This window comes from Amphiprion ocellaris, chromosome 3 (assembly GCF_022539595.1).
Source record: "Amphiprion ocellaris isolate individual 3 ecotype Okinawa chromosome 3, ASM2253959v1, whole genome shotgun sequence".
Lineage (NCBI taxonomy): Eukaryota > Metazoa > Chordata > Actinopteri > Pomacentridae > Amphiprion > Amphiprion ocellaris.
In genome coordinates, this window is record NC_072768.1 from 17,569,993 (window position 1) to 17,629,007 (window position 59,015).

Consider the following 59,015-nt stretch of genomic DNA (forward strand, 5'->3'; position numbering starts at 1 on the left):
AATTATTAACACCAAGTTCTGGCTTTAAGCAAAACTTGTACCCTATTTCTAAGAAGCTTCTTTGAATTAAATTACTTTGTGGTAACACACAGCTTTCAGCATCCAAAAGAAAAAATAAAGAAACACTGTTTTGGTGCCAGTGTGGTTCCTCCTCAACAAGCTGACACCTGCACTGCACATAAAATGATTACTGAGATTGCTGACAGAAATTGACTAATGGAGCACACTTCAGTTGTACTGATTGTGCACTATTAAAGCATTACTGGAACCCTCAGTTGTGTATAGCAACTGCAAAAGCTTTTAAAATGTATTGAAAATGTAAATGTTTACACTGAATGTTGAAGTTTATACAAATAATGTAGGAAGTGCTTTGTTTAAGTGCTTTCTGGAGCAAAATTGACAGCTAGCTACTCTCCTATATGGATGATCTGAAAAGACAGTATGGTCATTTACTTCTTCAGCGAGAGCTAGATCAGAATATCAATACCACTCTCAAAGCTGCAGCATCTTCACCATGTTCTCCTTTTAAATAAAAAAAAGAAGAAAGAAAGCCATGAATACCCCTGCATGGAGCCCCAGTAAAATAACAACTTGTCATTTTTAGACTATTAATTTCTTTTTCACAGATGGTGCTAGCAGGAGGACTTTCCTCCAGGCAGAGCTTGGTTAGCGGTTTCCATTCTTAATGCTAAGCTAAGCTAAGTGGTTGATACCTGCATCCAAACCTTAAACTCAGATATGACAGCGCTATTGATCTTCTTCCGCACGTTTTCTCATATGCTCCTTTTCTGCTCCCTGCTAACTTTGGTTGGGTATTAAAGGAGCAGAGGAGTTTGGAAGAGGACTGTCGGTGCCAGAGCCTTGCCTTAAACAAAGACATGTGTTACCAAAGGGATGTCAGCCTGCCCGCTACCCGGCACTGTGTAACTCAATCTCCCCACATTCTCATCCACTGAGGGGGGTTCTTAGGAAGAAAGGGTTAAGTATGTTGATCAAAGACTCAATGATGGACCAAAGGACTTCTCCAGATCATCAGTGTGACCTCGGTGCATCCATCAGCCATTAGGACGTCAGGACTGCGGCGAGGCAAGGCCCAGTTGGTGTGGAGGCAGTGGAAGGGAGGATGACGGTCTTTGGGAGCTGGGGTGCTGATGGGCCTGTGTGGTAGATGGGGAGCTGGTGGGGGGAAATGAGACCCGCAGAGACAAGAAAAAGAGGGGAAAAACTGGGAGGAGGGTTGCTGGATTAAAGCCCCAACCAGCCTTTAACTTCTCCCAAACCACATGGAGCTGGTGTCCAATGCCCTACATACTCAAAGGCATGTACACTAGCCCACTTCCAGCCCGTGACACAGATGGAGATAGAAATATACAAGCGCTGGGCAACCAGTTTCTCTGATGTTGCTTTCTCTGTGGTGCGCTCTGCTGACAGACTGAGTTAGCCATCAACTCCCTGAGCAGGAGATGGACAAGTTCACTTGTGTTAAGCAAACTCTGTCAACGTGATGCTCATCATTATCTGCCAGAAGCACTTAAGATCTGCATAGCTTGTTGGGTTTGACACAGCTGAAAAAGCCATTAAATGTCGTGATAGAATTTGTCTGAACAACAGGGCCCAGTGTTTCTTGCAGCTACATGTGGAGCTGGAGCTGTTTGTGTGTTGTTCCGGTGACCTTCCATCCCCATGGAAAAGCAATGGATTCAGCAGAACTTTCCATGTATATGACCCACATCATGGAACCTCTTCACCTCCACCACTACTCTTTCCACAGGCTAGACAGGGAAGGATGATACACTGGCACTGAATCTCACTGGCACCGGCTGCGTACTGGGTTGGCTATTCCTGAATTCTCCCCCTGGAACGGACTCCAAAGTGTCACTGTTTAGTGGAGAAAACGAGTAATAGACTCGCTGCTGGAGCTCCAACTTGTTGATTTACAGTGGCAAACTAACCAAGTTCGTGAGCTTTGAAATGATGCTGCTCAAGGTGTGCGAATTATTTCAAGGATTTTGTGCAGCTGCTGACAACATTTGGTGTAGTGTAAGTTAGCAAAAGTTAAAAAAGCCAAAATTTTACAAATGACAGCTGTGGAGTGTCAAGTTCTGTGGTCTCAGCTGTGTAGCATATTGATGCTTTTTTATCAGAACAGATCATTTAGAGTGAAGCACTTGGAGCCTTTCTAAGTTTCTATGGTTTGGACTGACTTCGTAGTAATTTTAGTCAGTTCAGTTTATTATTTGCAGCATTAAAATGAAATGCCAAATTCAATTTGCTCTAAAAAAGGCATCATGGTCTAGAACAGTGAATTTCTTAGCAATTAGTTGTTGAAATTCATGCTGAGTCCTTGGAAATACAGTACCTCAGTATATGTAAAAAGCAACAGGCCATGGAAAATGTATTACAGTTAATTTTACATTTGATCTTCTTTGTGAAATTTGTAATTTGCTTCTTCCAGAATGTTTTTCTCTTGCATTGTCTCAATGACGGTGAGGGGTGAGGCGCTAAGAAAATGGCTCAGAAGGGTCTTGTAGTTTTTCCCTTGGTGGAGTCTCCTTTTAGAACCCCGACCTCACTTCATGAAAACAAAACACGAGGAGAAAAATAACCTCAAGGAGAAGCCGTGGCATAGTCAACCACTGGACACTGAGCAGCACAAAAGCGCGTGTGGGCTGTCCTCGAACTCCCTTCACCAAATGTGTCCACGCAGAAACCCACTTCCCATAGGGATGTGTCTGTCTTCTCACAGACAGACACAAACCAAAGAAAAGTGACTTTCAGACAGAAACCTGAGGTGAGCAGACAAATAAATGTGCCCTTTAAATCTCCTGAATGAGCTTTGCACACACATGAAAACATACAAATACAGCAGCGCCTGGGGTTAGACCCATCCCATCGTCTCAGACTGCTGATGCTGTCCTTACTGTAGCTGTGAGGCTTGAGGGCGTCACCGCTTAAGTATTAACCTCGCTCATATTTTACAAGCACCGCTTACTAACCCAGTCCAACATAAACAGGTGTGCACGCCAAATTGGGCGTCATTGCTCCCCAGGCTAATGTCTTGTCTGCTTATGTGTATATATATATAGATATAGTGAAGACTTTTACTTTACTATCTATGAATCTGAAGTTTTTTACAGTCTCCTCAATCCTGAATGCTCTCAGCCACAGTTATGTTTGAGAAACATTGCTTTTGTTTTTCATATAGGTGTTTCGTTGGATTCACACTGAAATGCCGTCATTAAACTTAGCTGCATCTTGCCTTTTTTAATCATCATGCACAGCCTTTGCTTTTAAGTTTTACTGATGATTTCACCTCAGTTTTTTGTGCTCTTCATGCTACTTTGACAAGACGCTGAAACAAATTTGAAAATGATCTCTATCTGTGCAAAAGAGACAACGAACAGTTCTGCAAAAAAAAAAAAAAAACAACCTAAACACACATCAGAAAGCCACACCGGTCCGTTATTTGGACAATACAGTTGCAGACGGATGGAGGCAGTCAGGTAGTGCTCAGAGTCCTCAGTCTGGGGTCTTGACGATCCCCACTTTGCCTTGTGGTCTATGATGTCACGCAGGGTTTTGCCTTTGAATGGCCATGTGTTCCTCACCACTAATATCAAACAGATGATGAGAAACCTCCAAATGATGGTCTTTCACTAAGACAAGCAGTCAAAACAAAGTTATAGGAACACAGAAAAACACCACTCCAAGCAATCGTGAAAAAAAAAAAGACTGCGTTCTTAATTGCTGCAGGCTGTGCTGTGGGCAGCGTTAAACTGTATTGTGAGCTCTTCTGCTTTGTTGAAAATTTCAATTTGAACCTGCATTATCATGGAACAAAGGCTGACGGATTTTTTTTGTCCACAAGCAGCGCTAAGAGATGTTTTCAGCACAGTAGTACTTCCATGATTTTGTAATACCTTAACCAAAGCTTTCACATCCTGGAATAACAAACAAGACTTAAAGGATTGCCCCAGAATAATCCATCATCCATGGGACTGTTAAACATCCCTTTCCTCAACTGAGGAGAAGCCTGTAATTGGAGTGCGGTGTCTGGAAGACAACAATCCTTCTCACTTGGTGTCTGGCTAATCTCAAGAATCAGCTCAGTAGACCTTTGACTCCTTGATTTTTAATTTCATCCCTGCATTTGGGTCATTTATTTTTTTGCCACCCTTTCTTCTGTCTCTCCCCTCCTGCAGATGTGTCTTATCTCTGAGGGGCCAAGCTTCTGATCTGAACGTTGGTGCCAAAGTTACAAATTGCAAAAGGAGGTAGACCGTTGGAGCTAATTTGAAGGAATTTGGGAGGCTTTTTGTCACTTCACAAAAAAGGGAAGAAAACCTGAAAAAAAAAGGCCTTTGTTTACTGTCTAGATCTGTGTACCATCAGTTAGTGAACATCAAAGTTGGACATAACAGGCCTCTTCTAAAACTAACTACAACATCTAAAAGTTTTTTGTTTTGTATGCCTTCGGCTAAGATCCATTTAATTACGTAAGCAGCCATTATAAATTCTCTTTACAGCAGATGGGGATCGCTGTGTTCTAAACTACTTTATGGGTAAAAACCAAGTCAGTGGCCTCCACCAGACTTCTTCAGGTTTCTCTCTTCCCTGCTCTCTTCAAATTGTTTAAATAAAACCTGGCAGCCTCATGACTCTTTCACATCCTCCTTGAAGTCAGTTGAAGCTTCCCTGGTCTCCCAAAGCGCTAAACACCCTGATATGTCTTGCCAGTGAACCCTGAATAGCTGGATCATATGATAAATTTGCATAAAGTTAATGCGTGGCCTTGGCAGACGCGGGCTTCATCCTTTCCAGTGGTTTTTATGTTTCCTCGCAACTGTCTTTCATTCTAACTGGGCCTTGAATTGGAAAAGTGGGTGCGTTGCCCCCAGTGTGAATTAGACCATAAGCATTAGCTTGCAGAATATATCCCAATGAACTAATGATCCTGACACCCAAACAATAGCTGCTTTAGAAGAAGGCACACACAGCAGGCTCTGTTTTTCTATCTCATATTTTTAATGACAAAATGTTTGTCAGAAACAAATGGATTTATTTTTCTCAATCCAGGGCATAGTATGGGGAGCTTATGTGGTTCCGGTCCCCTGGGCTTCAGACAACTAACAAAACACATCTTACTTCTGCTCTGCTGCCCACCTACAATGCTTTTCACATACAGGAGGACGAGTGTCCAGCAAATGGATGAAGTAGCGTGGCTCTCTTTCACAGAACCCCTTCATAGAAAGAGCTGGATGATACCACTGAAACTGATCACGTCTGATTTTCAAATTTCTGCCGTCTGTAAACTTCTAAGCTTTTTTTATTTTCTGTGATGAGCAGCGTTAACAGTGAACATCAATGAAAAATCAGAGAATCCCACTGACAGACTGCATCACTTTGAAAACCAGAACGAGCGAAAACGACCCGTTAACTATCATGAAACGATTCCCCAAGCTGAGCACTCTTTTACAATATTCTTTTTACTACGCTTTGCACACAGTCCCCAACTCGCTCTGACAGCTGCTCCTACTTATATAGTGTACCCACTCTTTCTCCAAACCACTCTCAATTAGCTCCTCTCCTAAATAACCACTCTTTTCACTTGCAGTTTCCGGCTACACATGCACCTCCTTTCATCAAGCCATCCCATCCATCTCAAAAACACCCTTGCGAAAGAACTACACTCTTGTTTGTGTGTCTAAAAACAAGAGGCACACTGAGCCACTTCCTATTCACATCAGGTCATTTGCATGAAGGTTGTCTCCCCATTTAGTGACTCCGAACGGCTCTGCCAACACAGAAAAGCATGAGAGGCTCAAGTGTTGAGCCAGTTATTCTTTCATCCTGCATGCTAAATACCCATTTAGTTCAGTGAATTGTACCATATCATGCTTGAAAACTACGCTGTTAAAATTATCTGCACTTCAACAGAAAATATGTAAAGGGATGAGGTAAAGAGTTCTGTGGGATTTACTGTTGTCTGTTCATCAAAGTCAAACAGCCCCAATTAATCAGAAAAAAAAAGCTTTTCATCCTTAAACAAAAGCCAGTTCTGATTCAGTTTGATGAATACTCACATTTTTACAGGGATATTGGATATTTAAGTGTGTGCTTTATGCTCTTCATTTTTAATAGTTTTCCAATCTCCCTGCTACTCCTTGTTTTTTCCTTCTCTTTGTGTGTTTCGGATCACATCTCGCTTGACACACACACACACACACACACACACACACACACACACACACACACACACACACACACACACACACACACACACACACACACACACACACACGGAAGAAGCTCCTTTCCATGCTGGGAGAGATAATTGACTTCTGTTCCATGCATGCCACAATCAAGACAGGAGACCACAGCATATTACGAACATGTGCTGTGTACAAACCAGCATCAAAGTCAGCACATTGCTCGCTTTATTTATCCTTATTTTTAATGATTTATGCTTCCTAATGCATTTGCCAGTTTGAGTGGTTGAATAACCAGCTTCTACATAAAGCTGCAAACCTGGACACACACAATGAACTGATTTAATGTGTGTGTTTTTCTTCGAAGGGAGAACATTTAGGAAAATAATAGCTTTGGATGTTTGCTGGAACAGTTAATATGGGCAACTGAACACTGAGCATGAACATTCTTGTACCAACAGCAATAAAATGAAAAATGTGGACTCTGGGTTCAAGGATAAGCTTTCTTGTATGTTTCACAACACAATTCATCATTAAATCACAGATGTCAGCTTTTTATTTTTGGAAAATGTATCTGCATCCTTGTCAAATGAAACAACTTTTTTTATTTAAATGGCTCCAGCTGGAGTTATTTTAATCTATTTCAGAAGAACATAAATGTCAGAATGAGAATATTTGCGAGATATGTTATATTAATAAGTTATTTAGCTGAGTAAATATGCACAAGTATTTACATGACAGCTGTCTTTGATCCATCTGAAATAGAATAAGTTAAGACTGATGGAAATGTTACATATTAAACAGCACCAATCATGCATCGTGCAAGACTAGGCTCTATCAGTCACTACATATCTACAATGTGTGGTTATTAATGTGCAAGTTTTTCTACATTCTAACTCTAATAATTAATATGTAAACCAATACATAAACTGGCCTATACTTCCTGGAGAAGTCACATGACTTGAACAAACCAAAGAGACGATAGCATAAATAAGCCAAAAAAAAACATGAAGTAATTGTATTTTAAAGTGCCACGAAGCACTCCATGTTTTCAAACCAAAGTGAATTGTTCCCCTCAGGTTGCTCGTCTTCCGCTGTGCGCAGTGAATTAAAGGAATAATTTGAAATTTTGTGCTTATTCATATTCTTAAGCACAGTTAGATGAGAAGATTGGTGCCACTCCTGCATCTCTGCATCAAGTTGAAGCTAGAGTTTTAAGCAACTGGAGGGCAGGCGAGAAAGCTGCCTTGGCTTTCTACGAATCTAGAAACTACACCTTCCAACACCTCAGTCCGTAATCTGTGTACAGCTCATAGCCTAAAAGCAATCATTTATGGACTTAATTACATGGGCTAACAACATCAATGCACACTCGCTGTCTGGACTTTGATTTTCTATGGATTCTGATAGTACAGTTCCAGTACAGCAGCTCATTTTTGTGGCTTTTATTCGTATCAGTTATGATAAATCGTGCCTAACAATTTTGATTTTGGAATGCTTACACATTGAAAAAATTAGCTTAGGTGAAGTTATGTGGATGGGAAAACAAATCGGTAAAATTGTTTCCTAATCTGCCTGGTGTAAAAAATCCATCTCAGACTGGTTCAGCTTCAACAATCTGTATTATACTTATTGTAGTGAAGCACTTTGTGAAGCAATTTATTATTAGTTACATTTGGGTGCTTCAGAGAATGTGTCTAAACATTGGATTGTTTTACAACCTTACCTTTTTCTGCCCTCTTTAATTTCATGTTCATGTTTCCATGTGTCAGAAACATAGTCCATAATACCATGGCCAACAGAAGTCTCGTTGTTATTCCTAAAATAAGATCCAATAAACATGGAATTATCCTTTATTGTTGTTTCAAAGCTAATTAAGCCAGAAGCAGAATCTGACTGTAGTCCTATTGAGGGAAAGCAAATATGAATCATTGGACCCAAGTGAGCTTTGGAATAAGTTAAGAAAAAAAAGATACATTGAACTATAAATCTTGTTCAGCAGCATATGAAGATAAACCATTATTACTCTAAAAAAAAATAAGGCAGACTGCAGGTTCAGCTTCAGTTTATATTTTAGCAATGAACTGTCAAACTGAGTCAAATGGGAGTTTATTTAGTTCTCATGAGTTGTATCTGAATAGAAAATATAAGTGTAGCACTCGACAACACATCCAGCACAATTTTAATGTCCATGTTAATGAAATGAGGAAGGATCTCTGCAGTTAAATGTGTTTTCTTGCTACGGTCTCTTAACTGAAATTGCAAAATCATCCAAACAGATGTTATTGCTCAGGGGGGAAAAAGAATTGCAAACAAACTATGCTACAATAAAATAGGACCAAAGTGTTTGAATGTGAAACACACTGTAATGACGTCTTTTGTCGTTAACACACCAGTAACAATGAAACTTTGTATTTTCTTTCTTTTTAAAAAAAAAAAAAAAAGATTAGGTGTTTTTAGGGATGGGGGGTCATCTTCTATAGACACACATCTTCAGTCAGAATTTCTAAAAAGTATTTTTCTTTACACTTAGTACAAAAAAGACATCTCTACCCGTTAGTGCTTTGTTTTAAGATACTATTACATAAATAGACAATTTATTTTCAGTGTTCAGAACAGACAGTTCCAGTGTGACTGGAAAACTAACATACTCCACCATATTCCAGTTGGCAGCAGAGGGTTTAACAGAGTTCTCCACTCAGATTTTGGCGCACCCCAACGCACCACACTTATAAAATGTTCTTCATTTCTACAGACCTCCAACATAAGCCCCATCAATCTTGGGGGTTCGTGTCAAGATTAACTCATGCTCCCCTTTAGTGAAAATACGACAAAACCCATAAAAGTTTTTAATCAAAGACTTGACAGATCTGTCCCGGTCACCTCATCAGCTGTTGTCATTTTGATCAACTCCCACGTCACTGCGAGTTCCTCTCCATGCAAGTGTCCATGCATTGAACATTTAGAAATCCCAGAGTGCAAAGCACAGTTCCCACCAAGGGCCTCATTCTGTACCTGTAGTCCCAACTTCACTGTGGATACATCAGTACATGAGCACAATCTCTATGTGACTGTAAAGTTCTGGGGTATTACCTACTGATATTTAACATTTACTTTCTGAAAAGCAATTAGATAGATTCTGCTGTGCAAAACAATGCCACGAAGAGCTGATAGTGTAAATTCCATTTCTGTACTTGAAAATCTCTCACTGGTCGAAGACACACTTTGATCTCGCTCTCGCAGGTCTTCCTCATTCAGCTTGTCCTTGGCGCCTCACTTCCTGGCACTGAGTTCCATGCGTCCTTATTTGCAGGTAAACACCTCAGTCCTCTCACTGCACGTGTTGCATTTGACGAAACAGCACCATTGGAACTTACAGTTGCACTGCCACACTTTGGTGTACTGGTGTGTATTGTAGCCCCGACCGCAGCACATAAGGTCGCAGCCGTCCGTATGTGGTGAGGTGCGGTTGCACAGGCGTCCCTGGGTGCCCACGCTCCCCGTGGCTGCGTCCTCCTCGCAGTAGTTGGGCGACCTCTCAATGTAAACGAGGTCTGTCTCCATGGGCTTGCGGTAGCCCTGAGTCTGCTTTACCTTGAGGTGGGTGGGCTGGCGCAGTCGGCTCGCCCGGACTACCTCCACGTGCACGGCTTCGTTGTACTTGTCCTTGAGTACGTAGCCGATCTCGCGGAACTTTGGAAGCGTCGTCCAACAGGTCTTGGTGGTGCAGGAGCCCGACACACCGTGGCACTTGCACTCTAGCTTCATCCTTTCTTCTAAAACCTGGGGAGTGATAGAAACAACAAAACCGATGTAGAAATGCAGCAAAAAGAGACATTCACCTTCACTTTTAATCAGAAATAAATAACTGAAGACCAAGGACAAACCCTTGGGTGCGGATTATGGTTTTGTTTAGCTCTATATTCCTCCATTGTGCAGGATAGAGGCCAAAATGTTGACATACATGTTTCAAAACAAGTAAAATCCAAACAACCTGCAGTGATAGAACAAATTATAGGTAAGAAACAAAATATGTCCAATTTTATTTCTTGACATGCAATGAAGTACATAACAGGGATGTTTAATACCTTCTGCTGTGGATGCTTAATCATATCACTACAAATACAAAAGTAACATACTAGTCAGAACTGCAGTCACACTAGTCTCATCATACACTAAGCCACTGACACTTTCATAGATAAAAACATCTTAGCAATACATCGTATACCCTTTTTTTTTACACAAGTATATCATTTGATTGACAAGATGCTGAGTACTACAGTTTATTAATAAAAAAAAATACAATTTAAGGCAGATGCTGGCTTCGTGTTCCTGCTGTGTCAGGAAAAACAAAGACATGTCTTTGAAATTTTTAAATTGCTGTGTCAAAACTGTGATGGCAATGGGGCATATCTATGATGATTCTTCTAGTAAGCGGTGATTGTGCTGATGATTTACCGCCGCAGGCATTAAAACTTGACAGTCAAACATTACCAGTCTGGCAGAGCTCTGATCTCTCTGAAGTAGACAAATCCAAGCATATCTGAATTTTCAGTCATGGGTGACATGCAGTTGCATGTCCCGAAGGAGGGGAAATTGTACTTACTGGTAATATCCCTTCCTGTAATTTTGTCTACCTTTCCAAAACCACATCAGTGATACAGAATAAACATGGATCTCATACAGCTATCAATCATCTTCGGAAATCTGAATCCAGATTATTGTTTCATTAAATGTGTTGCACATGCAGCTGTTTAAAACAAAGACAAACTCATTTAATTATTTACAGCTGAACAAGAATCTCAAGGTTTATGACTCCTTCAACAACACTGTAATAAATAAAAGAAAGCCGTGTTGCCATGTGACATTAAAAGGGATTTGAATATTATTAGCACAGATGTGATAATATGATAATACCCCCTTTTTTTAGTTTATTCCATCCCTTGACGGGGTCTTCATTTTTCTTTGAGGTTTTTTTCCAACATATGGTACACAGGGCAGAAAGTCTTCTCTTTGCTCCCTAATCCTAGGGCATATGGTAAATATTGTATGCTGTCGTCAGTATTTAAGTGTCAATCCCTTGCCCCTTGAGACTAAGAAACTAAAAACCTCAAAATAAAAATTGTACCCTCTTGAGTTACGGCTGAACTGTTCCCAAAGGCAGAGGAACAGAGGAAAGAGGGAGGTGGAGTTCAAATGGGTCCTATTAACACATCTCTAATAGTCTTGACATGACTCTTTTAACCCAATTAAGAACCCCTGACTTGCTTGAATGAAGCATGTGTCTTTGTTGTATAAGATGCTGGTTGATTGTGCAGCTTTTTCCTGGCACAGCGCCTCACCGGCGGCACTAGTCATCACTTCTATCAGATGCTTATGAAACGTACACAAGTGATGTTCAATATCTTTGTCTGTCTTGTCTGTGCGCTCATGTGGTCACAGTTTCCTAATTTGAGGACATTTGATTGAAAAAACATGAGCTCGCCTGCCTACATAAAAGCCGGGGTCAGCTGTCAATCTTGCCTCGGATGTTGATTCAAACTGAGGATTTCCAAAAATGCACAGCACAAAAACCACAAGGAATTCCTGGCATACGGAGCCTGACAGATGCATGGAAACATTTACTTAAACTGTGTCCATCAAAGCCTCTGATCTGTTACTGATTAGTCCAGTATGACCAGATCCCCGACCAAAGATTGCTTGTCAAACACACACCCCCCATTGCAAGATTTAAAGGATGTGGTGATTTTCTGGGTGTTCTTTTACATTTGGTTAAGTCACAGAATCTCATCTTGTGATTATGGCTCCGTGTTTTAATGATGGTTCTTATCTGTGATTAGACAACACAATCTCAGCTGGATCTCATTTCAGGCATAATTTCTCACCCTCATTAGAATCAAGATCATTTTTATTAGCTCATTTGTCTTCAGTACATTTTTTTTTAACACTTGCATATCGTTTTTTTTCCGTAAAATGGGGCGACCAAACAGCGAGTTATGTTAGATTCTTTTAAATTTACATTAAAACAATAATACATTGATTAAATAATTAACAAAGGCCCCATTTACGCTTGTCATTTGTCTACATTCTGACAAAATCCAGATGCAAATTAATCCCAATTAGCGTCTTGGATTTCCTGGGTTTTAAGCAAATCTTTGTCTCCAGTTGCTGTTTACACTATAGTAATTTAGTTACAACAATTAGGAATCCACAAAAATGGCGAACTAGCTAACAATCCATAAACTAGCACAAACAAATCTATAAATCACATTTATGGACTATGAGTGAGACAGAGATTTTACTGCCAGATCTGGTCTGAAAGATCAGATTTCAATCTGTCTTAAATGCTCCTTTGGCGTACTTACACTAAAATGAGCAACCTTTTCAACATATATATATATATAGGAATCTAATCTGCCCCACACCCATGAAGTGATTAAGTGAGCTGAGAAATAGTCAGAGAAACCTCTTTCTTACAGTCTAAGAAGGACTTTCAGGCAAAGGCTTTCCTTCTGTCTCAGCAAAAAAGAATCTGACTTTTGCCTCCTAGAATCCGAGTTTCCAAGCTCCAGAGAGAGAACAGCAACAATGCCAACTGCAACCCTGACAGTCCAACATGCCAGCACCCTGGCATGCAGTGTAGACCCTATCAGTCTGCTGTGTTAACACCGGCATTGTCGGCCTGCTTTCACACCCTGAATAGACGCAGTCAAATGGCAGTGACATGTTTTGGTATTGTGCAGACAACTGCAATAATATCCTGTTCCTGACTTTACACTTCATAATTCCATGAAAGGAACTGGGAAGGGGGAATGGCAGTTCTCCATCTGGCAACCCCTGGCTAAGCTCTATTTTCCCAATGGACACAATAAAGCCCAAGTTATTGATTAGATTGTCAACATAACATCATCTCTTCCCTTTTATTTACCCCTCACACACACTCTCTCCCTTTCTTTCCTCCATGACTGCTCTGCGATGACTAATAGCAAACAAACATGTCCATGATGAAGTTTGCCAGCACACTCTCAGAAATAAAAGACTCCCTCCTAGAAGGGAAAGAAATGCCAATAAACTGCTGAAGCAAAACAAGCTGCTGAAAGGCAAACTGGGTAATCAATCAACCCACGGCTTGATCAATCACAGTTTTCTGTCACATGACTGTGTGACTTTTAGCTCTTTATCTGGAACTATTTGCTCCTTTTCAGAGGAACACATTGACACACCCATCTCTGCATCTACGTATGCACACACATGTTTGTCATGAATTGATTCATAAAATCTTTTGTGTCTTTCGGGGAAGATTAGTTCATGTCATCTGTTACCGATGACCTGCTTTGAGGATAAATCTGCTTTAGGACTTCTTGGGTGTGATTTGTTTTGTTTCTGCAGTATATATATCACATGTATGAAAACACTGTACTCAAAAAAGCATTTGGTCGTTGCAGACAGCGCTGCAACAAAGTCAGGAGACAGAAAACGTGAACAGCTTAACCTGATTATTTAGCCTACTTTGTTTAGGGTTGAAAACAAAATAGAGTGCAGCTGGAATGTTGTTAATAAACTCCCATGGGACAGAAAAATCTACAGCAAGTGTGATGAGTCAAGGTTAAACCACAAACTTGATCCATAAACTATGATGGATGTTTATATCAGTCAGTTTTGGTATTCATAATAATATAATGTTTTACTTCATTTTTGTTTCCACATGAGTTTGGCTAAGTTTCTTGCTCCATTCAGCTGGAGACATCACTGTTTTTCCAGATCTAATTTGATAGAATGTGATAGATTGGTAATGATGACAAGGACAGCTGTTAAAATGTATCCTTCATTTTAAAACATTGTCGCTTGATTCATAAATGTTTAACTTAAAACACATTTGTTAATCTTAAAACACTAGTGGTAAAGCATATTTAAGTATTTGATAAGCCTCTTTACCTTTCTGCCTGCCTCGTTGTTATGCAAATTCATCAGGCGACGAGGAGTCTTTTTAATCTCACGGGCATCCACAAAGCGGCGAGAGAACTCGATGCCATACTTGATGTCGGCTGAGCAGCCTCCCCACTTCCAGCCTTCTTCCTGGTTGTAATAACCCTGCTTCTCCCGGTCGCAGCCACATTGGCTCAGGTTGCCCTGGCTGCATGCTGCTGTGATGGCATGGGCCACCCCTGCCGCCGTGATGGCATAGGTGAAAGCTGCTTCCCGACTGCCTAAACAAGAGAAAAGACATTGTTAGAAACACTGGAGTGAAATGAGCTATTAGCAAGTTGTAGATGATCTGTGGCTAACTGCATGTATGAAGCCTTTTGTAATACTTTCACTCTTCATGTAGCAAACTATGAAATGCAATGCATCTTGACCTCAAATAGAGAAATGTCTAGCAACTGACTAATATCAACTCAAAGACAAAATCATCTTTCAGCATGCCATTCCTTGACCCAAATTTTACAGTGCAGAGGATTATATCTTTATAGGCTGTGCAGATGTTCACAGTCTGTCTCATCGTCTTGATAAGCCACCAATTTTCCTTCCCTCCACCTTGGTAGAAATGTGGTCAAATTTCCGACCGCAAAGTCCTTGGGCCCAGCCTGCAAGAGTGCAGCGTTGGAATTCCAGTGTGGGGAGAGCTGGTCTAGGTGCTGTCCAAAGTGCTGAAATCCTCTGCAGGAGCACCTTGTAGTGCTGCCCACACTGCACACAGCTGGGGTCTGCAGGTCTCACTGCCTCACTCACACTGATCACTGACAAGGAAGGAACAATGCGCAGTGCCAAAACCAGGTGGTACCAGGACTGCAGGAGATAAGATCAGCAGCTAAAGATCAATGGAGTATGTTTCACCTGTGTAATGTCTTGTACTTGTGTACTTCAGAGTGAAACTCGCTGTGCTTTCATTTGATCATGCAAACATTCACAATTAAGGTTTGCATTATTCTTTAGGAGTTCAGAAGAGTCTTTGGCTGCTTGATATCATGCCAATGGATAAGATGCTAAATGCACTTTCATCAGTAAAAATAAGACAGTTTCTTGTATCTGGAAGAACATATAGAGAGTAAAGAAACAAGGTTGTCACTGTTCTAACAGCAAACTCATATTACACTAAATGTTAAATCTTAAATGAAAATACAAATTATAATTAAGCCTTGTGGAAACGAACTTGTGCTGCAGCTACTGGTAGTATAATCCATCCATCCATCCATTATCTATACACTGCTTAATCCTGATTAGGGCCAGGGAGGGGGGGCTGGAGTCTATCCCAGCTGACTTAGGGTGAAGGCAGGGAACATCCTGGACAGGTCACCAGTCTATCACAGGGCTACACATAGAGACAAACAAGCACACTCACATTCATACTTATGAACAATAAAGAAGCCGGAGTACCCGGAGACAATCCACGCATGCACTGGGAGAACATGCAAACTCCATGTATAAAGATCCCAGGCCCAGGCCGGGACATAACCCGGGGATCTTCTAGCTGCAAGGCCACTGTGCAGTCCCAGCTGTATAATATGTTTCATAATTTTGCAATTAAGAACTACATGTCCTCAGGCTGGTAACAACAAATAGTTTAATTCTCTTTAATAAATGAACTAAATTTTTGATTTGTAATTAAATTATTGGTCATTTTCGGCTGATTAATCGGTTTTGTTAATAAAATAAGTTTTTGTCATTAAATCCTGGCATCTCATTAAAGTTGCTTGGAATACCAGTGATGGTGAAAAAGAATTAGAGAACTGACGAGGGTACACGCTTAGACATAGGATGGTGACAGTAATCATGCCATACACTTGCTGTCACTTCCTAAATATCTCAGAGTCCTCTACTGTTCTCCTAAAGGCTACAGAGGGATCTGACTTAAAAGGCATCTCCTGGCCTAAAGAAGGCTGTGGGTTATTACAACCCTGGTCTCCCTTCAAGTGGCAGTAATCTGGATGGGGCCAAGCATCAGAAACAAGGCAAACCACAGAGCGTTTCAAGGAGCCTTTCAGCCTTTGGAGAGGAATGTTTTGTAATTCTTTTGATGTGTGTTGTGTAATGTACTCAGTTGCAATTATTGGAATCTCTCTAGGTAAAATGCTTTTTTTCCCTGCACTTCAGAGAACCAAAAAAATCCTTGATGATTTAGCGTTTCTTTGGTGGTTTTCAGAGAAACAGTTCAGAAGCTCTTCAGCTCAGTTTGACAACAAACATCACTGGTTTTCTTCAGATCTAAATAGCAACCTGTGGTTCTGGATATTGTGACTTGATGTCAGAATAGACTGCAAAGGATCTGGGGGTGGAGGATATATCAAATCCAGGCTGATTTACTGGTACGTAAAGTCGAGCACATCTAGATAGAATGACTTAACAATTTTTTTTACTTTTTTTTTTTTTTTTTTTTTTTTACACAATTTTTTGTTGCTTTTTTGCCTTTTTGTGAGGACAGCTGAAGAAAGACAGGGAAGGAGGGGGAGTGAGGGAACAATAATGTTTTATGATTAATGTTACTATTGGTGAATATTTATGAGTTAAATCATAGTGTAATGTATTGGACTATATTTTCTCCATACTGGCTCCATCATGTCAGATAATATCAGTGGACTGGGGTTTAAGTAAATACACAGAGGAAAAAAAGAGACCTAAGCCCAATTTGAATCTGGTGAAACACCAAATAAAACAATAAATTGCCAGATATAGCAAGCATTCAATAGTCACAATAAATAAAATGTCAGATATTCCAGACAATACCTATAGTCTCGTCCACCAAAAACAAGAATAATATCTGAAAATGAGCAAATGGAGGAAATGTTTACATCTGCAGTACCAAAGCAAAACAATAAAGTGAAAATTATAAGGAAGCAAATGAAATGCCTCAGACATGAGAGAAGAAAACACAGAATGTGCTGTTATTTTGCCTGACCAGATAAACTTTCAACAATTTTTAAAGTTACTAGATGTAAAATCTTTGCTTACTTTGTCTCATTTATGAGCCTGTACAGTGCAGTCAGATAGAAGCTGACTGTGGCCTAGTCATATCTCCTTTATATAAAGCAGAATAGTTAAATGTACTTATCATCTGTGGTTTATATTCCTTGTGTGTGTTTTTATGCAACTTTTTCTATTAAAAAGTAATTTTCTTTATGTACTGCTAAATATACTGGATATGCGCAGCCATCTGCAGCTGTTTTCCATTTCATTTCCTCCGAGGGAGTTTTTACACCTCTTATTCTAGTCTCTGGGGCATTTTCTGAACTCTCAGAGATGTTTTCACCCAAAGCCACCGTTAATTTCCTATGCTGGCACTGGTACTGTAGAGCTAATACCACGGCCACAGGTTTGCCTGTTGGGGACTGACTCACAACCACTTGCTCCTTTGGTTAGCAGCAGAGCTGTGCCCCACCAGCTTGTGGTAACATCGTGCTGCCCCCACCTCACACACATGCACAAATGTAGGCGCACAATCGTAACATACGCGCATTTACATGCATGCACATGCACACAAACACTCAGTGACCGGCCACATAATAAAAATACACTGCGCGCTCACACTACCCTCCACCCTCACACACATACACTGTTAAAAACACATTTGCACACACAAACAGAGCGCCGCTGTAATGTTTAAAACAGGATAAAGGCAGTTTCCAGAGAAAGGGTGGTTCCCTGAGCCATAGATGCGTGCCCATTTCTGGACCCATTGAGTTGTGCTGTTCATGGGGAAAATGATGATGATGGGGCTTGTACTGGTTGTCACCCCCTGGTGGGTCTGGCACTGCCAAGGCTCTGTCTGACCATAATGAAAGCCAATTACACAAGCCATGGAACTGTGGAAATCAAGCCCCTCTTTTTTGTTTGTGCAATGAACCAATGAAGACATCGGAAATCAGATTTTTAGCACTCAGATATCCATGTGTGTGGAGCGTTTAATCTCCTGCATGCCCATGTAGTTCAAATCCTAAATTTATTCACTTAAAGTAAACGTTATGCTACAACCTTAACAAAATATACATTCAAATTTAAATGAATGTGAAATACTTGTTGGATAAAGAATAAATCATCAGTACTCCCCCAGAGCAGCAGAAATTAAGTTTGAATGGGTCTGGACAAAGCAAATATTTTAATATAACCACAAACAGGACACTCATATGTTAACAACAATGCTCAGTTGTGTTTTGCAGATCTTGTGTGTGTAGCATCAGTTTACTGATGCGCCCTCAGGAAAGAAAGGTCCCACTTTGCTGAACAAACATGCATTTGATGAAGGAAACGCACCCATAACGGCAGCAAAAAGCCCTAAAGAGGCTGGCCCCAGAGTCCTGACAGCCCTCCAGGAGGAACCACCCTGGGATAGCCTCGCTAGCTGCCAGTGGAAAATTGGAGTGACCAGAAAAACCTCAATGAACTTGGAAACATCCAGGAGAGAAGAATGGGGGAATATTAAACCAGATGTCTAATGGAGTTTAGTGGCAAGTGTCTGCCGCACCAGCCAAGAAACTAGGCAAGAAGAAGATCCGCCTCGCTTCACTCAGAACAGGTACAGGAGCTCATAACCCAGCATAAAATATCCCGTTACTGTATATCCCTGTGTCAGGAGCTAAAACCAGAAATGTACTGAAGAATACTGACTCAGTATGCTTTGGCCTTCACATTGACTGACCACAACACTTTGGACACTGGCCCCTGCTGTGATGTCCGCTGTGTCTTTTGACCATCTGCCGAAACTGGGACACAAAAAGAAATCTCTGGATGTAGTGGCTCGCCGCTAAAACGGCAATCTGTGTTTAGAGACACAGGCAGGCACGCCGCTCGCCAAAATTCACATGACACAGTAACAGGAGATTTACAACCGACAATGCTATACAGGGAGGGCTGGTGTAGTATAGGCTAGCTGACGTAGTAACACTGCCGCTGACCTCAACAGGCCTCGCTTTCTTCACCCATCACAGGCCACGGTTCGGCTATGTTGCTGAAAGGAGAGGGAAAGGAAAAAGATATACTGAAGGGACTTGGACAAAGGACTGTCTGCGGAGGCCGAAAAGTAGCTCAAGGTCACTCTGTTGTTTGTGAAGAGTTTACATATAAATAAGAAATTTGTTTTGTAGTCAGTGAGACAAATAGACGACATGAAACAGCCTTACTTTACTTTCTAAATACTACTACTTGCATTCATTGGTCACTATGACTAATCTCACTTGTACAGAGTAGATAGTGTATATGCTTTGCATCTCTCTCTCTCTCTCTCTCTCTCTCTCTCTCTCTATATATATATATATATATATATATATATATATATATATATATATATATATATATACACATATATATATCTTAGTTGTATTTTCATGTTTACTTTCTGAAACAAAAATCTACTGACCTCAAGCAACATTTATTTTCATTCCTTGTCAGCATACTTGGCAGGTTGTAAAAGTACATACGAAGGTGTGTGGCCTAAAGGAGCTGTAGTGAAGCTGTAAGAGCACCACAGCAAAGGTACAATTCAATTACTGCAGAGGTGAGGAGGACAAGATATAGTTAGAAGATAAAAGACATTCAGTAGATGAAAAGGGCTGGAGAGAAGTAGTTTAAGCTGGAATACTGGTGGGAGTCTTGCCAAACAACAGGAAAACACGCTTATGCACAAACACTCAATTGCACACACACACACACACACCCACAGACCGGCAGAGTCCAGCCGTGCAGTTGAATTGCCTCTCCACACAAGCCAAGCCTGTTGGTGGTGAAGCAGTGAAGGGGAAAGCTTTTTAAAGTCCCCTCATCCCGGACATGCACTCACACCCCGGGGACACGGGAGGCTTGGATTGCATAAGAAATTACATCTCAGCAACACGGCGATGCGCTTGAGTTTGAAGCTTCATATCCGTTAAGCGCAAGGACATCTGTCACAGACAAATGGCACCACAGTGAACAAAGGGAAAAGTGTCACCTGCTGGTGGCCAGGAGTCTTTACACTTGTGGTGAAGCTGACTGGCAGCATAGTACAAACAGGACATGGAACTTCTTTGTTTTTGTTGTTCTAGAGGACATTGCAGTTGAAAATTCTTAACACACATCTTCCGATGTGAGACAATTAGCAGCCAGTGGCATATTTAAAGTGGAAATGAAGATACTCAGAGTTGTTAAACCCGCTGTTTCTGGAGTCACATGTAGATCCACTTACTATAAACAAAATCCCATTGGAAGGTTTCCTACTTTTTCCCCTTGCCTTGCTGCATTTCCACAATAGTGAAAAAAAAGAAAATACTTGAGCCAAAGAAATCCCTAGTCTTCACTTAAAGAATCAAAAACAAAACATTGTATATGACACTGAACATATATAATACAGTTATGACACCAAAAATACTGAAAATAATCCCTAACCAAAGTCGTGCCTGTGCTGGAACTGTGTCTCCTGGGCCCCATGGAAGGGGAAGAAAGTTGGAGGAAAACCCCTAGCTTTGTATACCAATCACTGAACTGACTAATGCGCTCTCTACTACTGTTTTCCGTTCCGCTTTATGTACCGTTGCTATGAACATATGCTCCCAGCAAATTATAGACAAAGTTGTGGTCCATGAGGTTTGCAGCTTGAGGAATTAGCACAGCCGTGTTCCTGTACAATAAAATAATATTGTTTTACCAGAACTAGGCTCCACATTCTCAGAGAACTCACATCATAGAGCTGGGGAAGTGACACGCTTTGGCACAGCCGCTCACTGTAGGGTCCCGGGTTTGATTCATATAATAAGGAGGGCTTTGAGCAGTAAAGCTAAAACAATTATGAGAGTATTTAACGCTGCCGGTACAGTATTAAGTGCTGAGAATTTAAGTAAGCTGCCTCCCAGGCATAGAAAATTGTGCTGGCAGAAAACGCTTCAAAAGCATCCTTTCTCTTCTCTGATCTCCCTGAGGTGGCGATAAAGCTTTTTTGACTGAATACCGAGACTTGCTAAAACAGGCACAAATCCTTCTTCCCACCCTTTCATCCTAATAATGACACCGAATCAGGACCTCACCTGCTCAGATCTCGAAACGTGGGCCTGTGTGCCTGTACAAGGTAATCATCAAGTTCATGTGAGGACAGTGTCGAGGATTTTCCTCAATTTCGACCCCATTTGAATTCGTTTCATCTTCAATGGAAACATATTTACCGAGATATATATCAATCCCACATCATATCATCGAAGATATCATTATCATCATCATCACTATAATCAGCGAGTCAAATATGCCACTGATGACATGTTTCCTTTCTCATTACAAAAGAAAACCTCCAGGCTTAACATTCCCGCATTTGCTGATGTTCATTACACCTTCAAATAGAGCCCCGGGTCTCGGAGCATCCTCTCCCTCCTACCAGCGTCTCTTTGCCTTGGACTCACTAACTCTGCGCTCACACCTAAGTGGCCCAGCAGTGGTGTGATTGTTGGCACATGCAAATGTCCAGTGGCGGCCCTGCATGTAGAGAATACAGTGATCGGCCTGGGATTGTGCGGAACAAAGCGCACTGTGAGATTACAGTTGATCCTCTCGCATCCTGTTTCCTCCTGCGTCTAGCGGCACCGGCAGACACAGACAGACGCAGATCCCACCGATAACACAGTCGCTGCAGGGAGGGGAGGGGCCAACGGCACATACATACACGCACTCGGGGGCCCGAGGGCCCGGAGCGACCCCTGGTCAAGTCAGCAGACAGACAGACGGTGGGTGGGCAGCAGAGAGAGAGAGAGAGAGAGAGAGAGAGAGGGGTTGAGGGAAAGAAGAGGGACCCCAACTTCCCGACACACCCACACAGTCTGAGACAGAGACGGAGCTGATGAATGAACAAGCAAAGGGGGCCTGGCAATGATAGCGCTGTTCGGTCGCGTAGGACGGGAGGCCTCACCCTAGATACAGACACATGTTGTGGGCAGGGGATGTGAGGCGAAACATTGGGAGAAAGAGTAAGAGATGACCTTTACTGAGCCATGATGACCACGGCCCACACACCGAAGAACAACAAAGCATCAGACTCCCCTATCTGATAAAGTTAGGGGAAAGATCCTACACACACACACACACATATATATATATGGCCACTCTGTTTTCTCTGGACTCACATGGAGGAGGGCAGAGAGGATTACTGCTACCCACATGATGATGAGCTGAAAAATAGGCCTTTTATCCACCACCGTTCCACCATAACACAATGCACGCGTCATTTCCACGCTGTTATCCACATGGTGTCAAGTACCTGGCTGCCTGAGAGTGAATCTGCAGTTTCGCTGGCAGCTCAGTGCTGCTGTGCATCAGAGATATTTTATCTTACTTGCGATACGAGATTGATATACCACCCATCTGTAATAACATTTTTTTGCTTGTTTCATCCGTACGGCATTGCAAAATGGGGTGAATGATTACATATCTGAGTTGATAACCACAACTTGCCTGACGGGTGTACAACCAACAAGAAACTAATCCCACAAAGGGGAAAACCTTGGCGGCACTGAGATGATTGATGGGATTTGGGGAGAGTTCACTAGTGTCAAAGTATCCACTTGTGTGCTCTTGAAAAACCCCCAGTTTTGAAGAATGAGTTTTTGACTGTCTTTATGAAGCTAGCCATGGGTATAACTCTCACTGCCAACTGACTGGGCTCGTATGTCAAACAGGGTAACATTGTAGTAAGAACTTAACTGTGAAGCTTCACTCTCATGTAATTTTTTGTTAAATTTTGAATAATCACTGGGTTGATAGTGTAGATGGCTAAAATTACACTGCACAACTGACTTATTGGCTTTCAACGAAAGAATGTTTATGCTGTAGCTGGTATTTAACTTGAATGTCTATTTCTGAGACAGCATCACTGCACAATTTAAAAGGAGTTTGTTGAAAATGTTCAGCTGCTCGAAATTAATATTTCATCTTGCATTTGTCAAAATGAGGAAACAAAGCACGAATGGAACCACATGGTCATTTGAATAGATTTTCTCGTCCGTTCATTATTAGCCTTAGGTTGGACTGTGATGTTGTACTTGCATTCTGCGGGGATATGATTTCACCACAAATGACCATCAACTGATTCCGAGAAGGGGAAGGAGCGCCGCCAATGCATTTATAATCTGCAAGTATTTTGTTGTCCTCCAAACCAGGAGCTCGTAGTGCAGCGCATAAGAGGAGAAATGCTAGATATGTTTGGAAAAAGAGCAAAATAATGGCAACGTCAAGTCTTCAACAACAAATAAAATGTGGGCTTAATGATAATTAATTATGACTGCAGCTGTAACTTTTGCATTCAACCCATTAATTTCTTGCGAAACGCCAAAGAGCTCTCCTCAATAAGAGTACTGTTCGGGAAAATTTTATTGACACCACAATGATTCTCAAATAACACCAAAGTCACCGCTGTTATTTTTTTTAACTTTTAAAATGTGCAGGGATATCAACCATAACAACAACGTCAAAAAATACACCATACGCAGATGTTCTGTGCTGACAGGGGCACCAGAAAAATTAAATCCAGTGCATCTCTTTTTTTCTAACACACTGCAATCCTCGTCCCATGAATTCAGGTTTTAAATTGTATGCCATGTACAATACTGAGCCAAAATCCCCAAACTTCTATCAACCACATCCTCTTTTCACTTTCTCACCCTCCTCCGCTGTTTAAACTGGGAATACAAAAACCAACCTCAGCACTGAGTTACGTCTGGCTCTATCTGTCTGCAGTGACCTTTCCCCTCCTCTGAGAGGGAGCGCTGCTGGAAGGAGCCCTGCATCTCCAGCTCCCAACCCAGTATGTGCCTGTCCAGGAGTTCTTCCCACACAAGTGGTTTTCAGTGATCCTGCTGACTTAAATATCCTTTATCTAACTAGATGCTGGTTTTGGCCCCTGCAGCCCTGTAGTCCTGGCAGGTGGATCGACCACGGTCTTCACCACACTCTTCTAGGAAGAAGAGGGGAAGGGACAAGCTGGAAGGTGATACTATAAAGGAGGATGGGAAGAAACAGACATGAACACACCCTCTATTCTCTGGCCTCCCGTCAGCCTGAGCTTCCATATTTTACCTGTCCATTTGTTTTTTTTGTTAACCCACAGCCTGGGGCAACTATTCTGCGCCTACCTGATGGAAATGAGAGTGAGAGAGAGACGGCAAAAAATGAGAACGCTGCAGGAAAGGGAGAGGGGTATAATGTAGGTCACATGGGATAAAGACTTTTCCTTGCATTGCTTCTTAAAAGACTTCTTGTGTCATAGCAACAGCCATAAACAACATTTATGAAGAATTGCCCACAGTTCTACCTAAATATGTTGAAATTATCCCTTTAAGAAACGGCAGATGAATCAAAATTTTGTCATTGCTATGAAGAAAACACTCCACAGTATTCCCTCTGCAGCGAGAGGCTCACCTGCTCAAGTGCTGCATCTATTCTTGTGCAATGAGCCAGCGGCAGCATGATTGAACTTTTGTAATATTTCACTGCCAGCACAACAAGAAACCTCTTTCAGATGAAAAGCATGAATCAGGACGGTGACAAACTGGCTGGAAAGTCAAACAGAAAGTAACCAGAGCAGGCCATTTTATGACAAGGGGGCCAGTGTTGGCCTTTGATGCTGAGTGTAGCCGTTGAAAGGTGTCCATTTTCAAGCTCTAATCGCTGACTTCAAGTGCATTGCAATTTTAACAGAGCTGTAAGGTGTTCATCGGCAGCTCTTTTAAGTGAAGGGCATCTCTATTACAGGAGGATAGCCAAAGGAATGTGTGATTGCACACAGGATGAGGCTTTCCCGCGTCAAAACATGTTATTAAAGAAGCAAAAAAGTGCCAACATACCGTAATAGTGGCACAGATGACATTTAGATTAAATAAATGATATGTGTGTTAAAGTTGAGGTAAGGGGCAAAGATTATTTGCAGGATCTAAAAACGCGTCAAGCCGTTATGTAAGACATCTAACAGAATCCACATGAGGCTTTCGACACACTTCACGCGTGGGTGAACACACTTAAATATGCACAATAAAAATGGTATCAACAAATCACAGCCATGGGATCCGTCTTGACAGGACTATTCAAAAGAGAATGATTCATCCAGAAACCAGGCCAAGGACTGTGAGTGAAGGGTAGACCATGGTTGCCAGTCTTGTCTTGAAACCCGCTCCTTTCCTCCTGCCTCGCTGATGGATCTGTCTCTAATTTTATTATTACTTCTTAATAGACTGCAACAAGTCACTCAATAACAGCCATTTCTGTTAGCACAGGATAATTCCTTCCACATTTTTACAGGCTGAAGGTACCAACTCATGCCAGCACCATAGCAGGGCAAAGAGGAAGAATGCTTAGATCTGCTTTTGCAGAGGAAACAGAGACGCACTGAAATTGCCAGTTTCAAATCTCACTTGCGAGTTTATGGTGTTGTTCTCCAATTTGTCAGTTAGAGCATAACGAGGGAGCCAACACTTTGCAAAACAGGGGAACTGCTGCAAGACAGAGCTGCAGCAAAAATGGGGATGCTTTAATTATCACGTCAGTTTACCCCAAGTCTTGTGTTCAGCAAAGAGCCATCTTCTGAACTAAATATACTTGTCTGTTCAGGGTACAAAATAAATATGAAACAACCAGTCTTTGGAAGTGAAATCACCTCTGCTAAATGAAGATATCTCAGGGTCTGTAATGCTCAATAACCCAACTATTAATGTGCGCTGTCTTGGAAAGCAAATGTAATACCATGGAGCAGCTCCAGAACTGAAAGACTGCCTCCAAGAGCAGGCAGCACAGAGAGAATGCATTAGACTTGCGGTCGGCTGATCTTTAGTTCTTGAAAAAATGCCGACATCTCCTCCCTCCAGTCCAAAACTAAGACTGGATCACAGAGCAGGGGGAAAGGTTTAGTGTTCATAATTTGGGGGATTTGAATGAAAAACTTAAATGGGAGCGGAACGTGAACAGCTTTTCCCCTGTACTTGATTATGATGATGTGGGAATTTGCAGATTCAAAGAAGGGATTGGAACATTTCATTGAAGGGGTGTATTCCATGATTTCATATGCCATGCTAAAGAATTCCATAATATATACAGACATGGTTAGAAAACATGGCTACATCTTCAATCATGAGCAACAAACACTGGAAACTATCACGACTGAGAATGTCGTGAGGGCGCTGATGGCAGCTTGAAATTAAGGTGTTTAAGAGAAAAGGCAGTCGCCCACTTTTCCACAGTGTCTAAATGGCAGAGGAGCTCTGCAGTAGCTGTGGTGTCTGTGGTCTCCCACGGTGACCTAGTGGGACACTGCTGAACTGAAGCAGCACAGTCTGAACGCATCCAGTACCCTTCTCACATCACATCACAGCTCACTGCCTCAAGACGCAATAGCTAATCGAACACCTTTGTCCTGCGGTATGTACTGTCAATGGGCTTAGTTTCAGGGATTTAAATATTAGTGTATGATAGTATTGAACCCCATAAATGAAAAGAAAAAAAACACTAGCTCCTCATTCGAAACACCACCGTTCAGTTTCAGCCTGATTTCTTCCAATAGTCTGGTTTCTTGTGTGCATATAAACATAATATGAAATTCAGCATGATCTGAGAGGTTCACTGACTGTGATCTGAGTTTAAACTATGTAACCAATGAAACTCTAAAAGGCAGATAATCAGTCACTACAACCTCCACTATGACAATGACACCAAAACATGAGAACAGAGCAGCACAAATCTACACAACCAGGAGGTCTGTGACTCTGTGCTCCAACACAAGGCAGGTGGGAAGGCCTGCACAGCCCACTAGTCATTTCTGATAAGTAAATATAGAGGTGGTGGTTGGCACAGCTGGAACAGGGTTCATCTCAACAGGACAGCAGCTTAATAAGTACAAGATGCAACATATACGACCCTTTCAGGCGTCTGCATAGACCCGGACAGACATCTGACCACCTTGTGTTTACACCTGCAGGTGGATGATGCAGATTTCAGGTACTTTCACCTTTTCTTGATCTGGCAGAGCAATGCAGATCATGAATATGACCACGTATAGTAATTTTTTTAATCATCTGATTGCTTATTTTTCAATTGAGAAATTGTGCCCTTGTTGCAATCATAAAAGTTTCACTTTTAGATATCTGAGTCTCTGTGGTGTCCCAAAAAAGATTCAGTCAAGTCCTAAAGCATGCAGCAATTGCGATCAATTAGCAGTAATCAGTAAAGTGCAATATGGAACAAATCTGAAAACGCACGCATCATCAAGTAACATTCAACAGACCTGTGCAAGCTGAACGGACTCAAAAGAACTTTGCTGTACTGCATGTGTTCAGAATGAGGCAATGCGGTTCAGTTCAACACAGCTTTATTGTCTGTGGAATTAATGTAGCACCAAATGGATGAATTCACAGTTCATGTGTGCAAACGTGTTTTTTTGGCTTGCTTTTTGTCCCATTTTACTACTTTTATTACATAGTAATATTTGTGGCTGGCTGTTTTAATCTGTCACTTATCAATGCATTTACTAATGGAAGGAAAAGACTCTTAAACTTGTATTTCTCACCTCTTCAGGACCAGTGTTAAATTCTAAAACCACAAATCCACATCCTGATCACAAATCCAGCACACAAGTGGCTGTTCAGACAGTTTACCAGAGCCATGGGTTTCTTTAAATATGTCCACACTGTCAAGAGGCACAAACACTTCAGCATTCTCTCCTTTTTCCCCCAGATGAGTGGAGGAATAAATCTATTCACTTAAACAGGAGAACCTACCGCAGCTATTATTCTCCAAGGGGACAGCTCTCTGAGTAGAATTTTTTTGAGAAGAAAAACTAAATTTCTTCCTATGTTTAGAAATCCAGAGAAACAGAGTGAGAGGATGTGGTGCTACAGCATTCGACAAGCACATGGGGCCATAAAACATGACATTTTGTAGTCTACGACTGAAGCTCCGCTGCCAGGTACATTCTTTTGATTGCTCAAACAATAATTTCACATAAATCTGTGCAATTCAGCATTCAATCTACTTCACATTAACTCTGTGTGGGGTTCAAATATGATAACAAAAAGGCCAATTTATGGCGATTATCCTCTAGAACAAAATAAACGGAAAAAATACATCCTTGATTCCTTGATATTTTTCTTCATTCATGAAAGACCAAAATCAAAAAATGCATTTTCTAGATCTGCCTTGGGAACCCTAACTGACATCAACTTCAATGTTGGTCTAAAGACGGACGTCATTGTTGGGACGCTTTATTGAGAAGCCACCGAGTCTCATCATTATTGAACAATCCTGGCAGGCCCCAGCAGTCATCGTTCTCTGACCATAGCTGGACACCAACAGTGATGTGCTCAGTGTGGGCACATTAAGAATTTATTTGTGCAGATCTACTATGGAAACCAAACAAGAAAAGCAAAAGCGAGCATGAAATTCAGATGACGCCATTACTGAATGGGATGTAGATGTCGTATAGCTTACACAAAGTGGAAGAGACGTCATAGGGTTCAATGGCCTCAATCAGACAGGCCACATGCAGTAAATGTGACTCTGCGTGTCCATCAAATACACAAAGATAAGTGACTCACGGAACCCAATTGGAGAGCTAAAATTGCTTGAATTAGATTTATTAAATGTATTTTTATACTATAGTTTAGGTAAATGGGGTAATACAAAAAAAAACCATTCACATCCATTACACAAACGGCAGACGGGAAGCACAGATGCTTCTGATGAACCACAGCCGAATATCACTTCTCAATCTCTGAGCGCTTCAAAAGGGAATAAAAGAACACAGCTAAAGGAAGTGAAAAGGGGATGTTAAGTGTTGAGGAAAACAGCATGAGCTCCATTACAAAAGAAAGCGCCACATTCACAACAAAGGAAAAAATGCTTTTGTAAAAGGAGCTGGAGCTAATTCAGCTACTCCTTAAGAGGAGTGATTGTTAACAGAGCCACTGGATTAAATGCACAGCCCAGCCGCAACGTAATGGCAACAAAGCATCTTCTAAATGAAAGGAAATACATAAAAGTCTCTGTAAAACAAAGGCGATGCAAAAAGATTTGCAGAATGCCAAGTCTCTCAAACAAAAGCATCGTAAATGTAAATGTTTGCCTGCTTCAAGGCCCTTTTCCTGCATGTATGTGCACACGCTCCTGAAGCAGCCAGGCATGGACACAACCAATTTAGCCCGATTAACAACAGATGTGTCCATCTATTTTGGTTCGACATGACTTCTCTGCAATAACACCATTAGTTGTCTCCTCATTTGCGATATTATTTTTCAACCATACATTTTCCCCATTAGAGCTTCAGTGCTTTTCTCTAGCTTTTCCACAACTCTGACTTAGCCAGCAATGGTCTATCGTTCTGCTAACCAGCAAGCCCACTGCAGAACCTACATCAACAGAAACCAGAGCGCAGTGGAGAAATACAACATCGTCAGCTAAGATGGGATGGAATCAGCAGTATGTGAAATCCTCTTGAGCGATGCCAACGTGAATGGTTATACAATAGAAAGTCAAAGAGACCGTGTGTTACTGGTTTGAGTTTGAACTGTGTGATGTGTGCAGCTTGGGTTTGGCTTGTGAAGAGCCATATTTCATGGGGTTCAGAGGGTCGGGGGCTGGTACCACATTTTTGATACTCTTCTCATACCATTTCATAAAACTGAGACAATAAGATGGCTGGAAATTCGCATTATGTAACTTCTGTTTCCTTTTCAAAAAGAAAATCACTGGTATTATCATTGTCAGCTACATTATCATTACCAAATGAATATCAGCGATCACAGGCTGCAGACAGAGTTTTTACTCTCTGCTTAGCATCATACATACACACAACCTCTAAATTATTATCCCTTTTTGCAGTGTGTTTTTAGTTATTCATTGCTATGAGCACCGCACACAAACACAAACCTGCGACAATCACAGATATTTCACACTGACAAGCAATGACAGAACATTTACAACCTTAAATTCATCAACCTGGATATTCTGCTACATTACTGCTAAAACAGCTTTGGAGTTAAAGGTACATTCTGCTCTCTGTCAGTTGCATAAAACAGTAAATTGCTCAAACTGAAGACATACTCAAACCATGTCTGCAACACTACACATATAATACTTGTCAGTGAATGCATCTTTAATAGTGGCTCACATTTTTGGTATTTCCATTCTCAAATTAAATAACAGTTAAGAGCAAATCAGTCTCAAAAGCAGGCAACGTTCACAAAGCCGCAGGGCCAAAGGGCCTAAAAACCATACTTTGCCTGCCATTATGTTTTCAAAAGATTTGTGCCACTAATGTACATCATCAATTAAACTTGATCTTGTATTACTAAGTAGTTCTGTGGTGTCCTCTTGAGTGAAAATCTGATTTTATTGTCTTGACTATTTCAATTTATTTTTTGCTCACATCAAGAAACCAGCCAAACACAACCAAACTGACACACACAAGTAAGGAAGTGGTCATTTTAGCCATGTCCAAGTGTTTTGTCATGTCTCTGCTACTTTACACACACTTGCTATGATCGAACAACCAGAGAATCATGCAGGGTAGAAGATGCCATATTAAACTACTAACTAAAAACGAATCTTACGATGTTGCTAAACCTAAACTCTAGCGAAGTCTGAGCCTGAACAAAATGTGTTCACTGAAGAAATTACAGAAATTGCATCATTCTAGCAAAAATATTCTCACAGCTCCAACAGCAAAACCTTGAATACTTGCTCATGAGGACAGCCACACATTAGAGCGCAAATACAGACACAATCACACACTGCGCCTTTTCCCTTTTGTGAAAGAACCCAGACTGACCTACTCGCAGCTCCTGACCGAAGACTGTCCTTTCTCCCAGCGCTGAACAGTTCCAGCGTCCATATCGGAATTGGTATTGACACTCATTGATGCCCATCTGGGCGCCTTCGCCCACAACAATGATGGCGTCTGGGCGACTCTGGCAGATGGCCCGCTGGCGAGGTGCCAGCCCCGGAATCTTGTTGCAGATGATGTTGGCACCCAGAGCCACCACCGAGGACAGGGCCCTGCCGAGGTGAGAGAAACACACCACCACACACGCAGACATGCATCCATGCATCCATGCATCCATGCACACGCAGCCAGTTTACACACAGACACATACGCACACAGCAACACACCATCACGCATGCAGGTTGCACACACACACACACACACACACACACACACACACACACACACACAAACAAACTCAGTTAGAACTTCCAAAGGATGGTCAGACTGACTCACTTGTGTGAGACTCTCCAGAACAGGATTCAATTCAACCGGTGATTGATGTACATTCCGTAGTGAAGTGAAAGCTGTACTGCATGAAAGTATTGCTATTTAATGGATTAGAGGTAAATCAAACAGCTGAAAACTTAATCCAGTATAAAACATTTAAAAAGTCGAGGAAACTTGCTAAAACAGCCCAAAGAAAGAAAACAAGATGCTTATTTGACTACTGAAAAGGCAATTCCACATTGGTTTGGATGTCGAGACTTTGAGGACTGAGTTGGGGTTTTTGTGTTAATTGTTAGGTAACATGGTGGTGTGAACAGCTGCCAGACTCTTATGTAAATACTGTACATACACTTTCCCAGTGTCTTATGCTGTAAATGTAACCAAATGTCACAAAAAATATTATTTCCTATGATTTGTGTAATTATGTGCATGGAACTTACTCAGGGTGTAAAGTGCTGCCCATAAATTCCAAGGGACTGCTTTTACTTTAGCCACATCCTAAGACTGGTTTGAATTGAAATATGTACGGTTTTCAACACTGGTCGCCTCAATTTGCAGGGTATTAACGTGTTGTGTATTAAACGGCACGCCTCCTCCTCAGTTCTCCTCTGAGACCCCAACACATCTGATCACTCGACGTGATAATATTAAAGCGTATGTTTGAGATGGCTTTGCAACCGCTGAGAAAGGCAGAACGGAGTACAACTAAACAAAGCGACGACTTTCTCCAAGATTCTGTTTATAGCCCTCGAAACCATGTAGATACATACTTTTCAAACATGTCAGGGACAGGGAGCCATAAATGAGCGTGGAGGCAAACAGCGCCTTTGAAGTATGACGTCGACCTCCAAAGGCTTGACCACAAACGGGGCAAACTAACGCAGGCAAGTTGTGTGTCAGCGAAAAGCAATGGCAGCATGTATGGGGAGAAATGGAAGAACGGGTGAGGGGGAGAGACACTGAGGAAGAGAAGTTGAGAGACTGAAGAAACCGTCCCGTGGATGCAGATTCTAGTTCACAGTCGGAGACCCCTGACTAAAAACTGAGATGTGATCGTTTATTAGATACCACTCTCTGTCAACCACATTCTCTTTCTTGCTAAAGTTCCTTCACAAACACAGAACAAGATAAATCTCTACTGCAAACACACAAGTTTAAATAAATCCTAAAGGCCACGAGACGAGTATCTGTTACCAAACTGAGAACTGCACACATTCTCTTGGTCTTGCAGTCAGGGGAGCGCAACAAAGCATATAAATGGGAAGTGCCATTGTGTAAACTTCTGATTTTGCAAACCCTGCTCTCAAAGTTACAACTAAGTATTTTTCCAGTTACAGTAAACACGTTAAGATGTGTATTTCCAAATAAAAACCTACAGCCAGATGTTGATAGGACAAAGCACATAATTCGTTTTGGTCTGCAAAACATGTGCATCACTACAATAACTGCCTATTTAAGGCTGTGGCTTCAAATAAAGCAACTAAAAACGAAAACTGTATTAAGACAACAACACATTCATCAGGTGCATTCTGTGTCCACAGTAAACACTGCAGCCTGCTGCTGCATTCAATCCCTCTTTGCTCTCTGTGCTGCTAAAGAGGCTTGAACTCCTCTGACCCTCTGTGACCCTCTGCTGTATATGTGGTTGTTCATGGCAACGATGACATCCAGTCTGTACAAACTAAAAGGGCAGCTCATTAAGACAAGTAACATGCAACTGGAGAAATCCACTTTCTTGCATAATGAATGTTAAGGATGAATAGGATTGGTTTGTTTGCATAAATCCAAAGGCAATAAAATGCATTTGAGTCATTTCTATCTCTGATAGTCCCGTTCCTCGGTTGAAATCCAACGCGACAGCACTGACATTTTCACATCTGACAAACAGAGCTCTTTATAACCTCCTCTCTTGGTTGTTTTCTCATGTCCTTCACCTGCTAATTCACAGGATCACAGTCTACCACGGGCTACCCAAGCCATCAGACAACACCAAACAGGGAATTCCAGAGCTAAGCTTTTAAATCCCTGCATCATCAAAGTGCACAAATGCGATTCTGTTTGCTTAGCGTATACTCTGTGTGTATGCCAGCAGCTTGGGGACAAGCTCGCCCACAGTCGCACAGATCTCCCATCAGATAGACACACTGTGACAGAGTCGGTCTGTTTAGCTGCTGCAGTTGGAGTTAATGGCTGTCACGTTTATGCAAAATACGTGGTACAATTAAAATTAATAAACGAAACTGTGCAGTGTTACGATTTTTGACAACATTTGATTGTGGCTTAGCGGTGAAGTTGTAGAAAGATGAGAGGAGTTTTATGTGTTAAATGCAAAGCAACAGGTGTTTTTGCGGGATTTTTTTCAAACTTTAAGCCTTGCACACATAACACACAACACATACCAAAAACTGTAAAACTAAAACATTTAGACGCTATAGCAGCAGCTATTAGCTGTAAAGTCATAAATTAAGCTAACTTTGCACCAGGATTTCACTTAAACAAAGAGGTGATACACATTTTTTTCATTAATAGTTCCAGCTTCTTTTTAAAGAAACGTGTTAAAGTCACAAGTTTTGTCAATGTGAAAACACGGACTCTTAATTTCTTGGGAAGAGCTTCAGTTGCAGCCAGTATCAGTAGTGAGGAGTTTACAGATTTCATGCCAGTGCAGTTTGGACTGGGATGAAATCTATAGTCTACGTCACGGCATACAGTGTGCTTGCAGCCACCTACTCCATCACATGGAACACTTTGAACCTTACTGACACACTATTAAGCTCCCAGGCATGCATTTTCTACCCAGGAATGCACTCACAAAATGCCTGAGACACAGCTTAACTAAGTGAATAAATACTCTTCTTTTTCCAAGAGCAGGAAATTAACTGTTATTGTAGTGCTGAATGTGATTTTCCTCTTTTGCTGCTCATTTATAAATGAGTTTAAGATCAGCGCTGCACCAAAGCTTTTTAACTCAAAACAGAAATCTTAAACTACAAACTTTTAAACTGTATCTGCACACGCATAATGCTTAAGTCAGTGTGACACAAGTAAAACTGAAAATAGTCCTATTTAAAGCCACTAGAAAATGGAGTGTGAGATTCCTCCACAGTGGCCTCTGAGCTCTATATGGACTGATAACTTTGCCACCTACACATCTACTAATTTTGCACTTTAACGTGCAAAAATATAATTTTTGTGTTTTTTGAGGAAACTGCATTGTGTTATTTTGAATCCATATTGAATTGTACTTCCCATAACATATTCTGTGGTCAGTGCTCAACAGAAAATATTCTTAAATAATCAAAACAAACAATGGTATGTAGCTTTGATGTGAAAGCCATCACTATACTTAGTAGTGTAGCCCACTTTTAACTGAAAACCAAAAACCACATCTATTTCAGAATCAGGTTTGGGGTCTCCGGGCAGAAAAGGAAGGAGCGATGGAGCATGGTTGAGTAATTATTTTGGAAACTTTTAAGAAAAGCCAGTGTTCTCCTTCAAGAGATTTCTAGTTTAATTCAAAGCCGCAGCGCATTATAGTGTCAATCACGTGCATAGTGCAGGAGGATATTTTAAGATGTGGGTTGAAACGATAACATCGAAATAGTCTGAATTAACGAGAGGTGAGGTAATGCACGACGGTAATCTTTCACACGCTCTGACAGGTTAACGGTGCTCGCATGCGTAAAAGTGCACAGATTGTATTGAATTTTCCTCGCAGTGAAATACATTTCTGCGCATGCAATTGTCTTGAACATCTCTGCCACTCTGTGGCCAAAACGTATCCATGTAGCAGCTCCAAAAAGGCTGATTTTTCTGATCCTGCAAAGTGTTTGCAATTCAGCAACTAAAGACAAACCACCGGTGCTTACTCACAACACATGCTCGTCCGCGTGGATGTGCCATTAGAGCGTAGAGCTGTTCACCTAATTAGTACATTCCCACGTGGATCGTTTTCTCGGGTGATGTTTCCACTGATGAGTGTTCGCTGTTGGATTTTACGTTTGAGTAGCATTAAAATGTGTGTGATAAATTCGTAGAATTAAATTAAATTTACAGCCTAAGTTACACTTTAGTTACGCCTGCTCCCTGCGCCGTTACAGTCTGCTGACACAATATGAACAACTTCAGCTGAATCTTCAATCTGTGAATGCGGAAAACTAAACAAAATCATCTCTGAAACGACGATTAATTATTAAGACAAAGGAAATACAGCTCGTTGCCCTGCAAGAAGCTCGTACAGGACTAAAACCAAACCCGTGCGTCTTTGTGTTGCTGAGGATGAGAGCGCGCAGTCTCCGAAGTTAATTATGGAGCCGTTAATTGGCTCAAACTTACAGGTAGCTGCCACTCGTCAGGATCAGGAAGATCTGCGGATAGTAGACTGACAGCAGTACACTGCGCGACGAGAGGATGATCATGATGACATTGAGCAAATGGCCACGCTCGGATTGAGTGAGACGACGCGGACAGGATGAAAAACTCCCTTAATTCCCGGCTTTAAGTCCGTTTCGCACAGGATCAAAAAAGAACTTGCTGTGCGTCTCCGTCTCTTCTGTGCGGTGGCTCTACGCAGCTCCAAGCTCCCAGGGCCGTGTGTGCGCTGAGATTGGCTCCGTCATCTCTCAGCAAGCGGAGGCTGTTACACAGTACTGTGGGTTCCCGAGCCGGAATGATGATGGTTTTAGGGATTTTGCATGGCAGAAAAGTGCCTCTCTCCACTCTCATGAGAGTCGTGCCTGCCATTGGGCAGGGAGAGACACTGCTATCCGCCCACTTTGCCACAACGGGACAATAGGGTGACACCGATCCGATCCCCGTTGGACGTGCAGGAGGTTTCATTCATCATCACCCCCCCCCCCCCCCCCCCCCCCACACACACACACACACACACACACACACACACACACACATACGCACACCCTCCAACACCACCCCAACCCACCATCCAGCCAAAAATAAACAAACATAGACGCTGGAGCTGCTTGAGCCTCACACCATCATCACAGCTCCATGTGCAAAAAAAAAATATGATCTGCACATTTCTTTGGCAGGATGCGTCATTTTGAATCAACAAGTTGGTGTCATGTTAATTCAATGAAGTCTTTCTAACGTGACAGTTATGATCCTTGTATGTGACAGTGAGCATAAAACGTTATTAGACTGCTGGAAAGAAATCTCCTTATCTGCTATCACATTCTTTTATAAAATGACATTCTTGGGGCATTTACAGTATTATGTCCTCTAGTACATATTCCTATCACATTTCCTCAGAAACATGAGGCATGGTTGTGGTACACGAATATGTGTTTCAGTGGCACTCAAATATGTGTTTGAGTGACCTTATTAGATCCTGTGGTAAGACTATAATATTCCTATAGGCGTCTGTAATACTTCTGCTGTCTGCTGGCCCTGATCAGATTAGATGGCTGTCATCCTATAACATTAAAACATTCATTTTCAGACCCCGGTGTAAAATTAAACAAGAACTTCCTCAGATTGTAGGATTGATTTTTTAAAAAATAATAATTTTTAAAAATCAGTGTAAAAGCAAACGTATAAAAATAGCACTCCTGCTTCACGAGATTGGATCTGAGCAGAGAAATAAAATACTTGGAGATTTGGTGCAGAGTTTAGTGAGTGCAGGGTTCTCTCCCTCTCTTGTTTTTTTTTTTTTTTTTTTATCGCCACAGCATCGTGACTCACTCAACACCTGCAGGCTCCAGTCATTGTAAATGAAGAGGGTACCATGAAAGATTTAGGCCAAGTAAAAGGATGGAAGGAATGAGCTAACTGCTCGGGATTAGTAAACACGAAGATAGGTGACTTTTAGCCCATAATGGAGCTACTGTAATGTGATATGAGCATGTGTGGAACTTGGAGTCGGTTACAGGCTTCTCAGGGAGGGCTGACACTTGTGTGTTGTTGGATTCACTGTGGCAGCAGGAATCTCAGAAAACACTATGAAATCAGGCCTTGAAGATGTTTAAGCTTGACCAGTCTGATTTAAAATGAAAAATGTATGACTGGAGGCAGCTTTAATTTCAGTAAATATCTTCTAATTATTCCAATTCATGCGTAATTGGTTGCAATTAAGCTAGAAACAAAATGCAGTGGTGCGTAAAACTGACGGCTCCTTGTGAATAATCTGTTTGTGTCAAAAAATACAAATGATAATATAATTTTTCCAGGTATCCACTGCTGCTTACTTACATGTATTAAAGCTTATTGCTCGAGTATATAAAACGTAGAGTTGAAATTTAAGAAGGTGCATCAGCAAAATTATAAATCTGCTTTTTAGCTCAGTTAAAATTTCACAAGCAAAGCTTTTTTACGACATTAACAGTCCCATGCGCACACAATCTCGACAAAATTGCACGATTTTTTTGTCATCGTGTGTCTTCCTGGACGTTCTAATATGTTTAACAAGCAAAGGATAGACGTCCTTCTGTGTTTATGCATCAAGGTGAGCTACTGCAAAACAGGTAAAAACTCCGTCTGGGCAATGGAATGTGGAAATACAGCTCAGTCTGCCGCTATTAATGAAGGTATGCAGGGGTGAGCTGGATCTGGAGCGGAGACAGCGGCTCAAATGAGCCTGTACCACAAAGGGGAAGGAGTCTCATGAGGTTAACTAACTCTGACGGTGAACATGAATCGATCACAGCTACCGTCTGTTGGAAGGAGACCTGATCACTCTGATCTGCAGCTTTTACGCACAACACATTCCGCAGGTGCAGGCGTTTGGATGTAGTAATTCAAACTTTTTTTAAAAAATACTCCTGATAAAAAGTGATTTTTCACGTCATGCTTATGACTGAGGTCAGAGGGCAGCCGAATCTCTCCTCTGTGTTTATTTGTCGCAGTGAGTTTCACATTCAAGTTTGCGCATGTGAGGAAGACAGTCTCTGCGTGTAATGAGAGGTAATAAAAACTCACCCAAGTCTGAGATATATGATGCCAAAACACAGGAACACGTAGAGACTCCGCTTTCGGAGGGGTTTGTGCATGATCGTTACCACTTTGTCCAGAGGCCATGCACTGTAACATAAAGTGGTCACGCTGCGTTCCGTTCACATTGGCAGGTTTCCTAACCCTTCCAGATGCACGACGACCGCGTATTTTCCGCGACATCAAGCTGAAGCTCCTTGGAAATGTTCGACCGTGTGAAATCCATGGTCCACCGGGACAGGTGAGATGCTGATGACGACCTGAAAGGTGCCTAAGAACTCCAAAATGAAACTTGAGAGAGGGTAGGACTTGAAAGGTGAATGAGTTCTCGGAGGAAGTGCCTCCTATTCGTCCTTACTTTGACGGTAGAGCCTAATTAAAATTCCCACTTGCTGCGCCTTGCAGGTAAAAATCAACTAGTTGCGCACACTGCAGTGCCCAACAAACCCTGTGGCTTTTCTGTTGTTCAGAACGTTTGTAAACCGCTCGCTGTATCTATTTTTTTGCAGACATCTTAAACTCACTGTTACTAACTTACAACAGCCAGGTAGTCTAATACAGGTAACAAAAGGGCTGCACGCCTCCTCCTCCTCCTCCTCCTCCAGCATGGATATGCAGGGAATGGGACGGGCTTCCAGACTGAGCTCAGCACGTGTAGTTGTTGTACAGAAAACTAAAAGAAACCAAGTGAAATTGCCTTTTATAGGCCTGCAGCCCATAGGCGCTTGCAACACTGGGCATTGCCCCACCAGTGTGGGCTCCCCGGATGGGCTCCACCACAACAGTGAGTCCCATAAAATCAAACAGACGAGAAATGGCTTTCCAGCTGTTTGAATCGAAAAGTCCCACTATATGACTAATAATGACTAACAATAATGAAGTTAAATCCTGATAAATGACTATGGTTTCAGTGAGGCTCTGTCAGTCACTTTGATTATCACTACAATGCATGAGCAACAAACAACATAAACAAAACATCACTATTCCCATTTCTTGGTCTTTGAGTCAGAGTGATGTGAATTTTGAGCAGATGTTCAGAATATGCAGTCTGCTCCTTTGGGAACCATAGTCTGACTAAGAAGACTCCCTCTGGTGGCAACAAGACCCTGCTGAACCGATCCGGTTAAACAGACAGAGATAAATCTTTTCATTGAATTGGGACTGCTGCATGACAGTCCTTTCCGAAACCAGGGATGAATTATCGTGGTCAGTCTGCACAACTGTTTTCATCTTATTATGGGAATTAACGGTTATTTTTTTTTCCTTCTGACACTCTGAGCACACTTGATTTTTTAGTAGTAAGCTTTAGCCTCCTGTTTCCATGCAGCAGCTTCTCATTTATGTTAAGCTGCAGGGCCTTTCCGGAATTGTCACCACATGACAGACAGCTACAGTCTATCAGCGGTTTACTTAAATTATGAATTCCACTAAAGTTTTAATGTTGGAAAAAGAAGAACTTTTCTCATGTGAAGAATGTCACAAAAGCAAAGTTCCTTAGTGACAAGGCCACTTTAATCTTAGACATTTACTGGACCAATCTTTTTTCAATTAGCACCACTTACATGTCCTAAATTTGAATTCTTCCTGATATTAGATTTGAAGTCATATTTAGGGTAGAAATGAGGGAAATTTCACTACAAGTAAGTACCTGCTTATCATTGTCTCTTTTTTCCCAATCAAATCAGATTTTTTTTTATTTTTAAACAGCACAACTTTGATGTAATCAGAGAAAGAAAACTATCATTTTACTGCAGCAAACTTTTGCCTAGAGAGCCTAAAAGTCTTAAGAGCCCCTTTCTCTTTTCTTTAAATTTTATGGTCTTAGTACTGTTTCTTAAAAGAACACATAAACCATCAGTTCAGCTTTTTTTTCCTCCAAGAAACTACATGAAAAACGGCTAACGTGTTGTAATAATGATGGCATAAACTAAAATTACAGACATGAGCTATCTGAGCGCAGAGACTGCCGGGCTGTTGTTCACCACGAGAAACAGACAAAACCGCAGAGACCTTTGTTTCAAGACATCCCTGCATTGTGGTTTCAAGGCCTTTTCCTTCAAAACATTCCCATCAAAATTCCAGATGGATTTTAGAAATAATGAAAGTCAACATGCAGGCCCAGGGTGACATAAAAAAGACATGTATTTGATGTCTACCCTGTAAAAGATGGTCTTGTTTGTCTTCAGATGTACATAACTCATAGGCCTGGGTGGGGATGGTCCCGTTTAGTTTAATTAAAATGTTCAAAGGACCAACTCTTTTTTATTGTAGCAGGATCAAGACCGGGGACAGTGTGCGTCAGCGTTATTTGTTACCCGCCATTGTCATTGCAGACATGTCACACACATCCACGCTGCTCGTTGGCGAACACATTCCTGCGCACGTTAACACACAGTATCTGTCTCTCCGTGTCCACACATACAATAAGTATGCATACAGACCCACAAATCAAACTGTAGACACAAGCACTGCGGACACACACAGAGACTCTCTCACACACTGTAGCACTTGGGTGGTATAAGGAGGATCTTGTGACACACTGTTTATTTAACTTCAAAAAGCTGAGGCAGGGATGAGAGCATTTGGGTCAGTGAGGACATATCAATCCGAGTAAGTCATACGCCACATCACTGCCTATGCTTTTTGCTGCATTACAGGCCATTGTATTTGAACTATTTCCGCTTCCAGTCTCCTGAAAGGCAATCCCCGTCCTCTGTGCTCCGTTCTTACCCTATTCCCCGTCTGTTCAATACTTCACTAAGTGTCAGCCAAGTTTGCACCATTGTGTATCTGTTCCTTTTCATCTGCTTGCACTCTTCCCAAAACGTAGATGGGGAAAATGTTGAGAAGAAAGAGGGGGGGGGATCATATTTTGGCAAGCACGGGATGATATGTCGCACTGTCTTTTTGAATATTATTAAGTACTCCTGACCGACAACTAAATAAGAAAACCCACCGGTTGCCCATGTGTTTGCATGGGAGCTGGTTCAGCTGGAAACAGTGAGAGGGCTGAAGGACAGAGCGTGCCAAACCACGGAGTGGCGTCTGGGGCTGGGTCCACCACATCTACACTGGGCCCCAGGCAAGAGGGGGGAAATGGCTATATTGCACTCGCAAAGTCCCCCTTTCCATCTCCATCAGACATCTCCTCTAACTCTCTGTTCTCCTTGATTTTAACACTTCCCTCGATTACCCAAGCTTAAACTTACTCTGTGTTTTGTGATGCAGCAAAAGAGCGCAGCCCCGGATGAAGATTGTTCACAGAAGCATGCTGAGAGAAAGTGACCTGATGTCAGATGTCTCCTCATACATCTAACGGTGAGGTTAAAAGTTAAGCCAACCCTACCAGTCCTCCCTTCCTGACCAACAGGTCTGACCTTTTCAGATTTGCTGGTCAGTCAGAGCGGTCGGTAAGGAAACAGGGTGTGGTCTGATTAATTCCTCACCACACTCACTGATATATCAGCTTCTTAGTGGCTCATTTGTGTGCATGTGTGTGCTCAAAGATCTGCCAGGCTGGGTCTGGGTATGTATCCCAGCCTGCTTCTTACTGGCTGATTAGCCCGGGCTGAAATGCTGCACCATGCCCTCCTGATGGAAGACAGGTTTTCTGAGGGTTAGTCGCTCTCAGTAGTGTCCAATACCACTTGCAGATCTTGTAAAAAGTTTAAACTGAAGCTCAAAGAGAAAGCAATGTTTTTTTCCTCATGTTAAAACCTTCAAACACTAATTTGCAATGTTGCTATTTTAAATAGGGTTCACTTCTTAGCAAGGCCGCCAGCCAAACTGTCATGGGTGTTTTCCTGATCAGGCCAGGGCTCTGAAACAGAGCAGGGAGGCAGGATCAATTTACCCAAATCTGACAGTCTGGGACACTATGCCAAAGCTGTAGCTTCTATTCAAGAGCACACTCAGTAAAATGAATGAAATGACATAGAGGAAAGAAAGGAGTCCAGTTTCAAGTTGGGGAGGCCAGAGAATGACTGAGATTAGGATGTGTTGCTACTGTGCCATGTGTTTAAACCTGCCTCAAGTGTGTATGTAAATGACTTAGATGTGTATGTATGTTTTCACAAAAGTAATATAACATACACTTGCTAATCGTAGTGAAACAGATCATGGTGCCACAGACAAGACAACATAAGGGATGTTTTGGGTTTTGTGTATGTGTTGTGCTCTTTTTTGATTTACAGACTAATATTTGCAAATGAGCAGGAACCATAATGAAGTACAATCAGAAAAATATGTCTGCCCTCTTTACTCCAGTTCATCTATTGTCAGTAATCCACCAACCAATCATTATCCCTTCCAAATGTCAGAAACAATAGACTGAATAATATGGAGAATGTAACTATTATTTAGAAAAAGTTAAGTTATGCTTCATCCAGGGATCACAACAGCATTAATAGCTGTGTCCAGATACTTTAAAACACATATTAACTCATGCACACCAAGTCACATATTGCACATCTTCTGAATTTCTAAAAAGTTGTATAGTGCTAGCATTTCCATTTCAATCTTCAAAAAAGATTCTTCAGAAAAGATTGTCCTGACTGTTCAAGACATTCAATGTGTATTCAGGAGCTCAAGTTGAAATCAGAGGGACAGGAGGCAGATGGGTCTGTCAGATAGAATGAGAAAGGAATGTTCATGGATGGACATATGTCTTGTGCTTTGGGGAGATGCAGTGAAGTGTATTAGGAGTACATTACTGCTGTTTTATTCTGTATTCTGTTCTACAGGCATACATTTTTTTTCACCAGGTAAGTCTCGCTTTAATAAAAATCTCTTGGAGCTTGCCAAGCATTAAAAAGTTAAAATACAATTCAATACGGACAAAACTGTCAGAACAAAATTCACACATGTAAGACAAATGCAGGAACAATGAACACATTTTAACACTCAAAGACCAAAAAAAAAATGACTAATGTAACCGAAAGAAACGCATCAGCCACCTTCAGTCTCCTTGGTCAGAGAATGGAACCCAAGCATTTGCATTCACAATAAAATCTGACAGACATATGGCTTGTGTCTGTAGCAAAGACCCCAGACCTTGTGTGCAGTGGAGCGAACACAAGCAATACTCTCTGTTGCCCTCTAATAAGCCTGAGGATATGAGAAAAAGGACTGAGAGCAGACAGAGTCCACGTCAGTTTGGCACTTTGGACAGGGTTTCATCTGAAATATTAATGTAACATGTTCCCCGTGTCCAGAAGCAACAATTCATCTGGATAATTGCTGTTTTGTTTTTTAAAAAAGACAGATTTATGGAAAAAAAAATGAATCAATAAAGCATGAATGACATAAAACAATAAGTCTGAGGTTTGCTGTAGGACATTAAGAGTGTTCACTCCAACATGGTCCATAGTACTTATAATAATCGTCCTGCATTATTGACTCCAGCACATATTGGTCTCATTGGCTGAGAGCGATTAGTGAATGTTCTGATCATGTTTTGCCTCGCTGGGCAGGAATATGGATGAGATAACATTGCAAAACTGCATTAGGTATTAACTTTCCTCCCTTTTTGGTTAAACTTTGCGGATACATCAAATGCATGCTTTGACGTTGGAGTTTACATACCTGTGAAAGCTAAACAGAGTGCATTGACTTAAGGTGTGGCGCTATATTTGTATCTGACCGCAGCTATGGACGGGCACAAGTGCACAGAGGCGTGCACGTATGTACACACACGCAAATGCAGACTTGGCTCTGAACAGCTGGGAGTGTTTACAGTGTGAGTGGGTCGTTCGTTCTCCTCTCTGTCTCACACAATGACCCATGCACTGTCTGTGTTTGCACTGCACCTAACTCAAACAACATGCGTTTCCGTCCCCTTGCCATTCAAGCACACTCTGAGGCCTGCTTTTGTGAAGACTCACACAAACCGGGAAGGCTTGGCCTCGGGTCGCGCTAAGAAAACAAGGGCCAAGTTCATTGAGAAATCAACTAGAATTTTAGAAATGCACCTGATAAATTTCGCCTCCGGTTTGCTCCTCCAGCAATTGATAGTTTTTTACATTCCAATCAGGGTCACAGAGATATTAGCTGTGCACTATTTCACTTTCTTAACAATGGCAGTCACGAAGACAAACCTGCTGTCGGGAGAAAGCCGGTACACCAAGTTCACAAAGCCAGTGGAAGCTTTTGCCCCTTGCTCAGTTGAAGAGTGTTTAATAAAACACGGATAAACCATGAACTCCAGACTGTCTTTACAAAATCAACCAAAGGTATTTTCTAAAGAGCTCTCACTTTTATTGTCTTAAATTACATCATGCAGTACTTGTATGAAATTATGTTGAAGTCAGATTAGTTTCAAAAAGAGCAAGCTTGCTTTTCACTCTTTTTCAGAATTTCATTATTCTGCTGATGAACCTAGCGTAAATCACTCTGAATGAGTGCATCAGCTAAATGTCATTTTTAAAATATGTTTTAACGTATTTGGCCATTCGCAAGCCACTTCATCTCTGCATATGCCATTCTCCTCAATCTATCCATGCTGTTTATCTTTAGCATTGCATCTGGCAGATTGAGGTTTTCTATATGAATGGACTGATATGTTTGGATATAAGAATGTGGTTTTCCTGTTTTGGCACTGTGAGAATGTCTTTTCATATACCATCCTGACACCAAACACTGGGTATGTAATATGTAAAGGCCATCTGTGGCATTCACTCGTACTCACTGATGGCTTGGCAGCTGTGTAGTGAGGCCTAATAATACTGGCCTGATAGACTGCGGTATAAAGCAATGGCACAAAAATGTTTCCTTACGGTGCTGCCTTTTTCAGGAGGGCTGAGGTGAAATGACATTTAAGCTAGATTTCTGTTGATATAAGAGAGCAATTAGCTTGACCAATCATCCTTCAGATCACATTGTGGCACATGCCAAGGATTTGTGTTATGCATTGTATTTCTCCCAGCAGGTTTAATGTACACAAGAAAGCTGGTATATTTTTGTGATTTTGTTGAAACTTTTACCACTTACATAGATTTTTTCCCTTTATTTTTTATTTGGTTTGATTTTAACCTTTAACAAGGAATGAAAAATCTAGAAAAAAATATAAATCAGACAGTCCTGACCAAGGCAGCAATAATTATGTTGCATGGTTAGTCATACCAAATATATGGTCCATCGCATTGGATTGAAAGACATTACATATGTCAAACATCAAATACAGCCATAGCAACAGCGAGCAGCAATGAAGCATAGTCTGGTAACTTTACAAAGTCAACAGAAAACCATAACATATGAAATTTGACATAGCTTCATTTTTTGTTTGCTTTCTCTGGACCTTCCATTTGCATCTCACAGTTATTCTCCACAGATGCAGTTTGATCAGTTGCCATTGCCAAATTATAGAAGCATGAAATCCCTAGAATCAGGTGACCTGCTCCCCATCTGCGGCTGAACGCCTTGAAAAATGCTAGAAAGTGTTATGAGCCAGTCATATGTGTACCTGCTGCTGTGTGCACAGTGTTTTGCAGCACATAAACACAAATTATGTTGTTTTTGTGTAGGATGTAGAGTATGTGCTACACACAAAACAGTAGCATGCTTGAGACTGGGGTGCTGTCTTCACATCAAGGCAGCACAGCAGTATTGAGTAAGACATCTTTGAGCACAAGAGCTAATGATGAGACTGAATTTATATCTCCATTTCTATATCTCAGGTAACATAGTTTTTAATGTTCAAAGGGGAAGATCATGCAAAAAAGAAGCCATTTTCCTTCATTTTTTCAGGCTTTCAGCAGTTTAAAAAGGCTTCTCCTGTTTTCTTCTCACCAAACACACTAATGCAGCATCCACTGTAATGAAAAGAGCTCATATTCTTCATGACTGAATATCAGACAAGTTCAGTCTTCTTGCTCCACATTTCAATACAATGCGGTTCCAACATTAAGTGGTATAAAATACCAGCTCTCAATGGGGCGGTAAATTTTCTTAGATAAAGTATACACAACATAATTCTCTGTAATGTGTTCACATTCTATCACTGTAAATGTCTGTAATTTTGTTTTTCTTCAGATCAGTCACAAAACCGCTTTTCTTTATTCTCAGAAAACACTGAGTTTCTCTTCCTCATGCGAAATCCAACACCAAACACATTCTGGTAAAAACAAATCGCTAACGTCCTTTCAGTACGGTCCGCTTATTTATTTATTCTAATTGAATATCCCTGAAGTGGCAAAAGAGGTAATGCAAAATATGCCGCAAGATCAGACTTTAATTCAATGAATTGCAATTACTGATTGGATTGGTCTTTTTTGTGCTGCCAGAACAATGCTGAACCATTGGGTTCATTCACTGTCCTGTGGTACCTGGGATGAATACTTTTTGGTCCTGTCAGTTGCCGGGTGGGGCCCCGATAAATTCATGGACTGAGTTTGTTTAGTGCATCCAGTGGATTCTCCTTCAGCTTTGCATCAGGGGATTTTGGAGGCCGGGTCAATACCTTGGGATCATCGTTGTGTTCCTTGAACTGTTCCTTTTGTAGTTTTTGAGTTGTGCCAAGACACATCATCCGTTCTCATGGAGGGGTGTGCATGTTTAGGTACGTGATGCGTGTCAAAGTAACGTCCACATTAATGCCAGTACTCAATGTTTCATAGAACATTGCATTGTAACAAGATGATCAATTCACCTGTTGGTAGCGTCAGTGTATGTGTGTAGTCTGTCTCTTTGGCCTTAAAGCTGGAAGTCCAGTCTAAGGTGGGTTCAGAGTGTCCAGTGTATCTCTGGCATCCCAGGACTGGGCCTGGCATTGGGCTGCTTGTCAAACACAGGTTCTCTTTGTTGTGTCAGCCACACACTGAACCTTGCAGGGGCCTCATATACACAAAGGAATGTTTGGATGGATCTGTTACACAGCCACACACACTGCTTGTTTGCCTGGTTGACTCCACAACAGTAATCTGACATCTAAATTAGGCCAGTGAGGTTCTTGTAACGCTTAGAGGCTGGACGGTGGATAAGGAGACAGCCAGAGGAGAGGAAGTGATAGAGACAGTGAAGTCGATCTAGGTCAGGAGGGTCATACTCAGAATTGCTTGAATCGTCAATAACAGTGAATGTCAAAGACGTAGTCCTGGTGACATTGGTGTGGAGACACATTACCGACAACAATTTGCATACCAACATGTGCTTCGAGGGTAAGCAGACAGCAAGGAAATGCTTTTTTCCAAAATACAAAATGAACTCTCATAAATATATATATTATCTGAACCCATTTTTCTGTTTAGATTGTTTACTTCAATTTTATCTTTCTCCAGGCTGCTTTAAGGACACGAATCCCGCACAATTTGCATGTACAGTCAACACACACTCTGGTTCAACTCTCATCCCGCTCCTGGCCTCCGGTTAACCCAGCACTTTTCTTCCTGTGTGTTTGTGTCTGCAAAAGCCCACTTTGTTGTGTCTGAGCAGCGAAGCATCACAGTGAGCAATGACTTCCTGTGAAAAGTGGCTGCTATTTCAACTCCAGAGAGCTGCGCTGCCTGCGGTTTGTCTGTCTGTCGGTCTGTGTGTCTGCCCTCAAGTTTCCCCTCGGCACACAGAGGAAGAAGACATTTCCGTGGAGACAGAAGAGTGACAGCCAGCCTTGCCAAACCCAAAGCTCCCTGTCGACAGGCTCAGCTGCACTGGAACTGCAAACAGAGAGGATTCTGGGATGTTTGACAACAGAGGGCAAAGGGCACTTTAGGGATCCATTGGATTTGGTCTGTGGTCACTCTCTGAGGGTTCCTCCTTTGTTCTTCCTGTTCCTCTTTGTGTCCTCAGTATATCCTCCTCAGGTCCTTCTTCCATCTGGTGTGAGGGTTTCTGGTGAAGATTACAACTATTGCTGGCGGACACAGAAGAGAAACCATCCTCCACACTGAGGCTGGAGCCATTACCTCAGCCTGCACCAGCATGACAATGATATTTTCAGTCATAGCGTAAACCCCATTATAAACTAAAGCTGCAGAGACATGAAAGGATTCCCATTTGGTTTTATTTTGTTGCGGTGCAACACTTTTTTACTACATGCATTCCCTCAGAGAATTAAAAGAAGGTCTCTTTTGTTTGGACTGTCTTATAACAATCAGGCTAAGTGTGAGAGCAAAAGTCATCATCAGCTCCTGATGTGTGACTGGTGCAAGATGTTCTTACGAAAGGCTTTAATGTGGAAGATATTAGCATGACTCAAAAGAATTCCAAGATCACAGGGTAATTTGGATTTAGTAATTGAACAAAAATAATTTAATGCTTCAGCATCTGGGAATTTGCACTGATTTTTAGGCTCATCAAAGCGCACAAAGTAGCTCCGCTTCTTCTCAGCACCATTTTCTACTCTCTGAATTCAGTCGTAACATAATCAAAAATGACTATAAGAAAACAGAGACCAAAATGTTCTTCCGTTCTCCATACGCTGTGCTTCTGAGTATTTATTTTATTCTTCACAGAATTTATTTGTTTTTGGTCAAATCGGCCACCTCTGTATCTCCTGGAGCCAATATTACACAAGGGAGTGGTTGGCCTATGAGTGGATTAGAACTTTTCCATTGACCAGCGGTTTGCAGAGGTTATAATCTTGCACCCCAAAGACAGATTTCCCGTTAAGCCCAGGAAAGCTGTCTGAAACCACTTACTGGAATCTAGCGGAATTTGTAGAAAACGCTTGCTGGCAGAGACGCAGATGCACATAAAGCTCACAGAGAGTGGCAGATACCAAATGTGGACAATGCAATTCCTCTTATTCGATCAATGGTACATGAGGGCAATAAATTTGTCTTTCCTTTATCTTCATTTAGCTTGAACAGAGTAATGACTCCCAAACGTACACGGTGCTGGCGCCGCACGCTGTTGGACAGATAAATCATTCATAACCAAGCGATTAAATATATTGAGGGATATATTGGTGGTTAATGGATGGTTGGATCCTGGCACTCCTGTATGAAATTCAGACTAGACCGCTGTCATCAGGAACCCATTCGAATGATGATGTGTTTGGGAATCACTGCTCATCTGTGTGTGGTACAATAAATTAGAGCAATATGTCAAAGAATCAGCTCAGGACATTATAATCTATATGTGTATGAAACATTTTGTTCAAAAAAGTGTTTCTTGTAATGTGATCTGTACAACTCCCACTGACAGTCATACGGAGTCGTAAAACTTTTCTGCTCTGTCATGAAATATACTGCAAAATAGTGCAATCTTCCTAAATATTACCAGCATTATCAGTCAGACCTTAAATCCTGCTCATTTTATTTCTCTAGCATCCTCTTGTAAAATATCTATGGTTTAGTGTGTTTGTGTTTAGATCCCATTGAAAGATCTGGAATAAACTTAGAAAACACAGTGGCAGCTCGGTCTTCCCAGTAGATGGAGACAAAGTATGCAGTACACAATCCTGCACAATGAGTTTGAACTATTTTCAGTCAGCCTACTTTCTGTCTCCCCCAGTTGACTGTCAAGGAAAAGGATACACAGAGAATACACGAAGGTATGACTTATTTTTTCATTTAGTGACGATAAGGTTTTTGACTCCCACCAGCAAGCGCAAACTAAAGAACACAGATGAAACATGATTGGCCGAAACCATGGCTGCTCATGAGCTTTGTGTTTTATATCTTTTCGAAGTCTGATTTAACAGAACTGTTCTTCCCTTCTGAGTTGTTTGGGTACCCAGCAGAGGGAGTTGTTGGACAAGCATTAAGGCAGTAGTGCTTCTTGAAAGCAACCCCATTAGTGGAGCCAGTGGATCCGGGACACATGGAGCAGAGGCCTGACTGTCCCCGAGTCCCTCCGGCATCTTAATTGTTGCCATCTTTGTCTGGGTAACTCACAGCTTAAAAGTATCGCTGCGATCTTTCCCTTCCCTTCCGACACCATAAACGAAGTAAAAGGCAGTACAATAGTGCATTTGTGTATCTGTTAGTCGTCATATATTTAAGGGTCTGTCTGCCATGATAGTTTTTGTTCTCTCATGTTCAATAAAACTGATGAACAACAGTGAATAATGAAACTGTCCAAACAACCATCAATGCTATCAAAGTATTTTTCAGGAGATTTAACAGTAATTTCTTACTCACTTGCAGAAATCCCCGTATTTTCTAAGTGACCTTTTTCTGCCTCTTTTCGCTTGTATTGTCTGTTTGCTTCATTTTTGCTTGACGAGGCTCAGAGTAAAGGTCTCTTTCACTCTTTTTCTCCCCCGCTTAATTAATCACCATGAGCTAAAGTTGAGACGGATCTACCAGCTGGCTAATGGAGGCCCAGTCCCTGCTTGCACGCCACTGCACACATGAATATCATTAATAACTTCATTAGCACTTCCTGACTGCAGCCAACACTACAGTGGATTGGATTGCCAACTTGATTGTGTGTGTGTGTGTGTGTGTGTGTGTGTGTGTGTGTGTGTGTGTAAGGGCTTTGGGGGTGGGGGCTTGACTCTTGATTGCATACCACTTTCTAGATTCAGAGGAGCACATCTCCTCCAATTCCAGCGTCGCCGTGTGATTGAAACAGTGTCTGGCTCGGACACCCCACACTCCCAGTCCCACCAGGCGTATCACTGTACAGTAACAGTACCCCTATTAAGACTCAAAAAGAGCTTGATCAAAGATAGACATTGTGCCCACTGCTCCGAGTCAAAGCACATTATAGCTCTGGGTTCTGTTTTAGCATGTAGCACAAAGCATTTAAAGATCAAACATATGTAAATACTCGATTTAAATGTACAATCGCTGGTAGATCTCGACCGGAATTAATGGTCAAACCTGTCTCCTCTCATCGTGTCTGAAGTGACATTAAAAATCTGGAATACATACAGAGGTATACACAGCTTGAACAAACTGAATAATAATCGCAAATGCACTCAACGATCTGATTATTCCCTTGTGAGGAAATGTCAGTCATGTCCATGATTGCATGGAGTAAAGTTTTTAAGGCTTGCAGAGCTGCATGGTTTCTATCAGTGTCCTGCATTACAACTACAGTCTGTTGGTCACCACATTTCTCCTTGGGAAAATTAGCTGTTGGGGCTTAGTTTAAGAACTCCTCGACCTTTAGGGACAAAGTGTGTTGACTCTCCCAACTTCTATTTCTTTCAGTGCTTTTAGGGGACAAGTCTGGTGACTCTATAACCTATGTTTTTGTTATTTTCAACAATTTTCATGAAACCAAACAATGATTCGATCCACACAAATATTGCTTGTGTAGCTAACATCTGATCTGAAAAAAAAAATACCATCAAAATCAAGAAATCAAAAAAACAAATCAAATAGCATCTGCGAGCTACATCTTGGCACTGAATGACATGATGCTCCTCTATTGTGATAAACACATGCACCATCTTGCTTCTGTACAAACTCAATAGTGGTACTGATTACAAAGATTGAAACAGTCCCTTAACAATTTTTATTTACTTACTTATGACTATCTCCAGCGAAAAAAAATCAGCTTTGTTCAGACTTTATTTTATTATATTTGTTAATATATAGAGTCATAAGCATTTTTTTTTTAAATGCATGCTTTAGTAAACACAACTGGACACAGGGCTCAGTACCACATAAAGGACAGGTAAAAATGAAGGTACTGGGAGTTGGACAAACCCATTTTTGGCTTTGGCTTTTGGATTTGTTCACACTTACAAAAAGATAACAAATGACCAGTCTTAGCCATTGTTTACTGTTGCTGTTAAAGTCTCCATCTGAGTCTCGTGTTCATACCAAATTAATTACTGAGATCTGGGAACAAAAAGACATCTGTAAAAACAGTCTATCCAGTCAGACAGGTGTTTGTTGTCTCAGTGGGAAGCTTACCTCAGACAGTACAGTGCCTGCAGTATAAATAAAGCAGCTCATTGGTCCCCGTCACCTGTAAAGCAGCACTCTCGCCTTTCACAGTTCATTCAGTTATTTTTTGTCGGCCTGCTTTTGTCTCATTCACCAGCTCGGCTGTCATTTCACACTGTGCCACTCCCACATGCCCGGCAATGACCCCAGCCTCTTCACAGTCACCGGATTCCCCACACTCACCTGCTCCCACTTCCACTTATTTCCTGTTAGATTGTCTAGTGAGCAGAATCCACGCCAGTTTCACAGCCTAATTGCTGTTTCACCTCAGCCTGTTTTGACCTTGTCTCCTGCCTTCTGCCTACACTCATCCCCAGGTCTCCTTTCCCAGTTTCACCTGCGTTACTTTCATTAAAGGTGAACAGTCTGAACAGTTTATCTGAGTCACACATTTGAGTCATGTCTTTTTCCTGTGCCATGACAACTGGTATTCTACACACACACAGGTAGAAAAGCTGCTTTGAAAAAAGTTATGGCAAAATGTAAAATTATTTCTGATTTGCTGTTAATACACTCTGATCCTCCATTTTTCACAGAGTTGTGCAGTTTTTCCATGTGATGAGAGATTGTTATAGATATTCCAGCAGCACTTTGCATTTTTCACCTGCAAATAAAATAATCTTTTTTGTACAGTTAGGTTGTTTGACTGCTTGTGTTTCTTGCCCCATATGTCTGAATTTTCCAGATAAACTGGAATTGTTTTCTAATTGGGTTGACAAATTACAACATAATTGCTTTCATTACATTGTATTGCTCTCGTTTTAAAAGCTGACTCAACTTTCTCTGTTTTTGTCTTTCTCTCTGGCATCCTGATGCAAGTGGCAAGAACTTTACTGCTACCAGTGAGATTATGTTTGTGTAAATGCTTCAAAGACATTAAGAAAGCTAAAAATCAAGATCCAGTGACCCAGTAAATTATACTGGCTGAGAAGGCACCAGATCTTCTGTCCATATACAATCAATCTTCGCTGTGTCCAGACCAGTTTGCACCTTTTAAAGAGCAGACCCCACAGCCATAAACTGCTCAACTCTGTAAACTCCACTGCTTAAGCTTTCTCCAGTCATACAGGTCAGACAGAAGTTCACTGAGAAATATTCAAATGCGTGCCAATTTACACCGATCTCCTTTGCTCCTTTGCTCTATGTTTAGTTATCGCACAGGGTTGAAATGTACTCTTTGACCATGCATTTCATCATGACAAATACTCTGTGGTTTTTACACAGCAAAAAGTGAACACAGATGCTTTTTAAAAGTTAAAATGAGAACAAGAGCCAAAACAACATTACAGAGAATCTCCATGAGCTCTTTTTGATTTATTGTGCCTGTTTCTCCTTAAATCTCAGTTAAGCAAAATTTCATTTTTTTCTTCTTGTCAGTGATTCTTTCACTTGAGCCACTTCGGCTGTTTCAAATTCGTTTCCCTGCTTACCCTGCCCCTCTCGCTCTGTCACTGGGGGAGCCAGCTCTCTGTCGGTGATGCATGGGCCACCTCGCCAAAGCAAGTCTGTGGTGATGCCATTGCAAAGCGACACCAGGAGGCCCAGTGTGCTGATTCAGCCTGTGTGGAGAAGGAGAGCTGAAGGGAAGGAAGGAGTGATGCAGGGAGGAGCAAAACTGTCTCCATACAGCAACTGAAATATCTTCAGCAGAGCTCTGTGCAAGAGAAAAGGCTTAGTCCCAACAGGCGAGCAAGCATGTTAAATGCAAAAATGAAACAGAGATGCATAAGTAGGAGACTTGATTTCATCTGGTGATAAAGAGTTTACAGTAAAACACAAAACAAATGCTTCTATAAATAGCCTTCTTGTGAACAAGTCCTATTTTCCTTTCTACACATATGTGCATTTTTTACAGTCCTGCAGTTCTTAAAGATCCTTGACCTTGCTTGACCCCTGAGCATTCCTCCATAAAGGAAGTGATTGTTCTGGCCTTGCACAAGGACAATGCATGTTTGTCATCTCTGGGAGCAGTGCGGGGGGTGCAAGAGATATACAGTAATCGCATTGTGCAGTGACCAGCGTCGATTGCTTCATGCTGTAAGTTCTTTGAGGTCATTCACTGTAAGGGAAAGTATGTTGTCCTGTGATAAATCCACAAGTTTGACCATTAGTTATACTAATGTCTTTCCTGTTGTTTTCTCAGCTTTTTTTCACAGCATTGTCAAATGGTGATGAATGCTGTATTTCACTGACTTTGCAAATGAAACGTCCTCCTGCCTTTGAGTTATGACTCCGCATGCCCACGAAACAGGTTTTACACGTGCAGCGCAGTCAACTGCGGGTGATAATGGTGGTTTGAAATGTGAGGCCAACGCATTCGTTTCATAAACAGAAAAGCGGCATTTCTCATGTCTGCTTCTGACAGTTCATGACAACGTGATGGATAACACATGCCGTGTTGGGTAAGAGATCTGCAGCAGGCTTGTGGAGATGGCCCAGCAGATAAGGCTGCAACAGCAAAGATCTTCTGGGTCAGCTCAAGGGATAAAACCCTAAATGGAGACCATTCAGGAGCGCTGACAGAGATCAGATGCATCAACGAACACTCAACAATGATCGAGTTAGATGGCACATGCAAAAATCTGTTGTGCATCAACACAAGCTTCACAGAGATGTATAAATACACATACAATGAATGCAGCAGTGAATGCAAAACACACGTGAATGTGCCCGAGCCACAGCATTCATTCACTCTGATGAACGTAACAACTAAACAAGGTTCCTGCTGTATTTTGATATTTGAATCTGCAGTCAACTGTTTTTCATTTGCTAGGGTGAGTGAGTTCACGGAGTCTCATGACCGAAAAAATAGAGCTCATCTGAGCACGTTATCAAGACCTGCCCCACATCTTGTTATGGCCCGTCAGCCAGTCTATCTAAGCCTGTCACCGTGCTTTGAGGGAAAACAAACAAAACCTACATACACACACCTAGAAAAACACTTGGCAGCATGGGCACTCATCCTTTCCGACTTGTCCTTAAAAAGCAGGTCACAGGTAAATTAAGGGGAGTCCCGGGCCTTGTTTGTCTAGCAGCTCTTGCCTCGTGTCAGTGTCAGGCTGACTTTCCTGCAGCATATGGGCACAGCTTTTGTCAACAATAATAGGATGAAGTGCCAGACCTGAAGTACCATGGGAGCCCACGTGATCACTTTACCCTAGATGACCCTTCTGCACACGAACATGACTCACCCTGTGGGTGTTGCTGTGGTTTTCATGTCTCCTATAATATTGTAACATGACCTTCTTGTGCACATTAAACTAACCCACTATCTAAATGGTTTGCGCTGGAGCTTGTTAAAATGGCTGTTACTTGTGACCTTAATTTTTTTAAGTTGTCATATTTAAATTTGACCGTTTGCCTGAGATATTTGTCAAAGAAAATGTGCATATTTAATTTAAATCTAATCTTTAATGTGAATATGCTTAACAAGTATGTAATATTATGCACGTTTATCATGTGTGACAGTGACTTTATAATAAATATTTTGAGATAATTTGTCTCTCCAAGTGAAGATACACAAGACTAGAGACTAAAATGAATGAAGAGCCCCATCGTCATTGAAATTATCATGAAATATAGCAAGTAGAAGTATAGCATAAGAAACTTAATGTACATGCTTGTAGCTATTTTTAGTTACACAAATAATAACAAAATGATAAATCCATCTTACAGTCAGATGACATATTTGGAAGACACAATTATTTCTTCAGCCAGTTAAGGTCTCTAAGGTTAATTCTGATAAACATACCACAATAACATCAATTAAAGCAATTAATTGCATTTCAATGTAAGTATTGCACAGTATAATTTATGCCAGTATTCAGGATTTTTATAGTGATACAAAGACCAATAAGTTAACTGAACAGAGACTTGGGATTTGTTTTTTTATGCATTCTTATTAACTACAGTTTTCAAGGTTTCTCAGACTGATAATGTTGATAACGATAACATCCCATGGAAAATGAGCTGATAAAAAAGAAAGAGGGAGAAGTGGCAGTTTTAAGGTTGGCTCAGATAACATTCCCACTGACATGGTTTTCATATTATTTTAAAGATCCTATACGTTCTTGCAGTTTAACAAACTCTTGGCATTAAACTGTCATGAGTGACATTTAGTGTCAGAGCCAACACTTTCCAACATTAGCTCAAGCAATATAAAAGCACCGAGAGCTGGTTCAACAAAATATAGTGTTCCTCTCCAAACACTTCTGTTCATTTAATAAAGACTAAGTTTCACTTTAACATGCAAACCCACAGAACTAGATACACCCGATGAAAGCTAAATTATTAAATGGTAATGTTTTTGGAGTTCTAAGAAAATAGTCTCCTGGAGGGTTTGCAAGCCTGTGTTTCCACGGAGTATTAAGATTTTAACACATATCAGCCAAGTCTGATAACAGGAGTGGATTGTAATTTTACTTGCTGATTAAGCAAGCAAATGGCCATAATTTGATATTTGCATCTCAAATATAACTAATATTTTGCTGCAAGTAAGTCTGAAGTGCAGGCGATAGATCTGATCTCAGTGATAGGCTGTTAAAATTTAAACTGTAAAGAGTGTAATTTAAACAGCTAAAGGAGCTGAATTTAAACTGTATGTGCACAAGTATTGTATTTCAGTAAGTCACTGAACGCATTTTAAACTTTAAAAATGAGCTTTCAAAAACATCTTTCAGTCAAAGTAATTAACAGGTTTCATCTTTTGTAATTTGAGACAAACTGTAAATGAACCAGGACTTAAACAGATGCTGATGACTGTAGAGCAGGCCTGTTATAAGGCTTTACCTCAGAGAGGCTCAGGTAGCTGCTGCAAAATAACTTGTAACTTGAGCTACATTAGCTGAGACTGGTAGGCTGGCTATGTCTTTTCCACATGCTGGTTCTCTTTGTTCTTCATTAGTTCTATCTAGTTAAGGTTTCTTTATTGTGTCTTTTTCTCTTATCTTTTATATATTTTTTTTAAAAAGGCCAAAAGAGAAGGTGATTTCATCAAGTTTTTAAATGATGCCTGCATAAACATATACATTCATATACATTCCTAGGGACCAATATGAGATATGCAGTGAATTTATATGTCAGCATTGTGTCAATCATACTTTGAAGTTGAATAGCTGAGAAGGAATGATGGGATCTAAAATCAATAAGGACTGCAGTACAAGTCCTGTATGGCAGCAAATATATCCAAAGAAATTAAAAGGATAAAGGTGAATGAGATTTTCAGTTTTTTTTTTTTTGTTTTTTTTTTTAAAGCTGACACAGAATACTGGAACTATAGAGGACAAGGTAAATGTGAATAAACATATACAGTATTTGCATATACACTGATATGAAATAACATTAAAACCACTTCCCTAATATTGTGTAGCACCTCCTCGTGCCACCTGTTGAGGCATGGATACTATGCCTTTGAGGGGTTGTGTGGTGTCTGGCACTGGAAAGTTGGCAGCAGATCTTTTGGGTCTTGTGGGTTGTTGGTTGGGGCTTGTCTCCTGTGGATGCTTGACTGGATCAGGATCTGCAGAGTTTGGACGTAAATCAAATGCTTTGGCCTCTTTGTCATGTTCCTCAAGTCATTCTGATGGGGTATTCCTATTAGGGGGAAGTGCCAGAGGTGTGCTTGGTCTGCAGCAGTATTGAGGTGGGTGGTACATCAAAGTATCCTCCACTTGAATGCCAGGACTCAAGGTTTGCATTAGAACCTTGTATTGCAACAAAATGATGAATGTTATATACATCATCTCTCAGTGGTTTTAGTGTTGTAGCAAATGGGTGTGAATACAGCGGCACACACATATATAGAAAATCGCTTTATACGTGTACATGCAGTCACAAATGACACAATGTGATTGGGACACAATAAAAACATCATCTAAAATAATTCAGTGGACACAAATGTTGACAGTATAATCTCTACAGAAAGTGCACTGGCGACATGGCCACCTCTGTTCACAAAAGTACAAATAAATTACATTGTGAGATAAAGTGTAACATTTTAAAATTAATTCTAGCATGTAGAGGAAGGGCTGCACAGTAGCTTGGTGGTTGCAGATAGAAGATCCCCGGTTCACGTCCTGGCCTTCCCAGGATCTTTCTGCATGGAGTTTGTAAGCTTCCTCCCACAGTCCAAAAGTGATGCTCAGGTTAATTGGTAACTCTAAATTGTCCAGATAAATGTGAGTGTGATTGTTTGTCTCTATGTGTAGCCCTCTGATAGGTTGGCGACCTGTCCAGGGTGTTCCCTGCCTTCAGCCTAAATCAGCCAGGATAGGCTCCAGCCCCCCATGACCCTAATGAGGATTAAGCGGTGTATAGATAATGGATGGATGAATGTAGAGGAAGTCAAGTAACGTCTGGTAGCTGAAGTCTGAAACTCTGAAAATTCCTTCTGACAGAAACAAAGTTATATTGTCTGGAAAAAATATGAATGACGTCATTGAAAGATGAAAAAATTATGGAGATGATACCTAAATGTAGGAAACAAGCTTGAGTAACTCTCTTGGCCTGCTCTTCAAATGTGAGGAAAGACTCAATTTAGGTTTTTGGACAGTATCCAACCATCCAACATGCGCCTTAGACAGAACATAAAGGCACTGTCAAACAATTATGCAGAGAGTTAAAACAGTTCATGTCAGTTGGGGTGATAGGGGTATATAGATGGGTGTCATCCGCAAAACCGTGATAAGCCAGGTTCAGTTTTTTGGATTAAGTGACCCAGTGGAAGCGACGGACCTAGAGTCTGGTTTTACGGTCCTCCACAAGTGATGCTAGCAGAGGAGCATGAGAAACAACAGGGTCTTGTTTCAAATTAAATTTTAACAA

At 41.3% G+C, this 59,015-nt stretch overlaps 1 protein-coding gene across 2 annotated transcripts; it reads right to left on the minus strand.

The window, feature by feature from the left end:
* Positions 1-8,263: 8,263 nt before the first annotated feature.
* On the minus strand, positions 8,264-39,013 carry wnt7bb (wingless-type MMTV integration site family, member 7Bb). Of its 2 annotated transcripts, none has more exons than XM_035954613.2 (4): positions 38,341-39,013; positions 30,961-31,187; positions 14,145-14,416; positions 8,264-9,992 (listed from the first exon to the last, which is right to left on the minus strand). In XM_035954613.2, exons 1-4 carry the CDS (start codon positions 38,409-38,411, stop codon positions 9,513-9,515), a joined length of 1,050 nt encoding a protein of 349 aa, XP_035810506.1. In that variant the 5' UTR covers positions 38,412-39,013; the 3' UTR covers positions 8,264-9,512. The 2 variants fall into 2 exon arrangements, with proteins under 2 accessions (XP_035810506.1, XP_023139958.1); XM_023284190.3 differs by lacking the exon at positions 38,341-39,013 and adding an exon at positions 35,740-36,218.
* Between the last annotated feature and the right edge of the window lie 20,002 nt (positions 39,014-59,015).

What these genes read in the sequence shown, in the direction of transcription:
- wnt7bb (XM_023284190.3), bottom strand. Translation starts at nt 35,822, where the DNA reads ATGATCATCCTCTCGTCGCGCAGTGTACTGCTGTCAGTCTACTATCCG. An exon ending in CTGACGAGTGGCAGCTACCT is followed by an intron (nt 31,188 to 35,739) that starts GTAAGTTTGAGC and finishes TCACCTCGGCAG; the next exon opens with GGCCCTGTCCTCGGTGGTGG. An exon ending in CGGTCAGGAGCTGCGAGTAG is followed by an intron (nt 14,417 to 30,960) that starts GTCAGTCTGGGT and finishes TCTCTTGTTTAG; the next exon opens with GCAGTCGGGAAGCAGCTTTC.